This window comes from Cavia porcellus, unplaced genomic scaffold, assembly GCF_034190915.1.
Source record: "Cavia porcellus strain 051 isolate PalLab524CR breed Dunkin Hartley unplaced genomic scaffold, mCavPor4.1 scaffold_30, whole genome shotgun sequence".
Classification (NCBI taxonomy): Eukaryota; Metazoa; Chordata; class Mammalia; order Rodentia; family Caviidae; genus Cavia; species Cavia porcellus.
The window spans coordinates 31301403-31373491 of NW_026947513.1; the positions used below are offsets into that span (position 1 = coordinate 31301403).

The 72089-nt window shown below is 39.7% G+C and overlaps 1 protein-coding gene across 1 annotated transcript; it reads right to left on the reverse strand.

Annotated features, from left to right (window-relative positions):
* Window positions 1–7974: 7974 nt before the first annotated feature.
* Kdr (kinase insert domain receptor) lies at window positions 7975–53283 on the reverse strand. Its single transcript, XM_003471664.5, has 30 exons — window positions 52945–53283; window positions 48961–49054; window positions 47102–47298; window positions 44217–44347; window positions 43829–43997; window positions 43074–43213; window positions 42263–42440; window positions 40389–40503; window positions 40137–40300; window positions 36880–37036; window positions 35875–35992; window positions 35253–35361; window positions 33207–33548; window positions 30957–31103; window positions 30503–30634; window positions 27825–27931; window positions 27264–27399; window positions 26803–26907; window positions 25411–25524; window positions 24808–24896; window positions 23756–23909; window positions 21835–21932; window positions 19449–19571; window positions 19193–19304; window positions 18846–18945; window positions 18323–18428; window positions 16731–16882; window positions 11898–11997; window positions 11319–11404; window positions 7975–9597 (listed from the first exon to the last, which is right to left on the reverse strand). Exons 1-30 carry the CDS (start codon window positions 53009–53011, stop codon window positions 9402–9404), a joined length of 4038 nt encoding a protein of 1345 aa, XP_003471712.1. The 5' UTR covers window positions 53012–53283; the 3' UTR covers window positions 7975–9401.
* Window positions 53284–72089: the final 18806 nt, after the last annotated feature.

A 72089-nucleotide genomic window follows, 5' to 3' on the forward strand; every position in this document is an offset into this window, starting at 1 on the left:
ACCCACCAGAATCTTTATGTTAGTTGAAAATACTATTATAATCTCATATTAAATTGATAAATTTCAATGAATAATTGATTATGCTCATGGGACAATGAAGCTTATGTACCTCAACTTTCAAAAATTGAAACTTATAAAATTGTGCTATGAAAACAGTAAAAAGCAGATCATTAAAACTTCACAGAAAACTTTAATACAAATTAACATGAACTTAATCAATAATTCTTAAGAACTCTAGTTTATCAATAAATTTAATCCAATGAATTAGTTGGGAAAATTCTCCACTTGACAAACTGACTAATTAGTACTTGACAAATTGCTGCTAATCCATTTAAAACTGTTCCTAAGCTACAGTATCTCACCCAAAATTTATGCAGAAAAATCATATTAAGTTTTCTGAATTAACTGTGGAATCCTGACCAGTGCTCAGCCTCCGTCTTGACTCAAACACTCCACAGCCTTGCTAGGCATGTGTTTTCTCCCAGCTTGTTCTTCATCCTCTATGTCTTTGTGCAAGTTTGGGAACTAGGTGGCCCTAAGGCAGCAGTCACTTCTTTGAAGACTCCCTTCTAGTTTGTGGGTGGTAAATTAGCCAATAGTCCTTGAGAACTGTTCTTCAACAAGGTGCAAACGTACTTAACTTCACTATCAGCAATATTATCAAAATATAATATAATATAAATAACATATATATAAAATATAATCATAGCTATTCTTCATTGAATTCTTTCCACCTATCAAGAATGTGTATTACATTTTTGGCACACATTTCATTTAATCTTTATCCAGATGAAGAATAAAGAATACAGACTCAAGTAGGTAAAGTAACTTGTCTAAGTCCACACAGCAAATAACATACTTTCTGTTCTTTGGAAGTTAGATGCTTATTATGACACTGACCTTTTATGTTTAGTTATTGCCTTGTAGATTCATCTCGTAGCTAAAACTGTCCTAAAGAAGAGAATGTGAAATGAACACATATGGACTAAGACACTTAATAGTACCAGGTCACCTTAACATGTTCCTCTCATGTCGTTTTGCTGATTTATTATAGGATGAATCAGTTCACTCCCTCCCATCGTGAGAGATGTTTCTTATCTCAAATAAGAATTTGTCTCCAAAATCTTCAGTACACTGAAATCCTGGCATGACCTTGCATATTGAGGTTTCAGATCTCAACTGATGTCCATGAGGGAAAAGCAGGAGGCATCACAATCCTGAGCTTCAATTTATACTGCAAGGCTACAAAGATAAAAACAGCATGAGTATTTGAAGAAAAAAAGACAGAGTTGTGGGTCAATGAAATAGAATAAAGGGTGTAGAAACAATGCCAGTCATATTCAGCTATCTTATCTTTGACAAAAGGGCCAAATACTTTCTCCGAAAGAAAGATAGCCTCTTTAACAACTGGCTATACATACTGAAGACTGAACTAGACCATATCTCTCCCCATGCACTAAACTAAAATCAAAATGAACCAAAGATCTAAATATTAAAGTAGAAACACTTAGTTTGCCAGGAAACAAAGTAAGTAAAACTCTTGAAAGCATAGGCATAGGTAAAGACTTTCTGAACAGAACCCCGGTTGCACAAAAAATAACACCAAAAGCCAGTAAATGGGATAGTGTTGGGTTAAAAAACTTCTGCACAGCAAAGGAAACCACCAACATGGAGAGACAACCTACAGAATGGGAAAAAATTTTGCCAGCTACTCTTCAAAGGACTAATAACTAGAATATGCAAAGTCCTCAAAAAAAGTAGCCCCCCCCAATTTAAAGACCCAATCATAAAGTGAGCATCTGAAAGGAATAGATACAGTACTTCTCAGATTTAAGAAGTGTACATGGCCAAAATATATATATGAAAAATACATTCAACATCACTGGTCATTCAAGAAATGAAAATTACAATGACACCGAGATTCCATCTCACTCCAGAAAGTAAAATAATAATAAATGCTAGAGATGCTTTGGGGAAAAAGAAACCTTCTTCACTGTTAATGAGAGTGTAAACTGTTACGGGCACTATGGAAATAGTATGGAGTTTCCTCAAAAAAACTAAAAGTGGAAATTCCATTCAGCCCAGATACTTATTCCCCTTCGAAGTATCTTCCCAAGAGTTACAGATATCATATTACAGCGGTACATGCATATACATGTTTATAGAGGTACAATTCATAATAGCCAAATCTTAAAAACAGCCTATAAAGACAAAAAATACATATATTGCTAAACATTGTGATATATAGCTTTTGTGTCACTTTAAGTGAAAAACACCCAACTGATTGGCTTAGCATACTTTTGTGTGTCTTACTGAAGACACCAAAGGCCCCCCGCCCTGGGTGTGAGCAGCACCAGCCAATCAGCTTGTAGCCTGGGTGGAATAAAAAGGGAAAGAAGAAGGAAGTCTCTCTTCTGTTCCTTGGGGAAGTTCCAGTGTACACCTTCACTTTGGGTGTCCATCTCTTGGTTTGCAGCACCGAGTCCAGCTGTCCATCACAGACCCTTTGGCTTCCTGATGTGGACTTGTAAAGGACTCTACAGTGGTTCTGGGCCTTCACCTTTTGACTGGATCCTTCAGCTCTTAGTGCACAGACAGTCCATGCACTCTTCCATACCTGCCTCAGCAGGTGGCTCTTGTAAGCCTACTCTGTAAATTCACGTGTAGTTATATACATATAGATCTTAGATTAGATCTGTCTCTCTGGTGCACATCGGCTGCCACGTGAATGGGAAGAGGTCCAAGAGGTGCAGGGAGGGGGAGAGAGGGGAGTGGCATGGGTTAAAAAACATTAAGAAATGTCATGTGTATGTACCAATTCCCCATGATTAATGTAATCAGTATGTACTATAAATGTACCAAAAGAAAGAAAGAAAGAACCCAAAACTAAATTGCAACAAAACAAAAACCTCTTAACTGCCAATCTTTGCTTGTAACAAGGTGATAATGACACCTAGCACAAGGGCCCATTGCAAAGATTTAATGAAATAATAATATACGAAATTCAATGCCTGGCCTATGGTAAACGGTCACTATTGGTTCTCCGCCCTTCAATTGCTCCTGATTCTGCTCACAGAGCTATTTAAATATTCATCACAATGAAGTACAGAAATATAATGAAAGTTAAACCCATAATACGTAATTATCTAAAACTTTTATTACATCATGATTAAATGTGCTCAAACACTATATGACCCTCAAAATAAATACTCATTATTTATTTCTCTGAATAAGACCTCTTTAAGGAATTCTGTAAGATCAGACTCAGGAATGGATTCTGGCATGACAGCGTCTTGTCCTGCTCCTCCATCTAAGCAGCCACAAGCTCTTTTCTTGCACAAAATGGTACAGAAACTAGACAGAGCTCTGAAATTCACTAATAAAACAGGAGACAAAAGGAGGATGCGTTTTCTCCCTCTTCATGACAGATCCTCAAGGTGATTTTCCAATCACATTATACAGAAGAGGATAGAGGAGGAGCACAGCGATATTTCGTGATCTATCCACAATGACTGGATTATAGGAAAAGTAATTTCTATTAACTTCAAATATAAGCATCTTAAAAGATTATCAAGGTATTTTATATAGAAGTACACTATTATTTTGTGAAATAGATAAATTTGGGAAATGTTGTATGCTACCTGATAATATTTGTACATGCTCAAGGGGAAATCATTCTATGAAACAAGTTTTATTGAAGAATTTCTAGCAAAACCAATAATAATAACAGAATCTAGTCTTTCTGTGCTCTAGATTTTCATCTATTGCAAAAGTTTAAAATGAAGACCACTAGTGTGAAGGATAATATAGCCCAGAAGGCTGTAACACATAGCATCAAAATATATGGCATCAGTATATAGCTAGTAGTATACTAGCGTCAAAAGTTCTTTTTACTTGCCATTTGGGCCCTTCCATTGCCAAATTCTTCCTGAGCACAATCAGAATCTCATTTTGCTTAACAAATAAAATACAAATTTTGCAGCATGAAGTAAACCAAAGATAAGCTTAATTTTCTCAGCCTTCAATAAGAAGGTTCTTACCTTATTGTTCTCATGGGTTTCCCATTCCTAAAATTAAAGTAAGTGTTCCCATGGCAAAAAATCTATGTATTACAGTATCTAAAGCAGTTCCTGAACTCAGTTAAGAATAACCGAATAAAGAATGGCTGAGTCAATAAGGAAACTATGCTCAATTCATTATAGTGAAACCATAAAGATTTACAAAGAGTTCTGGAATAGGAGTGGAGTCCCACCTCTCTGTGGTTCTGTTGATAACTCTCAATCCATGCAGCTAAGGAAATACATTTAAACACCACCTGTCAGAAACCTGGCACTTGTAGAAACCATTCACAGGTCCCTTTTGTGTGCCCCGGCTTATCCACCAGACTATGCTGTGATGCTTATATCTCATTTTAGACTTCCTGTTACTTAAATGAGTCAATATCAATAAACTTTTAAAATGACTATTTGGCACATTCTATGCATTTTACAAACATAGTCAAAAACAAACAAAGATTACTTATTTAAAGGTTAGTATTAAGGGCTGGATCTCCAGCACTTGATTACTATGGGAGGTCTTGATTTTCCCCCATATGCACTGCAGGATTCTGTCTGCCAGGTTTGTTGTTGTTGTTGTTGTTGCTGTTGTTAATTTGAGGAATGAGCATGGGGTGAACATATTTCTGCTCACATTGGCAGCCTAAATTCTCTGTCTATATGAGTTTTCATTCCCTGTTATAATTTCTCTGTGGAATGCAAGATATTTTCAGTCCCACAGTCAGGATAAGTCATTTTAGCTTAAAGAGATGCCTTCTACATAGCACTCAGATCCTATTAACCAGTCAGTCCATGTCCCATAGCCTATGAGCCACATGTGGAGTCAGACTTTTTAAGAGTACATTAACTGCAAGTTAGTTATACCATTAGTGTCACTTAGTTCACTGAATAGGAAAGGTTGTGCTAATATTGATTGAAGAAATTTTTATGCCCATATTTTGTACTTGAGTGACTAAAGATAATGATGTGTAATTTATCAACAATTGTTGCTTTTTTATTATTTTGTTGTGAAAATTTGTTTTACCTTTTCTCCTTAATATTAACAAATAAAGTAAAAAAAAAATTTAACATCCATTTATTCTCCTGCTATTGTTCTAATATCTTCCCCCAAATTTCATAAGCTGGAAATTTAAGCAACTCCTGAATAAAGAGCTAAGTAATTTCTTCTTTATAAATTATGCAGCCTGTGGCATTCATTTATAGTAATATAAAACGGACTGAGATACCTTCCCTAAATATTATTATCTGAAGGGAAAAGACAGAGAAAAATCTGAAATAAAAAATTTTAAAAAGTCAGTTTTCTATCCCCTGCCCTTTTTCTACTGCCGTGTATCTAAAAATAGAGAGTTTCAGACAATTACAGTCTGAAAGTATGTTGATGTCAGCTTCGGGTTGGTACATTTGTTGTAAATCCTAAAGTACTTGGGATGAACAACAGGTGAGGCTAAATTTAGAATGATCAAATCACATATTTTCTCTTTTTTTAAAAACAAAAACAGTGAAAGCACTAAATTTGATGTGGCTTTATAAACATCAAAAAATTGCACAAAACTAATGTAAGGAAGAATCTAAAGCACAATTTGACATCTCACTAACATTCAGTTGATGTCAATCACACTTTACTGCAATCTTTGTCTTATCAGTAGCTTCCACGGAACACCCTTCCCTAGCTCAGCCCTTATCTCTCAGTCGCTTTTGCTGGGACTGGTATCCTCTACCACGTTAGCTGCAGATATTCAGGCCAACCTGGTGGCTCACGTTGCCTCTCGGCTGCTCATCTCAGATTCCATTACTTTTCTCTATTCCAATTTAAAAGAGCAGAAACAATTTTATCATTGTCATTTCTTTATCACCTAGAAACATTCTGCAACTTTTCCAACAATTAGACTTAAAACTGCTTGCAAAAAAAAAATGATTCAGATTTATTACTTCTGTCTACACTCATGAAATGGAAAAGATGCACTTAAAAAATGCAATTTTATACAGCTGAGTTAAAACTCCTACAGAGCTGTGCCCTCTGTCTACCCAGGAATGCGTGGACATGCCCACTGTCCCTGAGGGCTTTTGCCTTAGACATGAAATGTGGGAAACTGTTACGCTTTCTAGCTATGTTTGCATCTCATCAATGTGGTGATAAATCTGAGTCTCGGGTGGAAAGAAACATGCTAAAGGGAAACAGGAAAACTGGGCTAAGCACTACGCAGTTGTGGGCTCACAGTTTTCACTTTTCTGGTTTCCCTTCGTTGAAGTGGACAAAGGAGCGCGCCATGATAAGGAAACTTAGTCCAGGGGCAATGAGCTTAAACCTTCCACAACTTTCTCTGCTTTGCTGCAAAAGACAAAAGCTGCTGGGAGTAGGGTAGAGAGAAGAGGAAGTTAGAGACCCAGGGCTTTGAGAGGAAGAAAGGAGAAGAAAAGAGGGCAGAAGCCCAGGGAGGAGCGCGGTCTCCCTAAAACACACCAAGTGCCTGCAGTTTAAGCTTTGAAACTAAGACCAGGCAGGAAGTACTTTAACAGCACAGCGTTTTCTTCAATATGGAGCAATAAGGGGAAGAAAGAGAGCGAACAAGATGTTTAGAAGACAGAGTGGAGGTAAAAGGCCAAACCTCTCCTAATTATTCTGCCCAGGGTGCAGAACTGTTTCTTAGTAAAACGTGAAGCTTTGGCTGAATCCAGATTCCTCACAAAGGAAACAATGCCAGGAGCCACTTACAAGAAACAAAATCTTTTCTTTTTCTTAATGTGAAGAAAATCTTATGTTATTCTGTAAGGGTTTTTTCATTTTGAATAAGCTAGACTCCTCTTCCACTCATTTTACTGGAAAAGGCCGAAACAGGAACAACTAAGGAATGTTCTTCAGAGACAACCTAACACCTATTTTAGTGAAGTCTGGCAGGAGACACTAATCCACTAATCCCAGGCACTGGCCCATTCTGTTGAATGCTGTGCTCAGGAACCACACACAGATGCACAGGCATTTTATTCTGATCAAGTTGTGTAAAATGCCTCTTGTGAAATGATAAAGATTGAAAAACAATAGAAAATAAAGATCTCTCTAAACACAGGGGAAAGAGGTGTATTTCATAAATGGTGCTGCCATGATTGATGGGCTGCTTGGGGAAAAAAATCGAGACTCCTATCTGTGAAAATAAATCCCAAATGGGTTTAAAAGCAATAAAAAAGCAAACGTGGGAGTGATTTTAGAAGAGGGGAAAACTTCCTTGTGATAAGAAGCCTAGAAATCATTTTGAAAAATAAGACAGGTATGTTTGGTGAGAAAAACATTTCGAATCTTGGGTTTTAAAAAATTCAAAGAGGGTAGGGTCACTCATTGGTACCAATGACTCATTATATAATTGTGTTTACTGAATTCAGACAAAAACAGTCATTCAAAATGGCAATGATGGATCTGATATTCTGACTCGGTAAGTACGCAGTGCATTATTGTTGAAATATTGTTGTAGACCATACACCTGCCCCTGCTCCCCTGGGCTGTCAGAGACCCTCCAACCTGTCAGTTCTGTGGGGGGCTGTTCTAACAGGCAAGAGGATCCCTGGAGGGCCACAGGGTCACGTATCTCTCAGTCCATGTGTTAACTATCTCAAAAGAGCTCAGAATATGACAAGAATGTGTTTCTGTGTGAATTATGTGTATAATAAAAGAGAGGAAGAAGTAATTACATAGTTGTAGTAAAAAGTTGTGATAATATTATACCATTATATTTTTTACTCTGAGTACATTTATTGGTTTATAAGGTATATAAGCATTTTGTGAAAACATTCTTTATAAGAAGAAATAAGGGAACAAGTAAAAAGAAGATCAACCATAATTTGTGATCAACCACAATTTGTCTGATTTCTCATCCTCTGTTTTAGTAATGAGAATTGATATAGTAATGTAACCTTGTACAAAGATTCCTTCAAGTTTTGCAATTTTTTAATAAAATGACAGAAAGCATTACAACCTTTGTTATGCTACATAATACTGATAGAAAATGTGAATAGTACAAAGTTCATTATATATAATATAAGGTTTTAATATATTACATTTGTTCTAACAGACTATAAATATATGTGCCATAGCATGTTTTGTAGTCATTGTTCCCAGCATTTCACACTATGGTACCAATTGAAAAATACATTTTCTTCTTTGAAAAAAGAAAAGAACCAGGCAAAAACCAGTAGAAATAGCTTTATATGTTAAAAATCTAAATAGTAAATAGACATTGTTATTACTTTGGCTATAAGTTAACTCTGAAACCTGGTTAATACTCACAGAGTGGACAGACCAAATCATATTTTCGGGAGTGTAGAGGTCAAGTGACTGCAACACTGACCAAGGTTTGGGGTGAGAGTGGGCTGGCAGTGAGGGGACGAGCAAAAGTACAATCCTTTCTGAGCCTATGTCACCACAGCACGACACTGCCCTCCTGCCTACAGTCTCGGGCACATTCCACCAGCACAGGTACGCAGGTCTTCATCCAGAGAACCAGGTGCTCATGTGGACAGTCACAACTCTGCAGCATGACAGGTAGCCTCAGGCTGACTGTCCTTTCTTTGTGGCGTTCTGAATAAAGGGTCAGTCTGGGAGTCGAGGAGCCAGAGCTGCATCATTTCCTTCCTGGGGCTCAGCCAAGAGACACGTAAGGGTCCGGAAGGAACTCTCATTAGGAATCGGAAACAGTCCTAGGAACTCGATTTAAGCCCAAAGCAAAGAGCACGCAACCTTCTAAAACCAGAAACGGAGCTTACAGCCTTTACATTTCCTAACCGGCCACATGCCCATCTCCTCGGAGCCAGAAGCACAATGCATCTGCAGGCTCCACTGCCCTCTCCAAGCAGGCTTGCGCCTTCTTTTCTGACAGTCCAGATCCACACTTAAGACTTGGCTGGCGGCCCAGATGCTCACCAGAGCCTCTTAGGGGGACTCAGCCCTTTAATCTTGCCAGTCTGCAACACCTCAAGCACTTACATTGCCTGGTTCACCTTCATGTCTTACAGAGGTGTCCACTCCCCAGGTATGGCTATTTCTTTGGGAAAGGAGCCATTCTTGAACATCTTTTGTTCTAACCCCTGGTGGGACCCACAGGAGGGCATATTATACAGGCTTTCTGAATGAATGAGAAAAGAATAAGATCAACAGTAGGAGAAGACACAAACACATTCTTGGGTCACAAGCATCTTCTCAGGAAATGCCTGGAGGACTGGCTCCTTGCAGTCTGAGGTCCTTTCTCTGAAATGAAAATCAAATGTGGCTACTTCCTGGTGGTAGAAAGAACAACACTTGAAAATCGGAGCAGCACCTCTCATGTGATTTCCAGCAGTGGGGTACGTGAGTGCCTCCTTCTAAACAGGAGGAGAGCTCAACGCAGTCCCTGAGTCAGGCTGCTGCGCAGCCTGCACCAGCTTTAAAAGTTCGGCCTCCTCGCTGGAGTACACAGTGGTGTCTGTGTCGTCCGAGTGGTACCCAGACTGGTAGCCACTGGTCTGGTTGGAGCCCTCCGATGCCACAGATTCCCTGCTTTTGCTGGGCATCATTCCGCTGTGAAAGAAACAGCACCCGGATGAGTTGGAAGAGAAAGACAGTTTGGCTTTTTACCCCAACCCCACTCCCAGCCCCAAGCAAATTGAAATCTCCCTGGAGACATGGCCCCCTTTCTCTCCCAGTTGCTAACCAGCATATGAGGTTTACATAGACAATGTCTATTTTCAGGTACCAGCACAAATTAGTGGTTGCAGATAAATCCCCTTATTCAGGTCCAAGTCTTTCAAGCCCGGATGAGATGAAAGGCCGCTCTGCTGAGTGATACAAGGCTCAACCCATGGAACATTTTTATGGCCTTGTAGATTGACAAGCTTGTATACTGTGATAGGAGCCAACAGGCCCCTTCCAGGATATTCAAGGAAACTGAAATGGTCTGAGAACTCACCATGCTTGCCCCATTGTGTCAGTTAGGGGGCTATCATCAGTGCGGGGTGTTAATAAAGTTCTTAGGCAACTTTAAACTTGAGTAACTTTAAGCGTGTGTGCAATCAAGCCAGATATGTCAAAAACTGCTTTTTATTCATCAAAACCACATTCCTTAGATGGACCAAGGACCCAGTCACTCAGCACCAACAGGAGTCTGTTTTCAATGGCATAGTAATCACATCGAAATAAGAAATGCAAGGACGATTGGTCTAAAACTTAAGGATTTATGTTTTCTTAGGTCATTCTAAGGTTCCTTTTCTCTTTTATAGATATTTTGCTAAATTATTCATGTTAAAAAACTACAAAAAAGGGATTTTATTAAATCTGTGTTCACATATGGTTTAAAATTTTTTTCAGACAACTAGAAATACAGTTTTTCTTTCAATCTAATCCCTGTAAAATTAGTTTGTGTCTTAAGCAATGGCATGGTGCCTGGCATACAGCAATTTCTGAATAAATGTTTTAAATCAATGGATAAAATGTGATTAACTCTCCCATTGGGCCTTAAAGCAAAAAAATAATATAATGGTACTATTACTGTTTTTATTACTGCACAAGCATCACCCCAAAGCCCGTAGGTATTCTCCCTTTATATAAGTTACATGAAGATCAAAATTTTTTCTATCCTTATCTAGAATGAATCCCACAGCCAATAAATAGCTACTTTGTTCCTATTATTTTTATAAAGATAGATTTCTATGAAAAATATTTTATGTTGAAAATGGGTATACTTATTGAAAACTACAACAAATTCCTATTAAGCCATATGAGGGAAAGTATCCTCAAAAACAAATTTAATACTTTTCCTACCTTTCAGAACTTAATAATTCAGACATTTCAGTATTTTCACTAAGTAGATAATTGTCTATTTACATACCACACTTTTTCAGCACGGATAGACCAGTTTAATTACCAATTTGAGAATTCTTCAGAGTCCACAAGGATTTTAATCTTATCAACAGTCTTAGGCATCACATCTATTGACCTCTTTGTCATTTAGTCTGTACCAGATAAACTACTCACCTAGTAAATATGCTCAGCAACCCTGGTAATCATACATTTGGTCATCAAAATTAACCAAATCTTCTAATTTATTTCAGAACTTTTTTAGACTTGTCACTTAATGCCATTGTTTGATTTGTTTTAGTTCTTTGTTAGACTGCTAATTTAGGATGTTAGTTTCACCAACTATCACAGATCCCAAAAGGGAAAATTGCACCTACAATAGAAGTCCCAAGTGGCTTCTAAAAATTCCTATTGAAAATTGTTTTCATAATTTATCTAGGTCTTACCTAAAAGATGCCGCTAACTTGCTTCTGTCTTCCAAAGTTTTCAGCTCCTCTGATGCAAGAACCATACCACTGTCCGTCTGATTGTCCTTTTTAAGACACAAGGGGATGGCACAGTTGACTGAGTATTATACGGCAAGCAGCTGTTTAGTTAAACTGATTTCCTAACTTATCTATAAAATAATACACTCCAATGTCCTGCTGAGGAAAGTGAAGAGACCATAGCTGGAACCGTGCAAGCTCCCAAAGGAAGTGACTACTTCCCAGGTGTAAACCTGGGCCAAGGAGGAAAGGAATGTGCCAACACACCGAGGATCCTTCTCTCCGTCCCTCTGTATAATGAGACCATTTGCCTAATAGTAGTGAAATATGGAGCCAAGCTAGACTATCCTGAGCCTTGGACAAGGGCTTCTTTCTTATGGAAAAACCAAAGCTCCAGTTCCATAATGACCCCATCGTACATACCCTCAAGGACAGCCTTATAATGAGGCCCCAAGACTCTAATGCTTAGGCTAATATTTATCTAGCTAGTATTTCATCCTTGGTATTATTTCTAAGACTATTTTTAAAAGATGTACTTACATCTAGGATTACTTTTACTTCTGGTTCTTCCAATGGGATATCTTCAAATGTTTTTACACTCACTGGCCGGCTCTTTCGCTTACTGTTCTGCAGATACTGACTGCAAAAGAACAAATATTTATATTTGAGTGGTGGTATATTTGGCTGCAGATACCACAAGTGATACCTATGCTCATTATCTTTCAACCACAAGTTTAATAGCAACCTTCAAAACATCCTCTGGAAAAAGAAAAACAAAATAAAAAAGCTTCTCTTTGCTAGCACACAGTGAAGGCTTAATTTCCTGTAAAAGTCCATTTAAAAGTATAATAGAACTGCAGAGTGTGGAGGAGGCCTGTCCCTTGGATCAGGCTTCTGAGGTCCGGGGCTGGACTGAAGACGACAGCAGCAGACTGGGTGATCAGCTGCCATCTCCTTGGCCTCTTGACTGTATGCAAGTTTTCCACTGAGCTCGGGGTCTATCACCAGGTGTCTCCAATCTTTCTGGCCATCTCCTAGAAAGCTATTCTGGATAATGCTCACAGATCAACCTGAGAAGAGGAAACACCTGTAGGTCTCCCTAAAGAAAACCAACCCAGCAGTGATCTGAAGACAGCTTCCTCCTCCTACACAGGTCTACTGTGCAGAAGAGAAAGTAGGCTGTCTTGTAGTTCCCTCCTTTTAGCCCCCAGAGATGCCTGTCTCAGGAAAAGGCAGTAACTTGAGAATCTAAGATATTTTGTACATTTTGCAGTCTACTGCTGACTGTATGTGAGGAAACCATGAATAGTTCTGTACCTCTGCTATCCCATTAAAAAAATGTATCAGCAACAGATATTTTTCTCTATCCCACAGGAGCACACATGGCAAAGTGGGGCTTAGTGTTCCTAGGAAGAGTGACACTCTACCAACCAAAGCTTGTTTTCTCCTTTCAAAGTCCAGAATGTACGTTTATTGTGGGGTCTAAACAATGAAACTTGTCAAACATCAGATCAACTCTTTTCTGGAGGATGCTCATTCCTGAGACATGGCTTTGGGTAAGCCTGGGCCATCATAGCAAAACCACTAACAGCCCAAATAGAGAAGGGGGAGTCCTTTCTACAAGAAGGACCCACAGAGATTGCAACACACTCTTCACTCTGATCCCAGCCTACTCACTATCACGAGAAGCCTTCTGGAACATTCCACATAGACTTAGGACCAAAGGAGAAGGAAAACAAAGGTGTCTTCCCTTTTCCTGGAGACCCATTCTTTACCCCATGGAGAAGAAAATGAATCTTACCAGTAACATCCTCACTGAGCAAACTTCATAAGAAATAGAACATGATGTACAGGGATAAACCAAAGCCCATTCTTTCCTAATACCAACCCCCATAAGTAGTAGTTGTCAAAAACAGTCTTATTATATATAGTCAATTATTCACCCTTTCACCTATTCTGAAACCCTTATTGAGATTCCATCATGTGTCAGACACTGTGCTGAATGCTCTTAAAGATTGCAAGGCACCTTCAAAAGGTTTGTCCTTTTCAGTAGTGAGCTTATCATGCCAACTTTACAAATAAAGACACTGAGGCATAGAAGCTTGTCCAAAGTCACCCAACTAGAATGCTTGGATCATTATTTTAAGGGTGAGGAAGAGCCGCTGAAGGATATTAGCATGGAACTGATGAGGGCAGGGAGGCTCTTTAGAAAGCTGACTCTGGCTTGAGACCTATGAGACCAAGGTCAGCGAAACCCGTGAGGAGGTATTCCTCTTATCTAGAAGAAAGAAGGGCAATGCAATTGGAAAGGGAATGTCCATGGGCTTTCCAGATAGCTGGGCAGAGAACCACCAGTGGCTTGGGCACTAATGTAGCTGCCTTAGGACAGCTCCTTGAATTCTGCACCCAACAATTTAAAAAGTGGCATGGTCCTTCACAGTTAAAGAAGCATCTTCACAGCTACTGATGCATCTGCTCCTCACCATACTATGAAACAAGATTTCTTACTATATTCCACATGGAGATGAGAAAGCCAAAACTCAAGGAGAAAATGGTTAATGTATTATAGAACTGAAACTCAAATTGGCTTTGCAAATCCCAAAAGCACAAGCAGGGTTCCTTTCTCTTTTACCCAAATGGATTCCCTTACAAGAATATAAAGAAGAAAAAAGAGCAGCTTCCATGACCGTTCAAGTCCGTAGTAAGCACTTAATATGTGCACAGCGCTGTTCTTGTTCAGTGTGCACTACCTTTGTGGGTATGAGAGACGGAAGAGACCCAAGGTGGGGAAAAGATAGTCCCGCTCAAGAAGTCTAATGTCATAGCGAAATCCAGGAACACATAGCCAGCACTGTCCCTGGTATCAGTCTAAGAGGGGCATTCAATGACCACTAGCACGAACCAAAATGAAGAAAGTGCTGTGTGCCAAAGTCTTTCTCAGTGTGAGAACTGCAAAAATATCTTTGATGAGTTGTTTGCAGTAGAGATGAAACACCCAGGGGACATAATAAAGCAATCACAGTTGGTCCCCAAACTGCCTTCAAAGAGAGATGAGTCCAGTGAATGTGTTTTCTTGAAGAAAGCACAAAAACCTAGGACCAGAGTTGATCCACAGGGAAAATCAGAGAAAAGCCTTAGTCTAGACCCAAGTGGTTCTTCCCCCACATATTTTGCAGCTTCTTCTTTAAATAAATGCAAAACAAATACTTGTAGAATAATTCAAAGGGACAATAAATCAGAAGGTTGGCTCCCACAGTGATGTCTCTGTCCAGCTTTATTTACAATGCAATGGAGTGAAAATTGTAAGGCTGAACCAAGAGAGAAAACTTGGCTTTTCTACTTGGCTGGGGACCTGACGGAGAATAGAGCACACCCCTGAAAGGCACCCAGGCACGCTGCATTCTCCCCTGAGGTGCAGAACCACGAAGAGCCCCACAAGGAAGCGTGCAGAGTGTAGATGCCTCTTCTGCCTCTCTTTTAACCCAGATGATAACAAGGTGTTCATGAATTTTATTTTTATGAAAAGAAACGTAGGAGCAGTTAGGAAGGGCTGCAGACAGAAGATTCCAATTCCTACTTTAGTTTTCAATTTATGGCTGGCAAAAAGATAAACGGGACTGGAAAAACCAATTCAAAACTCACAGACACAAAATAGGAGCCAGGCCTACACTGAGAGCACGGTGTCAGGTTTGTCCATGCTTCTGGGGATAAATGTTAGCAGTCTCTTTTTAGAACCAGCATCACATTTGACACTTTCATTACACAAATACAACTTCATCGCCTGCTCAGCAGCATATGCAAAGCTCCCAGCAAGCCAAGAGGCTGCCAGCTTAGATCACCACTCTACTTGGTCACAGAAATATGAGGAGCCCAGCTCATGATCAAACGGTTCTCCGATTAGGGACGCAGACATGACAATGCTGCAGGAATGATGATCAGGCCAGGTGAATCTGAAGCAGGAATTTACAAATATGAGAGTGGAACTGTGGCCTTATTTTAGGATTCCCTTTGCCTCTGAGGCCGTAGAAAAAAGAACCTGGAGTTAAGCATCAGAGTAATGGGTTTCATGTCAGGAAAGTAACTGAGCATCTCTTCCAGTGACTTTCAACTATCAGGCATGAGACTTACACTGTGTTATGCAATTCTTTAAACAAGCATTTTCAGACAGCACCAGGCGCTTTACCTCAGTTCACAGATAAAGACAGTGAGTCAGAAGTCAGATGATTTGTAACCTGTCACTTGGGTGCTAAACAACAGACTAGAAAGCCCCCACCCAGTTCTACTTAACTGTAAGGCCTGGTTCTTACAGTTAAATACTGCCCTGCCCTCGGGCAGTCCTGCAAAGTCTTATACTCAACATCTTTACCCAAAATAGATCACACGTTTTCTACCCCACACTGAACTAGATTCTCACAGGGGCAAAATCTGGTAAAATATAGAAAAATTCTTTAATATTCTTGACATAAATGGAATGGGAAGCTCACTTGTAGCTTTCTCCTTTCCTCCTGCAGTGTTCCATGGGAAAACTGCCCCCGTCGCTTCAGCCTGCATGGTTTTGTGGCACCCTGGCCAAGGGCCAAGACACATGTAAGAACACGTCACCCTTTCTAGGAGCCTCAGCACTAGGAAACTGGGCCAGACCTGGGGTCCCCGGGGGGCTCAGTAAGAGGAGAAGACCCCAGCACAGCAAAGAAGCACCAGGCATAGGAAAGCCATCTTTATATCATATTGTAGAAAATCAGATCAGATCACTCTTTCCTTAGGCACAGGTGCTGAGAGAGGAAAAAAAGGCAAGATGCCTTCAGAATCCCTTTACAGACCAGCACAGCACTGCAGGGCATGAGTTTCAAACAAGCCCAGATGTCCCATTATATAAATAAAATGCAGAGGATCCGACTTGGGAGGAATTTTTGAGATTTGGGGTCCAGTCTCTTAATTCAAGACACAGCTCTGTGGCACGCTGTGTCCTCACCAGAGAACCGAAAGTGTGTTTTCACATGTGCACAGAAGTCTTCATGCCTGAATCTCTCCAAAGCTATTTAATTCCCATTAATAAAAGTGTACAGGAGCATAATTTAAATACAGATGTCCTGGTAGAAACTGGCCTGTTTTTCTGGAGATTAACTAACTGGCATTCCAGCTATTTGCAGCTGCAGGGCTGAGAATGCTCAGAGGAAGAGCTGTGGCAGCAGCGTGAGCTACAGATGGGAGGTAGCTCACCTCCCCAGACCTCTCCAGGAGCATCTCCCTTCATATGTGTGTCAGGGCTCACGTTAGGTGGAAGTGGACGTGGCAGCTTTACACAATGTCTTCCCTGCCCCCTCCCTAGACGGCCTTGAAGCCCCCTGAGGGGATGTTGGCCCTGTGCAGTACCTGATTCCTGCTGTGTTGTCATAATGGAATTTGGGGTCACACACTTCCTCTTCCTCCGTACAGGAAACAGGTGAGGTAGGCAGAGAGAGTCCTGAATCCTCTTCCATGCTCAAAGTCTCTGATATTGGAAGAACAATGTAGTCTTTGCCATCCTGAAACAATAAACACAGACTGCTATTGTTACGGCTTCTGTCCTTCAAGGGTCTTTTGGTGAAAACAAAGACCACAGGGGCTTCTGGGCTATGGGGCACTGCCTGCGAACCTGAACATAGGTCTTCAAGACAATGGTAAAAGTGGCTTGTCAAAATCAAAAGGACACTTGAAAGGGACATGTGTGTGGAGGTAAATTAGAGAAACTAAGATAAAACAAGGTAGGAATCGAGACCACAGGAAGTACACTTCTTATGAAGACCAGAGAGGTGGTGGTCTCAGGAGAAACAATTGAATGCACAGAGCTACTCAGAGCCAAGACACCATCTCTCCCAAAGACCCTTCCACAGGAGCCAGGCCCTAGAGGACTACACATCATCAGACATGAGCCTCTGCATTTCAAGGCAATGGAAGAAATGGATAATAGTTTGAAGAAAAGCAATACATAATTTTTTTTTTAAAAAAAGGATTAGCCTTTTGAGAAAAGGTGCACAATGTAAAATTATTTTTCAAGAAAAAAAATTTGATACAGTTAAATGTTTGGGTTTTGTATTATTTAACTGCAATATGTGTGAAGGCATAGACAGCTATTTTGAGGAGAACAAGAGACATTTTGGTAGCCATTGTTGATTTCCTATTATTGGTTTTGAAGGCCTGTAATGCTTTCATTCTTTTGTTTTTAACAATTTTATACTACCTTGTTTTGTTTGAATTCATTATGTGTGAAGATATGGACAACTGTTTCGAGACATTAATAAAACAAGAGACATTATGATAACCATTGTTGATTTCCTGTTGTCTTGTTTTGAAATCCTGTGTTGATTACATTGTTTTGTTCTGATCTGCTTTGTTTTGTTTTGTTCTTTTTAAAATAAAAATTTTTAAAAATAAATGTTTGGAAGATTTGTTGATAAAAAAAAAACCACATTTGACCTATTGTCCCCTAGCTATTGAGAAGAAAAAAAAAAGAAGAAGAATTGGCCTCCAGAATAGTAAGAGATGCTGATGAGATTAACTTGCTAATGGTCTAAGAAGTACAACTTCATGGGATGGGAAAATTATAGAGGTCCAAGATTTTACCAAGGAGAGGAAAAACATTTATTTTGCACAGTTCATATATATTTGTACCTGTAGAATTTATTTAATAATTCCTAAAAATTTCTTCCATTGTTGATATTCTGATATGCAGTGAGGTTTTGTTTTGTTTTGTGTTTAACTTTAGAAGAGTATTTGACCAAAACGATAACTAGACACAAGTAAGAGTGATCTACTCCCAGGTGATGAACTAAGATCTCATCTTTAGTAAAGCATTGCTTTCTTGGATCCAGAAGATTCGGGCTCCTCATTCAGTGTCCAAAAGTGTTCAGGCGAGGATTCAAGCAATAAGAGTTCTTATGCCAGGATGTGTTTTGTAGAATGTTCTCAGATAGAGGTTTACAAACCTGCTGTGCATTAGCCTGTAGAAGATTTCCCAAGTGTTCCACCAGCTCTGAAAACGTGGGTCTCTGATTGGGCTCCTCATGCCAGCAGTCAAGCATGGTCTGGTACCTAGAGAAGCAAAACACTGATTTCATTAACTGCTTCTATCCCTTTGGATCTGATGCTCACAATAAGAACTTGGGTGGTAAACATTTATAAAGAGGAACATAGGTCCTAAAGCTAAATAGATGTACATACAGCTCTACACTGGGAAGTTCAAGTATATGGGCATTAACATCTAATAAAAATGAGGTACATTAACACATTAATGACTCATTAACATCTAATAAAAACAAGACACTTGAGAGTGATAATCACTCACTCTTGCTTCAAAAAACAATGATTCTGTGCTTGAAATTACCAAGGAAGACTTCAAGGGAAAAGGAGGACAAAACCAGACCATAAAGGAAGTATAAGTAACAGAAAGCTCTCAAGGAAGGAGGAATTTGTAAACAAAGACAGAAGGGTGTTTTTTAGAAGTCTTACATTTCTGGTGTGGTATAATCAGGGGACCTCATTCTAGTTCCTTCTTTTAATCGCCTACAAAATTCTTCATCAATCTTTACCCCAGGATATGGAGACGCACCTAGAATAAAACAAGAAAGGGACATTGTGTGATGTGACCTTATCCTATAGCAAGCTCTGAGACTGATTCTGCACACCCTTTTTATCTATGTATCCATTTTTTTCCCTTCTAGATTTTGCAACCCAAAGTTCCTAAGAAATACTGCTTTCTGAGGTGAAATACAGGATAGGAAAAGACATACTGCAGGTTATGAACCTTTACCATCCTATGTGGAGTCTGAACAAAGGAACAGAGAGAAGCAACTTACCCAAGGAAAATATTTCCCACAGCAAAACACCGAAAGACCACACATCACTCTGAATCGTGTACACTCTGTCAAAAATTGTTTCTGGGGCCATCCATTTCAAAGGGAGGCGGGCCTAAAGGAGTGGAAGACAAGGAAAAAGAACCCAAATTAGCAAATATCTATTGGGGAAAAAATTCTTTATTCTCAAACACGTGTCTTGAAGCTTGCTAGGAGGAGTTTTAATTCTGCAACATAACAGATCATCTTTGAAACTTACATCTCCTTTTCTAACATAATCTGGATCTTTGTAAATGTCCCGGGCCAAGCCAAAGTCACAGATTTTGACCACGTTCTTCTCTGACAAGAGGATATTCCGCGCCGCCAGGTCCCTGTGGATACACTGCGAACAACAGTGTGTGTATTAGATTTCAGCACAGATGATCTCTTCTACATCTGTTGTGACCTCATGCTTCTAAAAAAATTCCACATCAGAAAACCAACTGATTAACAAGGACTAGGTTAATGTCTTTCATAACACTCAGAAAAAAGTCTGTGAGTTTCATTGAGACACACATCTGTATATTCCATAAAGAGCCTCCACCTCAGGAGTCAAATAATGAAGTTATAATATGATGATGGATTCATAAATAGACTTCTGTTAGAAACAAGTAAAAACACACTTCTGGTCACATTCACACATCCCTTTTGCTTGATACTATCAATGATTAAAAATGTTTTACGTGGCCCCAGGATGCATTTCTTTTGAATGAAAGCATAGAAATCAGAAACAAGAGGCTCTCACTGGTCTGGGGCTCTTAGTTGGTGTCCCTATTCCATACAAAAATGAAATTAGACTGCAGCTAATTAGGCAGCTGCAGGTGGGGCTCATCCTGTTTCCAAAGTATTAGTTTTACCCATAAGTCCACGATGGCGACATCGGCCTATCACAGGCCAGGTCAATTTTCTAGTACCCTAAAAAGTGAAATGGAACTCACCCTAGCTTCTATTCTAAATCTTCTATTCTTTTGAGTTTCTCAATTTCTCCTTTCTTTCTCTCTTCTAACTTCATCCAGCGTCCCACTACTAAGCAGCTATGTTATTTATCATTTAATTCTCATCTAAACTCCCACGGGATAAATCTGTCAGTGAACAAGACTCTTGGAGAACATTACAAATGAATGAAAAACTCAGATGAGCATCTCAAGTCAGTGTAGGAGTGATCACAAAAGTTGGGCAATACTGACTCCAGCCACCCTGCATCCTGGGACTGTAATATTCTCCCCCAGAGGAAGCACATTCAGAAGCACACCGTCTCTCAATGATGGAGCAACACTGGGATTCCAAAGTCAGACAGTACTTCCAAGTTTCCCCACAAACACAAAGCTACCTTTCTTAGCCCAGCAAACCAGTGTGTGAGAAATCACCTGGAATATGCAAAGGAAGTTAAAGGATGCTTGCTCTGCATACTGCGCTGCAGTGCCACTCCCTTCCTGACTCATCGCTGGGCTCTGACCTTTAAACAGTAGTAACAGTAATGAAGCACAACCTCCCAAAAGGGCCAAAGTCCTTTCTCTTTGGGAAAACCCAGTATTTACAGAACTTCTTTACATGAAAAGTGCTGTAAAACCGGGCAAGAATGTCCCTTCCTCCTGGGTGAGTACATTAGAGTTATCCAGAAGACACATCTAAGGTCCCAAGTGCTGTGAGAAGCTTTAAACTTCAGGGCCAAAAATTGATCAGGAATTTCACTGTAATTAGAAAAAAAAGCACGTCTTTCTTTCCCTAGAATTTGCTGCAACAAATGTATTTTGTCAAAAGATAGCCCTTCCTGAACATAAATTTGAATTTTTCCTATTTAATGTAGAACTCTACATGTTACCCCGCCAGAGCTGATGGTGACTTCCACTGACCTCTCCTCCCTCTCACGGTATTTACAACCTTCAAAATATTTGTAACTTGTCACGTCCCCACCTCAGCCTTTGTTTGGCCTACTTTCTAATTTTAGCTCCTTTAATCGCTTTCATCTGAAGCTGTTCTTCCTGGTTTCTAATTATACTATTAAAAATATTTTTGATGGATGTTATCAATGTAAAATAAATTAAAAATATGCTCTTATACCAAGATATCTGCAAAACTTAGTTCCTCCGTTCTTGTAGGTCATTGCTTACATGTCTCACTCTTAATTAAGCTTTCCTTGTCCATGTTGTTTAAAATTGAAGTAGACACACATAGAAGGAAATACACAAACAAAAATGTTCCTCCTACACATACTAGAAGTCTTTGCTTCTTTATGTTTCAATGCTACATATACCCCTATCTAATCTACTATGTACATTATGTTACTTCTTTATACTGTTCACTGACTGTCTTATCCACTACAGTATGAACTCCATGAAGGTGGAGAGCTTTGTTTGTTTGGTTTACTATAACTCTGCTTAAAGGATTGCCTGGCACTTAGCAGGTGATCAGTACGATTCATTATTTGAATGAATTCCACGAAATTCCTTCATCAGCAGAAACAGCCTCTCAAGTAGACCTCTGGAAAGGGTCTTCCAAGTGATGAATGAATTTCTAACCCATACAAACACTATTGACTGGCTCTGGACATCCTGTGTCAAGTCTGTGATCTGAAGAGGTTACTTTCCCCTGCTGACCTGTCTTACCTTACGTGATGCCAAGAACTCCATGCCCTTAGCCACTTGGAAGCTGTAGCAGATGAGGTGTTCCAAGGTCAGAAAGTCCTTGTACAGCTCTTCAGAAGCTGTAAGAGTCAGGAGGAGACAAGTGAGTAACCCTACCAACGAGTACTCGCTAAGTCTGCTATAGTAATCTTTTCAAGACTTGGAAGATAAATTTCAGAAAAGAGAAGCAGAGAAAATTCTGTCAATTTGTTAAACCCTAGTATTATTAGCCTTCTTTACATCCCTAAGGAAAAATAATAGTTTTTTCCATTTTAGTCAATTGAGCTGGTAAATCTACAAGGTACAATAGACGTAAATTGGCATGGAGAAGACCTTTTCAAATTTGCTGTTTTAGGCTATTTTTTTAAATGCACCCAGAGGGATAAACAATAGCTTCATTTCAAGAAATCTAAAAATAAAACAACAATATTCAGGGTCATCAAATCTTTTCTTTCCAGGCTTTGTCCTGGGACAGAGACCAAAGGTCAAACTATACAACAGATAACTAAAAATATCAGAAATAGGTTTCCTTCTCTTGCTTTCTTGTTAAAAAGTACTGTAAATACATTAAATTTGGCCTGCACCAAGGACACTTTTCCCTGTAAGGATATGAAAGTGACATAACAGAAACATGAGAGAAACATGCATTTATGTAAATTGGTGGTATTTACTGCAGTGTAACTGGTACAAATGAACAGGAAGACATTAATAGGTGTTTCAAAATGATCTTCTAGCTATGATCAGAGAAGATTCATGGCTTCTTTCTTGGGCACAAATACCAGAGGAAACACCAACTCAGTTATAATAACCTTTTTCTCAATGACTTATTACACACTTGTGGGTAAAGGGCTCTTCAGATACAATTAATGGGATCTTTATATTTCTTAAATGAAGAAATGACAGCAAAATTCTAGAACAGTGTTCTTTCTATTCCATCATTACCTCAGTCACTTGGTCTCCAGCCCACTGACCACCATTTTGTGAGAGAAAAGGAGGGGCAAAAGATGGCTCTTCTCAGTAGTTGGCCCCATTACGTGAGGCTGAGACAACCTCCCCATGCTCTTTAACCTCAGACTCATGCTGCCTCATGCTATCTTCTAAGGGAAAGAGGTTAGATTTGAGTTCTATCTGTAGACTTGTGTCAAGAGAAATAAGTGGATTTCTCCACTGTTTCATGATATTTGGGGTCTTCTAAATTTATACTTCAAGAGGATCTAGAAGCCAGGAAGCCCACTACCACCTCCTCCTGAGGAGAGCAGATGCAGTGTTATCCTGGAGCTGACTGAAGGTCTGAGGTTAGGTGAGGCCCGGCTCCCCCACAATGAACACTTCACTGTCCTAAGGAACACAACTGAACAATGATTAAGCCTATTTACCAAGGCTCCACTAAGGAAGTAGCCCAGAAAGAAGATATCATATGCCACTTGGGGTAGAGCAGAAACAGCAGGTGACTACCGAATTGTCTTGGAGAACACTGGGTATGATGAACTGAAATGTTTCCGTGGTACTGGTAAAACGGGCTGGGCCATTTAAGGCCATGCAGAGCCTAGCAGAGGACCAGAGAGCCTCCTCTCCCCTTACAAACATTGCTCTGCGTGTCTCCTGCTAAGGAACGTTGATGTCATACTCTGAAAATACCGGTTAGGTTGTTAGCAATTGCTTAGCCCATTTGGGCTCCCGGAGCCACTGGGATAGTTCTGCTCTGCCTCTCAGCATAATCCACTGTTTATTATTCAGGGCTTGAACGCTGCATTTCTGGAGAGACTGAAAAGAAATTGCCAAGCACTTCACGCTTATTTCAGATATGAAGCTTTTCCCATGACCGAATTCCTTGTGACACCCTGTGGTCTTGTCTATTCTTATGTGAGCATACACTGGACATGAAGGAAGCGGTGGTGGGTACCTTCTTCTTCCTCCACATCACTGAGGGATTTCTCTTCAACAAACCCAGAGCTGGCTGAACTCTGGCTACTGGTGATGCTGTCCAAGCGGCGTTTCAGATCCAAGGAGAGTTCCCCAACATAGTCTTTCCCTTGACGGAATCGGGCCCCTTTGGTCTATAAAGAAGTAAATCAGCAAATTCCTTGAGTACAACATGAGTTTCTACAAGACAATAAATTATACAAGCCTCTAAAACTATTTAGAAGCAAACAAGAAAGACATGAAATTCAGGATTATGTAGCTTCTGGGTTGAATCTGGGGCAAGTATTATACACAATAGGGTTTCTTCTGCAATGCCAAGCTTTTTGGTTAGCTGAGATAAGTGTCTCATTTAAAGTTGCACTCACTCTGAGTAACTAATTTAAAGATAATACCCAATGAATTAACCATTGTTATCCTCCTATTATCTTATTTTGAAATCTTGGAATTTTTTTCCTCTTTAAAAAAAAAGTATGTTAAAGTACACTCAGAAACATCACCAACCTAGATTTTTATTGTTGTTGTTTGTGGTAATAGAATCTAAACCTAGGGAGCACTGAGCTACATACCCAGACCTTATTTATTTTTTATGGTGAGATGGGGGCTTGTTAAATTGCCCAGGTTGGACTTAATCTTGTGATTCTCCTCCCTCAGCCTCCCAAGCATCTGAGGTTACAAGACTTGTACTACCTACTACCGTGCTGGGTCATTGTGACCTTTACAGAGGAATATACCTCACACAGAGCCAGAAGTGGCCAGGGGACAGAAAGCATAATACAGAACTGTGCTCTCTGCCTTTCCCTTTCTTTAATCACATCTACCTTTTCCCCAATGCTGGTACCATTTATAATGGATCACAAAGCACAGTGAGAAGCACGTTTCTCAAAAGGTAAAAAAGGAAGTTACAATTGTCCAGAGGCAATGTGAGAAGATTCCTCATCAGCTCCTCACAGAATTTCAACTAAAAAGCTAACCTGCACCATTTTGAATTTTCCTCCATTTTATAGGATGAAGCTGAGTCAGGAAACTACATACCTTGTAGGGGACAAATTCATTCCTCTTGCCCCGTAGATAAGTTGATAGGTTCCCAAACTTGCAGAATTCCACAATCACCATGAGAGGCCCTGTTGGCAGATTGCATGTCAAGAAAGGAAAATTCATTCTAAGTGCTTAATAAATTGACAAATCAAAATTACCTGATAAGAAGGCTACATATGACCTTTCTTTAGAATAGAATTATACAAATCAGCTGGTTCCAATTCCCCTATCTTATAGTTTTCCTTTTTCCAAAAGGTAAGGCCACCATGACATTAACTTGACTTTGATAAACTCTATCCATTTGCCTTTCAGGGCAAAAACTAGAGATGAATCCATTGGAGGAGAGGGGTGGGGATGGGAACCACTCTTAAGGTCTTTTGTTTTCAAGTTGTTGGGGGAAGTTTATTTTCTAATCTGAATACTTAGTGATGTGATAGCCCTTAATTCAGTGTTAGCTTTAGAATAATTTAGTTATACTGTTCATTAACCATCCATGAAATATATATATGTATATGCATATATATGAAGCTGCAAAATATTCTAAGTTAAGGAAATCAAAGCAATGAAATCAGGCCACCAGAATCATCCACAGCGACTCACCTCCTGGCTTGGTACAGGCACCTAGAAGGTTGACCACATTGAGATGGTGGCCAATGTGAATAAGGATCTTGAGTTCAGACATGAGAGCTCGGTGTTCACTGTGTGTTGCTCCTTCTACAAATTCAGGATAAAGAGGAAGATCATAAATGTGGCCTCTACCTTAGCATTACTGATGCCCTTCTCTTTATTACATAGAACTGTGCAATTTAGCATCCCAGGAATAATACAACTATAGCTTAGTCTACACTCAGGTGCATTTTCTGAAAAAGCAAGTTTAAAATTTACATTTCAATTTAAAATCAAAGTTTCAATTGAACCCCAAATGTTTGATATTTAGAAGAACCCATCATTAAATCTTCTGCAAAGTAGAGAACATAACGGCCATGGGATAAAGCCCAGACTCTCTTGCATAAAACTGTACTTTTATATTTCAGGTATACTGTGTTTTTTAGGACCCCATCCTTTGAATGTTTCCTCTGAAGGAAGCAAAGCCACTTTTCCATATCCTCATGTCTACACTGATGTTTCAACTGATCTGTGCTGGGAAGGCAACTACACAAGCTCCAGGTGGAAGAGTCAGGTAAAGCATGAAGTGAGTGGGGTCAAGACAGTGCATTTGACCCTCTGTGACTGCTGCACACCTGAGGGCCCGCTGGGTTCCCTCAGAATTACGTATCCCCTAGGCGACGAGGGAGAAATGGCACAGGGAGAGCAAATGCTTTTAAATGTATCAGACCCTGGCAAAGGGTCTTCAGCGATGAAAGCACATCATAATTGGATCAAAACGCTATGTATGTATTACCTCTCCAAATCAAAGTGTCTAGACTCTAGTTCATCACAATTAGTATTAGTAATTATTTATGAAGTTTCTAATGTTTAAAGAATAACCCACAGTCCTTTTTCTTACTATTACTGTTCATATTTTGCAAGTTAAATTTTATAGGTGAAATTATTTTATATATTCTAATTCCAGAAAGCAAACTATTTTTTGCATTTGACTTATATCAAATCTCTTTTCATGTTTCTAGAGGTTTATCTAACATTCCTATACATTAATAAACAATTTTAATATAGCTAGATTCTTTTTCCTCCATAACCATGACCACTAAATACAACCATGCAAGCTGAGCTCAGCACAAGGGGTTCCACACAATACAGGTAAAATCCTTCCCCAGCTCTGATTGCCAGGCCATGCATAAGGCCACACATATTGGCATGAGGCTATAAAGGAAAGAGCTTTTCCAGTTTTCACAAAAGCGTCGCTTAGGCTGGCTGCATGCTTGGCAATCGGGCCCACCTAAGCTCAGAGCTACTGATTAAGCATTGCCTCACATTTAATGACGGAAAGAAAAAGAGAGAGAGGAAATGAGAACCAAATAATTTTGCTTTTACCTTTCAACATTTTGACAGCCACTGTCTTGCAAGTTGCCGTCTTGTCAATTCCAAATGCATCTGCCTCAATCACTTGGCCGAAGGCACCACGGCCAAGAGGTTTACCTAGGATCAACCATAATGGCAACAATAAAGTGGACTAGAATTACTATACCGCCAAATGACAGGCAAGATGCCAACTAGAAAGGGTGACTTTACATCCCAATCTAACATGATCAATCCTTTGCCCTGCCTTAATTATTACATGAATCCCACTTTACTCTCCAAATGTCCTATTTTTAATGATTATACAGGGAATCTACTTCAAGAGGTTAAATGGCTGGTGATCCAAATTTAAGAGATGGAATTAATATTTCTGAGCCAAAATACAATATCTGAATAGACTAGTTTTGTCATCTTCCTAAGAGGGGAGATGTGACCTGGTAAACCCAGCATTAAATTAACATCAACTGAAAACATACCTAGTTTCAGCCGGTCTCTGGGGAATTCCCATTTGCTGGCATCGTAGGGCAAACGTTCACAGCGTTCATCCAGGGGCATTTCATCGGGATCCATGACAATGGACAAGTAGCCTGTCTTCAGCTCACCTTCACTGGCCTGGAAAGCATCAATCCTCCCAATCACATAGGCTCTGTTGTGTTTGTCTGTTGTTTTATGTACTTATTATTGTTATTTAATAGGAGCCTCATTCTGACATCTCATTTTCCACTAAAACCCACGGAGCTGGAGAGTAGTTCTATTATATTCATGCCTGCAGTGTTCCCTTGCCCTCAAAATGAGGGCAGAATTTTTAAAATCTTAATTACATTAGACAGTCTAAACCCTTTTCCCCTCTAGTGATTTCTATCAATTAACGCCCATGGTCCTGCTAAAGAAAATGAGCTAGAATGTTATTGTATTGAAATAAAAATGTGCCCACTGAGCCAATAACAATAGAAAGAAACAACTCAAAGAAGCCCAGTCAGCTTCCATCAATCATGAAAACAAACATGCATGGGACTGAAGGGAAATTATCTTGTTACCCGCTTAACGGTCCGTAGAATGATGACAAGAAGTAGCCAGAAGAACATGGCAATCACTGCAGTGCCCACTAGAATAATGACTTCCAAATTGGTCTTTGCATGGGCACCTGGAAGACACAATTGAATGCGCATCAATGTTGGAAACTCATAGCCTTTGCTATAAGATGACAAAACACAGCACCGAAAGGCACGATCTCAAGTTTACCCACTTTAAAGCAGTCTACAGAGCAGTAGCCATAATCCCTAAGTGGGATGGAGTCGTAGTCATTCTTAATGGAAATCTGAAGCTTGCAAAATACTACTCATGAAAATTTCCAACAATAGCATTCTCAAGTGATTAAGAACAGACAAATAAATGTCTTAAAAGACATATGTATACTGTGTGTTTGTAGAAAAAGTGCTTTTGATGGAAAGAAAACCGATGATGCTCTGCAGAGACAAAAGTACTTTGATGCCAATAGTCAATAGTTTTGATTTGTGTGGAGTTTGAAAAGTATCATTTAAGAAAGCGCATGGGGGCTGGGGATTTAGCTCAGCGGCATAAGCGCCTGCTTTGCAAGTACACAGTCATGAGTTTGATCCCTGGTACCAAAAAATAAAAAATAAAAATAAAAGAAAGCTCATGGGAAAAATAAAGTCTTTTGATCAGAGAGACTGGTGATTGCACATGTACTATGCACTATTACTTTAAATATATTATCTCAAGCTCAACGGCCTTCAGTTTTTAGACCAAGAATTAGAAAATCAGAGAGGATGAGCTACGTGACTGCAGCATGCTGGTGGGCCAGTCAAGAGCAAAGTGAGTTCTTTGCTACCTGATGACACTACACTCCCTTGTTCCTGTGCAGCAGGAGCTTGAGCAAGAAAAAGAGAGAGAACTGAGCTGAGCCTGCTGTGCGTGGCCTAGGAACAGAAGGCTGAAGCCACACATGAAAGCTAAGAGGAAAGGAAGGGCTCAGGGTAGGCATGAAAAACTGTGATTGATGCTCAGGGCTCCAGAGACGACTCCAAGTGGGAAAAATTAAACACAGAAAGAGGCCTGCAACTAGGAAGGATCAGCACATAGGTGATAAGAAAACAGTTATCACTGGGGTCTCCCACGGAAGAGAACAGTGGGAATCGAACTTGGCCACAGGCTGTGAGAATGGCTCACTGTGGCCCCAAGGAGGCAGAGGACAAGTAATTAATTAGTTGGCAAAATAAGGGATGACAGTTGGGAGACTTGTCCCGAGTATGCCTGGAAGTAGGTTTTATTTTTCCTGTGGTCCAAGGGAAGTAACTCTCTATTTATACAATAGAGATTGAAAAGTTCATTTGTATATGTTTATGTAGTAGATTCCCCGTACATTAGGGGACCTAGCAGAGTGTTAAATATCTGCCCCTCCCTTTCTTGGTCTTCTCCTAGAGGTAACAAGACCCTGTAATCTCTGTTCCCAGGGGCTCTGTGGGACATCCGTAACCAGCTACAGATGGCTGACGGAGACAGGCAGCGCACCAGAACAATCTGGAAATCCTCCCTAGGATCCACTCTAAAGCATGATTTCGTTTGGAGTGACAAAATCACCACATCCTTTGAAATCTTTATTTGCAAGTACAGATTATGAAATAGTAATAAGCTCACAGATTTGAAAACATGTCACTGTGTCAACTTAGCAACACAGATTTGACAGATTAAACGGACCAACATCTGGACTTTGGGACAAGTTAGGATGAGTTCATAGAAATCTGTCGTCCTCCTCTGTCACCATCATTACTGTCCACCTTGTGTACTGGTGGATTACAAAAAAGATGCAGGAATACGCTTCTTTGGGCAAAATATTTTGTAGCAAAATTACTTTTGCCATCTGAGAAAAGGCCAGATTTCACACCACTCCTGTATATACAGGTTTCATGTTTAAATAAAGACCTCAAATTTTTATTTCAGAAAAGAAATGGTCTATGAAGTGAATCTTAATTGTTTTTCTTCCAATGAAAACTCTGATCATTTGTGATCAGCTGAAGAGCACTAACCTTCATGATTTGACAGTAATTCTAATGTTTTTCCACACAAATACAGAGATATGGCTTATGTAAATTAATTGGCTCATTCAAGCAAAGAATGTGAGGCAGGTGCATGTTCATCCTGCCTGGCTAGGAATTTTTCTACAAAAAGAACTACAAGGATAGGAAATGTGATAGAAGCAGAATTAAAACTATATTAATATGCTTACTGGTTAAAAGAATTCTTACTGCAAAAATTACATAGGGTAACAGGTGAGGCACCCCTAATCCAAAATGCTCAAAATCTAAGATGTTGAGTATTTACATGACAACACAAGTGGAAAATTCCACACCTGACTCATGATGAACCATAATTAAAACACACACAGTAAAAATACAGTAGGGTACAAAATTATCTTCAGGCTCTGTGTGTCAGGTATACATAAAATAGAAATAAGTTTTGTGTTTGGATTTGGATCCCTTCCCTAAGATATTATATACACGCACATGTCCCCAAATATGAAAAAATGCAAAATCTAAACACTTCTGGTTCCAAACATTTTGAACAAGAAATATTCAGTCTGCACAAAGAGCACTAAAAATCACCCATAAGTCATTCCATGTAAAAGGTATAGCATACATAAGACACAGTGCACCTGCTTAGAAACCAGGTAATGTAGCTATGGCGTCACACTAACCTTCGATGATGAAAAATGTCTCTACTCTCGCACATCCAAGGACATTGCAGGCCTGGCAGGTGTAGAGGCCTTCATCCTCCTTCCGCACTCTGCGGATGGTCAGGTTCCGGTTCCCATCTTTCAGTACAATGCCTAGGAGAGGAGCAAAATGATCATTCTTATTTCTGATCATGTGATCTGTGGAGTTTTTCAGAAAAAAAAAGAAATTTAAAAGATAAGTGCCACCCTTCAACGTGGGCCATTATCCGACTCTGAAGAGTAAGCCAGGACAGACTGCTGACTGATCTCCCAGGAGGCTTCCCTGAGAATTCTACTTCCAAATGTAGGAAATGAGCCAAACCACCTACATGAACCTTGCTTTTCATCTACCATGAAACAGATTGAGAAATAATGTGGGTTTTATGTAACTCCTCTGGGAGGATTCTACAGGCAGAGAGGGACAGGTTATGCTCACCTGAGTCTTCCACGAGGGTCTCGTTATCTTTAAACCAGGTGATCTGTGGAGGGGGATTCGCGAATGCTGTGCAGGCGACTTCAATGGTTTCACCAGTGCTTGTTGTCTGATTCTCTAGGTTTCCTGTGATCACGGGTGCCATGCGCTCTGTGCACATTTGGAAAAAAAAAACACAGAACTTTTAGTTACAGCTTTGGATATGATTTTAGTATCAGTTACTGTGAAACAATTTAAACTTAGTAAACAGCAACCTGCTGCTTTACTAAACTGAAAATGCACAGAAGTTGATAATAGCACTATTGGTCACTAAGTCAACTAAAAAGAGCAAAGACAGACAGATTCCTGCCATTCTTTGATAGTCACATTAGTAATTCTAGCTGGAAATCACAAAATAAAGGCTCTAAACAGATATGGCTTTGCCTTGGGGTAAATTCCCTTCTTATAAAAGTTTAAGCCAATAAGACCCTAGAATTCTGCCATGTTTTCTCATGGAAAGTGCCAAACTTTGTATTTACTTGATCAATTTTTTTTTTGTCTTTTTAAGACAGGGTTTCACTATGCAGTTCAGGCTGGCCTTAAATGCACCTTTTAGCCCAGGCTGTTTATGCCACATTGTATAGCTTTAAACTTACAGTGATTCTCCTGCCTCAGCCTCCCAAGTGCTGGGATTACAGGTGTGTCCCACCACACCAGGCTATTTGCTAATTTTTACAAATTGCATTTATACTATTTGTGTTACAATCAGTCTTAGATGATGAGTAGGACAGGACGAATAGCCTAATTTTTAGATGAAATAATTACAAATTAGAGGGTGAAAACAATTGCCCAGGTCCTTATAATTGAGGAGCTGAAACAATACATAAACAAAACAACAACATCCTAAGGAAATCCAGAGATATAAAAAACATAAAGTCCAATGATATTTGTTTAAATGTACAGCAAAACATTAAATTTACTCATTTCCTGAAAATCATCAAAGTTCTATAGAAATATCTTCTTCAAACCAACTAAATACCAAGAGGAATCATGCTGCAAGAATCTACTTCAGTGCCTAGCAAAACAAGATTATGCCAACAAAGCCCTACATTAGGATTTAAATAAATGTACTAGACTTTAGTCTATTTCTAAAAATAGACTTTGGGAAAAAAACACAGGCATCCTTAGGGAAGGAATCTAGCTAATTGTGAACAAATATTTCCCAAGCCAGCAAAGCCAGGAGCTTCTTCCATGTATCTTTCTGAATCCTTCTCCTTCCTCAAAATCAGAGGTCCTGGGGGACTACTTGATTCTGAAATATTTCTTCTTCTGTCACCTGAGTATCAGGAGAGTCCTCCTAAAATATACCTAAGTCTTGAACAAGATGCTATTTCTGTAAAACTGTGATGTATTATGTTTGCCTAGGTAGTTTCCCTTTTCTACAGTAAAAATCAGAGGACATGTGTATGCTGAGTCCTGGAAAGAAACATTAAAAGGAGAATAAGATGGAAAAAATGTTACAGAAACTCCTCAAATTCACCTGATTTTCCCCAAAACAGAGCAGACATAAGGTTAGACAAGGTGCAGAGAACAGTCTTATAGGGAATTTACAAAGCTTTCTGCTATCAGAATCACCACGCCAGTGACTTGAGCTGCTCTAGACCGTACAGATGCAACATAGCCACAGGCTGCTGTGTAACAAGGCTCCCACGACTCTTCTGGGTCTGATCCCAGTCCATCATCACACGCTTCATGCTTCAGGACCTCACTAGCACCCAGCGTATGCTACTAGGTTATTGAATAGAGCTATAGTTGGAAGCAAAGCAGAGGCCAATGCCTGGCCCTGTGGACATAGACCCCTCACTGTGCTATGACTGCCCAGTGATTGGCTATGTTCTTTCGTTGTCCATCTTGTCACTACTGTGAAATACTGGCATTCTCCTAGCTTACATTAGGGACTCCACAAATGTGAGCCAAATTAATAAAGAAATCCCCAACAATAATGCAAAAAGCTCCCTCGGTCAAGCTAACCCTTTGCTGATACTACTGAGCTACACCATCAAAAGAATTGAAAGAATCGTGTTATTTTTCTCCTTATAATACATTGTTTTACGAATGTTATTTGCTGTGTTCTGCCTCAAGGACTTTCAGCAAGTGTGTCCCAGCCTGCTTCATAAACTCCGGGAGGACAGAAATCATCCTGCAACACCCGAAAGCACTACATTTAAGGTGTTCTAGTTGCCTAGCAACAACGACCTGGCATTGTCTCCTTACCGAGGACTGTGAGCTGCCTGACCATGCAGTGTCTTTTCTTGGTCTTCCTGTCTTGAGCAGAGCAGACATATTCTCCTTGATCCTGCAAGGACACATTCTGGAATTCCATCACCAAAACATCATTTGTGCTATTTGAGAACATGGTGGCATTGAGTTTCCAAAGAGCATCCAAATTCTTGCAAACAGGCGTAAGCTGCTCTCCCATGTGGACCAATGGAGGCTGTGGGCCAACCTTGTACCATGTGAGGTTCTCAAACGTCGCTCTGTCTGCGTGGCACCACAGAGACACATTCTCCTGCTCAGTTGGCTGAGGGGCAGGTTGCAAAGTAATTTCAGGACCCTCTGAAACATAAAGCCCACAGTTAGGGAAAGGTGATCAGCACACTATGTCTTATTGTTGCCTTCAGACTGCAATAAAGTACCAAACAAGTAAAATTCTATTTGTTCTCAATGATTTGCTGCAAGGAGACAGTCCAACTGAATAATTCAGGTCCCAAAATATAGTATTTGGAAACATAAATTAATTCTCCAGATATGTTTTACACCTGTGATTTAAAATAAAAAAGAAAATGCAAAGAAATTCATCTACAACCAAAATGCCCATCAACTGCAGAGTGGATGAAAAAGATGTGGTATTTTTATACAATGGAATATTACTCAGCTATAAAAAAGGACGATGTTGAGGCCTTCATAGGCAAATGGAGACAACTTGAGGCTATCCTCATTAGTGAAATAAATAATCATATTTATAACTATCACATTGTGTCTCTAGTGTAAAAAATAATAAGAAATGTAGGAGTAATAAAACCCAAAATGTGTAATTGCTATTGTAAAAAAAGAGGAAAAGAAAGTGCTCTAACGGATACAACTGTAAGTATGTTTAAGTGTGTAGGATTGCTAGCCATATTACTAGATTTTTTTTTGGATTATTGAACAGAACTGTTTGCAGTCTTGCTGTTTGAATGTCCACTTTGTATGCTTTACTTTTGTAACTCGAACAACTATTTCTAAGAGGACAATATGTAATTTGTCAACTAGTGATTTCTTACTGTTTATTTTTTTGAAATTATATATTATTTCTATGCTTTTTCTGGGTTTTTTTGTCCTTAAATAAAATTTTTTTAAAAAGAGGTTGGATCTTAAAGTGTCAACATTGAGTCCAATAATGTGCATGAACCTGTCTTGTGATCTGTGTCTAGCATAGAGCAGAAATAAAAATTTTAAAACATTTTAAAAGCATAATTATAACAAAGAAATTTTAAAAATCATTTCCTCATTAACAGTTTCTTTTTTATGATACTAGACCCTTGCACTGAGCTACATCCCCAGTTTGCTGACTCAATTACCTGCCTTTCTTTCTTTCTTTCTTTCTTTCTTTCTTTCTTTCCTTCCTTCCTTCCTTCCTTCCTTCCTTCCTTCCTTCCTTCTCTCCTTCTTTCTTAGATAAAGCCTCACTAAGTTGCCAGGCTAGACTTGAATTGATTTTGCAATCTTCCTGCCTCACCCTCTGAGGGCGCTGGGATTAAAGGTGTTTGCCACCATGCCAGGCTAAAAACTCAATGACAATAAAGTTACATTTATTACAGCTATTTAGCTAATGCTTAAATATTTCATCCAGTACAGTGAGCCAAAGCTTATCCATACAACTAGTATGAATAGGCAAACTCAGTGCTAGAGAGTACTATTCCTATGTCATCAAAGCCCAATCTTTCAACTGTCCAGCAGCAAGCCTATCAATATTATTAAACCAAACAAGGCATGCATTGTGCTAGACTCTGATGACCAACACAGATGACATACATAGGACACAGAGCTGGTGATTTAAAGCAGAAGTGAAAGCATTTCTCTCCAGTGAAGGGATATGAACTGATTTCATATAAACCCTGAGGCAATTTTAATTTATCCAAAAAAGCATCAGCGATCAATCCAAGTCCCCTTCCTACACGCCATGCCACTCACATGAATGACAAGGCCAACTGAGGATTACCGGCAGCTTAGTACCCACTTGGTGAGTGATGCCACCCGCCCTCCAGGGACAGTACTCACTGGTCACGTGGAAGGAGATAACCCTCTCTCCTCTCCCAGCTTTGTTGACAGCTTCACATTTGTATAAAGCTGACACATTTGCAGCTTGGATGACAAGAGTACTTACAGTCTGTGAAGAAAACAAATGCCCGGCCATAAATGATGCAGTACACATTTATGTCTGTGCACATGCATTCAAGCTAAAATTCAGCATCTCACAGTTACTACAGCCCGGCTGCTCCACTCACAGGGCCACAGTGACCACCTACAAACATATGCAGCTGTAACGGGACTGGGATAGAGCTCAGACAGTACACACAGAGGGTCTGGAAGCCATTAGATTAGTGATGTCTTTTATTATAACGTTATGAATACTTTCCCATCTCATGCTTATAAATTCAGAATTATCTTACTACAAATGCATAGATTAACTGGCATGCATGTTTCATTGTCTTCTGATGAGCTATTAGTAAGTTAACAGTATTGCTACAAATCAACGATGTTCTCAAAATGACTTAATAGACTAGTATTTTATCATGTAGTCTACTTATTAATCTCCCAAATGCCTCACATATTATTATCTGCACCCTTACGCCAATAAGAGATAAACAGAGATCTTCAAACTAAAGAATTTTATACTCACTTTGTTTCTTCCTTCAATTATGGCATATTGATTTTTGTTGACTTCAATCTTATTCCCCCCTTGAAAATCCTCCACGGTTCTCCATTTTTTACAAATATATGGGTTTGTCATAGCTTGGCTACAAGAGAGAGATAACAGATTGTGGTTTAATTTTTCTTCACTCCAATTAGTGAGGAGATTTGGTTACTATGTGTTTAGAAATACTTTCAACCCAGTCTACCATCTCACAAGACTTGGCGCCAATTAAAAATAGGCCCCAGCAATGAAGGAAAAGGTCCTAGGTAGATTCATTCAGGATACAGGAGGGAAGCAGCTATTCTGGGAACAAATCTCCATTCATAAATTGGATCGACAAGACAATTCAAGTTAATTTAGTTCAAAGGAAGACAAAGAAACTTAGAAGCCACTGAGCTTCTTTAAGTGATTTCTATGTGACCGTGGCCTTTCTGTAGGAAATGGCCAGCAGCTCAGGAAGAAGCCAGTAGTGGCCATTTCAAAAACAACAACAGGAAGTGGAGCGCTTGGGTGGTGGTGGGATGGTGGTGGTTGTTGTTGATCTCCCTGAGGATGTCTGGATTTGTGTTAGAACTTGATAAGCCAGGACTGAGACTGAGCACTGGGCTAGGTTTATCACTGCCTCCCACCCATCGGCACTTCCTCTGAGAGAGGGACCTTCTCACAGATAAGCAGGGAATCTTCAAGTGGTATAAGGAGAAAACCCAAAGATTGGGAATTTGCAAACTGAGCAAAGAGCGTCCACCTGGAGAAGTGTACATTAGGGCAAACTCAAGAAGCGAGACCTGGCCAGTCACACAGGGGACTGTCCCGAGTGAAGACATCTGATGACAGACTTGGGGGACATCAAGTAAGGTGGAAGGAGATGCTGAGCACCCCTTGAAGGAAACCTTCTCAGGGTTCACCTGTTCGATTTAGAAAGGAGGCGTGGCACAGCTTCGCTGTAAGAAATGCACAATGGCCAGTAAGACAGCACACGGCCACCCTCACCTGGACTCGTAGGAGCACTCTTCCTCCAGCTGCCAGTACCACTGGATGTGATGCAGGGGAGGGTTGGCATAGACCGTGCACGTCAGCGTCTGCGTGGTGCCGTACTGGTAGGAATCCACGGGCGAGATCAGGGCCTTCTCGCCAATCTCAGGTGGCACTGAGGCAGGAAAGAGCACTTATGAATTCTCAGTAATGTTTGAGGAATGAAAGCAGAGGATTTCAGCAACCAGAACTGGTTTGTTTGTGTGTTTGTTTTTGTCACTACTGGAAATTAAATTTAAGCCCTTTATATTAAGGCAGGGCCTTGCTAAATCACTGAACAGCACAGGCTAAGCAGGCTTCAACTTGAGATTCTCCTGACTCAGCCTCCCAGAGTGTTGGGATTACACACATGCTGCACCGTACCTGGTCAAGCTGACACTGAGCTTACTTCCACTTTCTTTTCCAAAGAACGTCTAGGCTTGGAATCAAGAGAGCTGAGCTCCCTATGTGGTATTCACAATTACAATAAAAACTATTAAACTGAGTGACTTCAAGTACGTCTCAACCTCACATGTCAGTTCTTCGTATCTACACAACAGAGCTTATTCTATCTGTCCTCCTAATCCCAGAGAGCTGAGGCCAGGCTGTGGAAGGAAGACAATAACACAGGAAATACATCTACGACGTGCCTATCAGGACATTAAGAGTTTTCCATTTTGTAATCCACTTGATCTCACAACACTATTATTGTTCCCAAATTTACACACGAGAAAAGAAAAGAGAAAAGCTAAAAGACGTGTCCAGTGTTGCCCAGAAAAGCCCAGGACAAACCTCAACACTAACCTTTGAGCTCCACGACTACTTAAACACTACATTACAAAAGAAGATAATCTGTTTTGACCTGTGTTGTTCTGCTGTTATGTCCTCTTTTATCTCAATCTCCCCTTTTTTTCCTTTATTTTAAAAAAAATTTATTTTTTTATTTTTTTAATTAAGGGACAAAATAAATTTAAAAATAGTGGGATATATTATAGTAACTTTTTTGTTTTCCTATTAACCTGATTTGAACCCCTGTATTGCTCTCCCCATCTTGTTTTGACTGATTTTACTGTATTCTGTTTTGTTTGATAGTATCAAGTTTGAGGGTATAGGCAACCACTTTGAAGACAATAAGATTCACTATGATGCCCATTATGGTTTGACTATTATTTTCTTTTTAAGTCCTGTAAGGTCGCCAATGTTTAGGTTTTATTGGTTTTGTTCTGTACTGTTTTGTTCAATTTTATTATACCTGATGAAATAGGCAACTCTTTTTAAGATAGCAAGAGGCATTATGGTAACCATTGTTGGTCACCTGGTATTCTGTTTTTACATCATGTACTATTGTCCATCCTTCTGTTGTAACTGACTCTGTTTTGCTTTGTCACATTTGGTTTTATTCTCTTCAAAAGAAAGTAATAAGAACTGTGGGAGTAATAAAACCCAAAATGTGCAATTGCTATTGTAAAAAAGAGAGGAAAAGAAAGTGCTCTAAAGGATATAACTGCATGTATATTTAAGTGTGTAAGATATAAAACCATATTACTGAGTGTTTGTTGGATCATTGAACAGAACTGTTTGCAGTCTCACTGTTTGAATGTCCACTTTGTATGCTTTAATTTTGTAATTTGAACCACTATTTCTAAGATGACAATATGTAATCTACTAACTAGTGATTTCTTACTGTATATTTGTTTCTTGAAATTCTGTATTACTTGTACCCTTTTACTGTTTTGTTTTTTTCTCTTTAAATAAAAAGATGTAAATCCTCACATAATGCTTCTCTCGTCCTTCCTCCCTCTCCTCTCCTCTCTTCTTCCTTCCCTTCTTTCCCTTCCTCCAACTCTCACTCTTTTCTTTCTCTTTAAGTTCACAGTCACTAGTACACAACAATAATTTTGTATTATCATTGTTCTTGTTTATAACTGTGTATTACTATCAACCTAAAACCTCACACAGAGAGAGACAGAGACAGAGACAAGGAGCAGGAGGAGGGTAGAGGGGGGAAGACTGATGGCCACATGATCCATTCTATAAAGACTTAGATCTTCTTTATACTTTTAAAATGACTTCATTTTTGTATTTATTTCATGCAGCAGGATAAATGTTAGGGAGAATCGAATGCTTAGCGACCTCATGAATTAATGAAATGGATTATTTACCTTCCACTTTTCTCTCTGTTGCTTGATTGCTTTCTGCCCCCGGCCCACTTATCAGCTTCCCAGTTGTGTACCCTCCCGTCCCAGCCTCCTACACCACACTGCTTCCAAGCAACCTTTGTAGAACCCATTATCTGTAAAATACTCCCTGACGAAAGAAATGAAGCCAAGTTCAGCAGACATACAGAGGAGTATCAGGATGCACGGGGAAGCAGTTTTATGTCATGAGGAAATATCTTTTAAGTTTTAACGTGCCATGCCAGTAAGCAGCAAAAAGAATTACAACAGAGAAGCATTTCTTTAGCTGTGTGTGGAGGAAGGTATTACTAGATTTACTCAGGGGAAGAAAAATGCTGGGTCCAAACAGGCCCTGTTAAATCTTGGCTACTCTGTCTCTTTCATTCAAGAATGGTGATATTCATTAGCCCAGTAAAGGTCATAGAAAGTCCCACAATAAAGAAACCATTTTACGTTACCTTGGTATTTCCCAGGTTTACTTGACCATAGTACCCTTCTCTCTCCACCCCAATATATCTTACTTATATCGTTCAAATTAGGAAAACAAAGTTCAAATCATCTTTCAATTAAAAGCCTACTATCTCCCCTTTATGGACTCTGAGTCAAATCCTGGACTCTGAGCAAGCCAACAGTGGCCACTGACAAAGACCTGCTGAGCTGGGTCAGCTCGTGGATCCTCAATCGAGTCCTACAACAGCAAACTAACGCTTTGCCCAGACTCATGAAGAAGAGTCTTTCATGCCCATTTGACAGGTGTGCCACTCCCTGACACAGGAGCAAAGGTAGGAACCAAGATGGCCTTGCTTCAGTTACTCGATCACCAACTGTACCATCTACTTCAGTCTTGCATTTGACCCCCAAACCATGAATTTAAGGGAACATGGCCAGACCACACAGTCCCACATCCCATTTCAATCCCACCTGCCTGGACTATTTTCATTTTGATGCGTCGCTCTATCAGGATGTGGGGGAGAAAGGAGGGATGATGGCAAGATGATTTAGGAAGATTAATCACATTCTTCATAATCGTTGGAAGAAGGGAAAACTGAGCAAACTCACCATTTACCACCAGAGACACCACGTGACTCTGCTTCTCCTTTGAAATGGGATTGGTAAGGATGACCGTGTAATTTCCTGCGTCTTTCTCACTCACTTCCATAATCATCAGTACATGCCCCACCTTAATTGTGTAATTGGACTCAATGAGTCTTCCATTTTTATACCTACAAGAGAAAACGACCCAAAGAATTCATGCAATGGAAGGGTTTGCTTTCCTGCAAAGCAGTGCTTACATTTGCCTCTCACACTTGCCATTTGATTTCCGGGGCGGGATAACCCAGGTACTTCACCGGGATTTTGACACAGTCTCCCACCGTGGCTTCCACCAAAGATTCCATGCCGCTACCAAAAGCAACAAAAGGTTTTGCTAGAAGAAATAAAAAATGCTCTCGTAAATATCAGCTTATTGTAAATGGTCCTTCATTTTTCTCATTTCAAGTGCAAAGTTAAAGACTTCAAGGGTCTGAAGACTCAGTTCAGATGCCATATAGTCTTTCTTGAGTTTGTGCATGGCATTTCTCTCCCTTTCATGCACATCCAAAAACCTAAAACATCTGCTGCCCTGGGCCTGGGTGTCCTTAGATGCTCCCTGTCTTCTGCTCCGATGCCAGCCTCTACACCCCTGCCATATATTCCTGTGTCCCAGAACTCAGTCCTCGGACCCCTTGTCTTTATGCTTTGCTCTGGTCTCAGATGTAAGTATTACTTACATATCTCTTACATTTGTATGTTCTGCCCTAATGTCTTTGGCCTCCAGGTTTACATATTAAATATCTCTATACAATGAACATCTCCAATGATTCCCATGGTGATACCACAGTACCCTTCTCTCTCCACCCCAACGCTGCCCCAAACCCCATTCTTTCCTCACACTTCCCTCTTAGTAGATAACCCCAAATTAACTCAGTTGCTCATGCTGAAGCCTGAGTCATCTTTCACTCTTTTTTTTTTAAATTATACTCCACAGCCAGTGACAGTGTACTCAGGTTCTGTTGATTCACCTTCAAAATGCATCCAGAATCAAGTCACTCTCATGACCTTCACTTCTACTCCCCTCGTGGTTAGGCTGCAATGTGTTAACTTGATCCTCGCCAAGGGGATTAGGAAAGCACACTGCTGGGTGTCTCTGGGTGGGTCATGGTCGTGTGATCCTGCGGTCTGTGTCTGATCCCTTTCACTGTCGGTTGCTGTTCCCCTGCTCTGGCTTCCCAGCCACCATAAACTGAGCAATTTTGTTCTACCATGATGCTCCTGCCTTGGAGCCAGCAGGTCATGGACTGGATCCTCTGAAATCTCCTAAACACTTTGAGTCAAATTATGCTTCTCCCCTTCTAAATTGTGGGTAGCAAGTATTGAGTCCCAGACATGGGAATGCTAACTCCCCTTTTCCAAGTCACCCACTGTCTCTCACCTGGGAGACTGAAATCAGCCTCTTAACTGTGCTCCCTTCTCCTGTCCTTACTTCCTAAAATTTTCCATATAAAAGTTACACAGTAATCCTATGCAAAACATAAACTAGAGCTCATCTCTTTCTGATACATTCATATATATGAAACCCAAAACCCCTACAAAAGCTTGTTTATAAAAAGCCATATAAATGATTTAAACTACGACATTTACACAAATGAGAGAGAATTAGTAAAAACTTAAGGGCTGAGAATTTAGCTCAGCGGAGTAAGCATCTGCCTTGCAAGTATGAGGTCATGACTTCAGTTCCCGGCACCAAAATAAAGCCCTGAAGGTGATTTTTCAAAGCTACACACACAAAAAGCTGAATTTGATATCCCTCAATTTGCAAAGCTTATGCTTATTCAAGTAGGCCCTTCAGTCTTACAATGCAATGACATTTTAAAAATCATCTTAGATACTAACACTCTACTTACTATAGTAATAGTTATAATCACCACAATAATTATGAAAAGTAATATGAGAAGTAATATGAGATGTTTACTCAAGTATCTGACTCCAAAACCACGTTCTTGATCATGGGTAATATGTCTTACATAGCAAGAGCTCAAAACTGCCCTCTGAATGAGCAAAATAGGAATCAAAAGATGACCTGAATCTGTTTAAGTCACCTCACTTTTCTAGGCATAGCAAAATTCCTCCAGCAAATTGTAGCTCACCATGAACTCTAACATATGTGCTATTCCTCTTGGTCATGCGCCCACTGGATGCTGAGCAGGTATACCATCCTTGGTCATTCCGAGTTACACCATCTATAGTCAAGGTGCTCAAAAACTTCTTAATCTCTGTTCCAGGTAAAGGTTTTATATCTCGGTTTACAATTTTCCTATGCTGATGCTGAAGAAAAGAGTTTAGTTAATTTCCAAATTACTGAATAACTTTGAGATCATAATCCAAAAGCTTCAAGAGAACCACAAAATCAAGTCTCTACCCTTGGTAATTTAATGTTAATCACAGGGATTTTCAGCATGTTGAGAAGAAGTATATTTGGATTCAGGAGAAATAAATGAAAGCAGCTAAATTAGGATTTTAGAAACCTCACATGGTAAGAACAAGATGGATAGTGACCACAGAGACACAAGCAAATAGGACTAGAGTTCAAGAATGTGTCTTGAGATACCTCTTTAATAAATTCCCTTAAATAGATCGAGTATGCTTAAGAACAAAAAATAGACATCATATGGAAAGATATAACCACTTACCAAACTAATGTTCACAACCTGACTGCAATAGATTGGGACAGAGTTTATAGCATTGCATCTTTATATGGTCTGATATGGGTTCTACAATTCTCCAAAAGAGCACATGTGTGTGTGCATGTGCATGTGTGTGTGCATGTGTATATATGTGTTTCTTAAGGGCCTATATTTTATCTGGTCAGAGGCCAGAGAGGAACCTATCTCTCAAGTAAACTTCGTCAGGGCTTCTTATCAAAATAGTGAGAAGTCTGGTTTTGATTGTTAGTGTTACCTTCAAAGAAGGGCATTGCCAGTTGAAGTCAAGCCCCACGTTTAGCTCAGTTCTTGCTGTACAATTTAAGACAAGCTTCTCTCCAACGGATAGCTCAATTCCATGAAGGGGGCTCAGACTTACATCATAAATCTTGTACCCTGAAGCAAGTAAAAGAAAGTGGGAGAGAAAAGAGACCTGTAAGTTTGCAAACATTTTTGAAAGTGATGTATTTCGCCCTGTGACTCATCAATACTTGGTAGCTCTGGAAACAAAGGCTCACAGAGATCTATAAATCACTACCTGTGAGGACCTAAAGATGGTGCAACCCAGTGGGTACAAAAGCTAGAGTTCACAGCTTTAGCAAATAGCTAAGCTTTCCATTAAACAGGTACAATTAAAATGATGCTAAAAAAATGAAAAAACATTTGGAAGTTGAATGGACCTGAAAAATAAAATATCAAGTGAAATAAATCAAAATAAAAATAAAATACCTGATACTATGTAGTAATTGAATCCTGAATTTTTCCTAAGATGGGCACCTAATGACATCGTTTTTCACCCTTGGTCTTTGCAAGAAAGGAGAAAACTCAACTGCACGTGGGCTTATTTAAAAGGGAAGAGTGGCCACGATGAGCTGCCGAACACCATATCCGGAGTTACATTTTTCAGCATTCCTTGTCCTTCACCCTATTCCTTCCTCCCCAGGCTCTTCATGCAGAAAACCACTCTTTACTGTCTGGAATTCATGATATGCAAAGGATACGGCCTCTTACCCACAATCACAACTATGTACATAATCGACTGGTAAACTTCATCGTTAATTTTTGCTTCACAGATGACCACACCAGCATAGCTGATCATGTAGCTGGGAATAGTGAAGCCGATCTCACTGTCCCAGAAGATTCTGTTTCCATCAGGAACAAATCTCTTTTCAGGATACCTCTGAGTAATGAAAAGAAATATCAGATATCTCATCCAGTGCTATCCCAAAGTAAAAGCCACATGTGAGAATCAGTGAAGAATTTACCTTACTTTTAAGAATACAAGTTGGTTTTATTCATTGTTATTTTTATTCTTTCTAAAGAATATCTGACATTCTTCATGGATACAATATTGAAAACAGGCTGTTCTAACGAGATGATTAAAAATGGTATGACTTACTGCGTACAGTGACACGTTGAGGTTTGAAATAGACCCACGACATGGAATCACCACAGTTTTATTTTTGTTCTCAGTAAGGTACACAACACCATGTTCATCACTAACAGAAGCAATGAAGGGTGATCTGTAATCTAGAAAAAAATTTAATTTCATCAGTGATTTCTGGCAGAACAGTTAACCATCTTCCAGATTCATAAATCTTAACTAAAGTAAGTGACTAGAATGATACCCCAACAAGGCAAAGGTACACCCAGGTAAGGCTGTAGGGAGATGTCTGAGCCCAGAGACACGCTACATGGGTAGGAGAGTGTCTGTGTGTGTGTGTGTGTGTGTGTGTGTGTGTGTGTGTGTGTGTGTGTGTGAAATTTTGAAGAAAACTCCCAGAATGAGATTGACCCCCTCTATAAGGAACATCAACAAGTGGAATGTATTTTATAGGTTTTACAGTTTTAACAGACTATTATGGAACATATTTATTTGAAAATCTAAAATTAAATTCATACATTTTGTCTGCAAATTTTACTGATGATAAAAATTCATCTTCTCTCTAAGAAAATAATAGAAGTGCTATGGAAACAAATGGAAATCTCTAATAGAAAATAACTTGTAATCATTCAATGCAATTATTCAAGAGAATGTGCCACATGACATTTTAGGCTCATGAGAACAATAGATAAGAATCTTCCTAAATTCATGATTAACGTTTACTGCATTTAGTTAAGGTTCAGTAGTTATTAATATCTCCAATAACAAATATTTGAAAAGCCAAACTATTGATGACTGAAGAAAACTAAAGAGATTTTTAATGACTTTCAGACACTATTCATAAAACGTTAACATTTCTGGGAACCCGTTCCATTCCTCAGAAATGAAGATGATGAGGTTCAGGGTCACTCTTGAAATTTCAGAAATAATATTTCATCTTGCTATGCTCAACACATCTGATCAAGCGTTTTCAGAGTGAAGAAAAAGCTAATTAATCCAAAGGGGAGAAAAGCAGCTAATTCCCTCCAACAACAAAAGTTTGATTTCCTTCCCAGCTGGAAAACATAGAAAAGAAGCGAATCTAGCCCTGCACATGCCACATGCGTCATCTTCTGAGGCCAGCGCCCACTTCCTGCCTCTCTCCATTGCTGAAGGTAATGAGGTTGGATGACTAAGGAAGCGAGGTGAGGAACACAGGGGACATTAAAGAACCTGTCCATAGGGAATACTGTATTCACTGTTAAATTTCATGTTCAAAATCTTGGATAGCTCAACTCAGAACACTAAACTAAAATAGGAAGCAAAATTTAACAGTATATCCAAAATCTGCTAGTATACAAATAAACAATGATAGGGATCATCACTTCTTAGAACTCCCTACCTTTCTCCCACATGTCCTGAAAAATTATGTAACCTGCTACAGAGCAAGCCTTGGGAGCTAAATTAACCCTTTGACCTAAGAGTAAAGCTATTCAGTAAATCAACTCTATTTCGGTAGCCCACAAAAAGGAAATAAACAAAAGAAACCCAAACAACCACCCATCCTCTCAAAATAAAATATTTACTGTAACTCATGAAATGAATTTTCACATGTCTCCAGGTTTCCTGACTTGGGGAGAAGGAAATCATGAGATATTATGGGAGAAGTTCATCTTTAGTATTTCCAGACAGTCTGCAAGCAGGAAATCCTTGCAGTCTTCTGAGAGAGCCTCATCTCTCAAGACTGCCAGATCAAAAGGAGCCAGAAATTCTCCAAGACCTCTGTCTCATCACTCAAATCCTGCAGAGGGGAGGGCACAGAGTTCTCTACTGAGCAAACATAATTTTCAAATACCATACAATTCAGGAGTGACACAAGTGATTTTGATGTGGTCTGTTCTCTGTGGTAAGACCACAGTGTACTACTGAGATGTAAGGACAGACAGGCAGAGTGTTTCCCAAAGTGGATGAGATTCCTGTCCTGTAAAAGTCGCTTCTATAAAAACAGTCTAACTCATTTTCACCTGTCTCAAACCCTCTGAAGTAAAAAGTTGAACATAAAGAAATAAAATGCCTAAAAATCTATCCATTACTGAAGAGAAAAATGTTTAGTATCTTAACAAAATGTGATGCCACTCTTAAATTTTTCAGAAATATACAGTATTATAAGTCTCTCAGTTGACAAGTTTTCTTAGACAAGTAGTGTAAGATTTTTTGAAGCATAAAAATAACATAATTCATATTACAACACTGAATAATATAACATTGTATTTTATATTATATAGATGTTAAGCTGGCCTTCCAAAGGAAAACCTTATCAAATCACACAATAGATAAACAACAACAAAAAACACTGCCTTCACAGGGCCCATTGAGGTAGAAGCTTTTCATATGAGTATGCAAATTAACTTTATAAAGTATAAGTGGCAATCAATCCATAAGCAGATTCTATTGACTGAACCTTCCAGATATATGCACAAGAAAACCTCCAGAACTCTTGGCTGTTCCTATGCATTCTTGTGAAAATCTCTTACCCTGCTGAAGATAACCTATCTCACCACAGAAACCTCTCTATAATTCCCTTCTCAATCTTCCTTGATTTCAAAGATTTCAGCTTTTTTTTTTCCTTAAACACCAGAAGGATTTTTATGAGTTTCCATAGCCTGCAAGGAACACAGATTTACTACTGAAACAAAAATCAGAGTCCAGCTACTTGGGCAAAAGCAATGCAACAGGGCCCAAACTCCAGAAAAAATCAGCTGGTCATTTCCCAGAAAATGCCTCGAGAAAAAAATCTGAATATTCCTTGGGGTGGCCAGCCTTCACAGCCAGCCTTTTTTGGACTCCATTATTTTTTTGCACTTTTTGTGCTTTGTAACTGGTAAATGGATATGGGAAATGAATTCTGTGCTACCACTTACCTTGAACGTAGACATAAATGACGGAGGTCATGTTGGTGCCTCGATAGAAGCACTTGTAAGCGCCAGTATCATTTCCAATCACTTTTGGAATTGTGAGTGTCTTGCAAAAGAAATCGTCACTGCACTCAGTCACCTCCACCCTTTCCTCAGAACCACTCTGACTGTTGGGCCACAGCCAGTCCAAGTCCTGCTGCCCCCTGAAAAATTAATTCAGCGATGTATTAATGTGAAATGCCACACTGGCCATAGACAGTAACAATAGAAGGCTGAGTCCTCAGACTTACATAAACAGCTTCAAAGCTTTCTTGCAGTGATGACAAGTTATATTGACATACGACAAAAGGCTATGGATGCAGTTTCAGGCAACACTTATGAGAGTCCTAAATGTTCTATTAAGTCACACATTCATTCTTTCAATAGATATTTACTGCCCTACTAGTGCCGAACACTGTTAAAACTGAGGATACTTGACTGAAAAAAAAAAAAAAAAAAAAAACCACCATACAAAAATCAATGCCTAAAGGGCTGGGAGTGGCTAGGTAAGAGTGGGCAAAGGGAAAGCTAAGAGGTGGGGTTAGGACAGACAGAAATAGAAGTAAGAGCCGCACAGGCCCACACTGCACCATACAGAACTTGCGCTGTAGCATTTCTTTTCAAGATCCCCCCAAATATAGTGAACACTAAGAAGACTTCTACATTATGTTCATTATGTTCATTCAAACCTGAACTTGTCACAAAGTTGTAGCCGTATCAGTGAAATTAAAGCTAGTAATCCAAAATTGGTGCACTAGGGGTCAAATCCAGGCTTCTACATGTAGCTACACCCCCAGGCCTTTTTTTTTATTTTGAGATAAGCTCATGATGAGTTATTAAACTGCTCAGTCTGGCCTCAACTTGCGATCCACGTGTCTCAGACTCCTGAAATTACACTCAATGGCTTTTTCGAAACCTAAGAAATGTTTATGCAGAGTTTTAAAAGGGGACATGCAGTGTTTGTGATTTTAAATAACCTTTGTTTTCAAGAGTGAGTAAGAGGAAAATCTACTTGAAAAGGTCTTGAACTAGGAAAGCCTGAGAAACAGGACCCGCTACTGTGTTTTTCCCAAGGGCAGGACAATAATGACCTGTTTTTGAGAAGGGTCTGGGGTACCCTTCTCACCCTGCAATCTGTGTCACTGAAGTAGCAGTTCCCATGAACCCCACACTCTTCCTGGACAGCAGCAATCCCTTGCACCATTACGGTTTGTGCCAAAAACATACTGGTCCTGAGAAGTCTTTGGTGATCACTCCATGAAACCCCAACCAGCTCTGTTTTCCTTTTTGTCTTTCTTGTCAAAGGCGTCTGTTTCCCCAGTTATCAAAAGCCAATAACATGCCTTCACACTGGCAAGTAGGATAAGAGGCATCCAGATGACCAAGTCAGAGCATGAAGGCCATGACCTGCACAGGACACGCACGGAGTGTATTGTTCAATTGTCTCTACAGTCAGAATCTTACCCTGAAAGTTCCTGAAAGAGCTAAAAATGGGTCCAAAAATATGGCTCATAACTTCCTCAGCTCTAGTCCATAAGGTTGGTCTGAAGTACATATTTGACTACATGGTTAGTAGTGTACTAGTTTTAAGTGTGTGTGTGTGTGTGTGTGTGTGTGTGTGTGTGTGTGTTGGAAAATTAGTAGCAAAATAGTACACATTTTTAAGGGAATATCTTTCTCATTTCATTATTACATTAATTCTTAGACAACTCATTGCTTGTAGACAATACTACAATACTAGAAATCTGCCATAACGGCAACTATTTTTCCTTCAATGAACAATAATTCTTTAACCCAGAAAATCTGAGTCTGCAATTAATCCTTACCTGCAAGTGATTTGGAGAGTCGTATTAGCCATAATTGTGAGTATATCTTTTTCTATGCTGAGGGTGGGTGGATCAAGGGCAACGCTAGGTAAACCTGGAAACAGATTGAATAAATGAATGCAGTTGCCACTGAGTTGGACCCAGTAGGAAACACCTTCCACAAACAATGCACACTCTATACTTTAAAAGACCTCTTCAGCAATTCATTGTATCAAGCTGGGATTTACTTTTCACCATTCCCAGTAAAAGTTCACAAGCTGTGTCATAACAGGAAGAATGGGCAGATGGTCATAAACCAACACAACAGTTCTGCAATTCATGGAGCTAGGGTGGAGTTCCTGTTTTCCTGCATTGCCAACTTCAAGGTCTTACAAAAGGATATGGGACATTGAAACCAAATGAACCTTCATCTGATGATCTCACTCCCTTGGGAAAGGACCACTGACATTTCTTATAAAACATAGGATGTACACATTGGACTAAATTGCTGATTAATGAATTCTACTTAGAGAAATCTATATAGCTCATCCACCTACCCCGAAGCAGGGGGGAGGGTGTCTGTGACCTTGCCCCATTGTCCTTTATCAGTTTTCGAGTGCACTTCCTCTGGTAACTGTGCCATAAAGGTGGAAATCACAGCTCATAAAGACTGTGCATTAGAGGGGAGCTAAATTAAAATAGGGGGAGAGGAAATAAAGAAGGAAAACATTTCCAATTTCATAGGCACATGGACATTAATATATGTTTTCAGAGAGTAGGGATAAAGTAATATAAGGCTAATTAAATGTAATTGGGGAATTATTATCAAAACACTTTGATCAACTATTATCAAACTTATTAATCCAAGCTCCAAGTTTATCCTGACACAAAGCCTGGAACACAAGAAATCTGTCTTTACTTACAGGCTCTTTAATGGAAGGATGGAAGATGGTATAATAATGTGAGGCATACTAACGATCAAATAAGTAGATTAGATGATAAGATTCTGGTATATTAAAGCAGTCTTAATAAATCCACTGACTTTTAGCACAGGGAGAAAAATACCATGGGATATGTTCTTCATCGTGGATCACTTCATAGTAACATAAATGAGTTCTCTGTCAACTAAACATGAAGAACTACTAGGTACTGAAAAAGCATCAAAGAAAGCCTTTTATCATGCTAGATTCTCAACAGATTTAAAGGCCTTCAAGATACCAGCTTACAAAGAAATTGGGCAAGCACCCAGCCTTTCTAACGCACGTAGGTCAAGAACAAATTACTTCTAGGCCTAAGCTGGCATTGATTTTGATGGGTAAATGAGTGTGAACGAATAAGAGCCAGTATGAAATAGTATGAATAAAGAAGGTATAAGCACTATCCAAAGCGATTATCCAGTGCGTTGAATCTGTGGCTTCCAAGGGTAACAACTAAAGGCAAAATGAACAAGTAATTGTACATATTCCCACACACCCAACCACACTGCAGTGCTAGATGTATTGATCAATAACACAGTTTTTAATGACACTGGAAATTAAATTACAATAATAAATTCCAGAAACTGACACCTGCAGTGATTTGTGTTTGTAGCAGTGGTTCCTAACCCTCGTGCTCTGTTAGAGTACCACTCGACCTAAACATCTGCATTCTAAAAGCACTTCAGGTGGCCCTGCTATAGACAGTCTATGGGCCACTCTTGGACAGCTATCGTTCTCAATAGTAATGTTCAGTTCATAGGCATCACGTTTTCCAATTTGAAGGAAACAATAGCCCAATAGCAAAACAAAAAAGCCAATAACAATAACAATAGCCCAATAACAATAGCCAACACAGGCAAACAATAAAGCAAAATATTTAAAAGCAAAAGAAATGTCTTCCAATCATTGAGTCTCGAGCTAAGGAAAATGGAAACAATTCATTTGGATGAATAAATTTCAAACTTGACGGAGAAACATTAGGCTGAAAATAATAATACAACTCACATAATGATCCAAACAAGAAAGAATTCCTTAGTTGGGCGCATTTGTGCAAGAGATAAAAAGGTAATAAAATGACTAGATGTTCAATAAGTCATGGCCCTCAGCACCAAGTAAGAAACTGTTTTGGGATGGATGTGGTGGGACGGGGGATGGAACCCACAGCCTCCTACATGCTAGGCAAGCATTCTGCCACTGAGCTACATCTCCAGCCTCTAAAAGACTCTTTAAATTCCCTCATAAAGTATTGCCATAGAGAACCTCACCCCCTGGACACATTAATAACACAAATTATTTTAAAAATACGTTCTGTATTCACAGGAATCCAGGACAACTCCACACGACTCTGGAAGCATAAGTACAACAAAAATCTATTCAATAAGATTACCAGTAATAACCAGCTTTGTATCTGTAGGCCAAAATAATTTTTTTCCTCCATTAAGCCTCATTCACTTTTATCAGTAAGTTTGAGTTCAAGTCCTCAAAAAATTCGAAATAAAATGACTCTAAGAGATACATATGCTGCTACTCAATAAAAAGCTCTTTATGTTCAAATCCCATAACCAATATTAATTTGGGCACTGTTACCCTTCCAACTCAAAGACAGGAAGGAAAAACAACAGTGGCTCTGTGTCTAGAATTTGATGGCACCAATTATAGCTCAATCCAATTAAGCAAGTCACACACTCCAAAAGGGCAACCTCACCATTATATCCAGGGCAGCCAGATTCCCCTACCACTGCTGCACTATGAAACACCCCAGGCTTAAAAGCAACTCGCTGCTTTGTGGGATACAGCATCACCACATATTCCAGACCTTCATTCGCTTCCCAAAAAGGGGGAGAGCAAGGCCTTGTCAGGGACAAATGAGTGTCCCTGGTGGAAAAGGCCCTGATGAACTAAGTCATTATTAAGAAAATTCAATAACTGGAGACAGATGATCTTGACACCATATATACGAGCGCCAGTGTCTTTTTAAAAACATGCGATTCTTTTCTTTTGATATAAGGAATTTTGCTGCAGAATCATTTGACTTATTTTCCTTTCTTTGACCCGTATCCTTTTTTTAAACCTCCAAAGGGTAGAAATCTGGAGAGCTGCAAACTGACAAGGGGGGGGGGGTCGAAGGAGGAGGAGGAGAAAGAGGATGATGAAGAGGGCCAGAAGAGAAACAGAAAAGAGCTATCGCATAAAGAGTGTGTTCTTAATCTTAAAGGAGACAGAAATCTTAAGGAGACAGATTCCAGGTGACGATCAGTGTGGCTCAACAACTAGGTACCAAATCCCACAAAGCTCTTGAGAGCTTGAACTTCTGACTGTGCGTCCGTTCCAAGCACCACTGTTCTATAAAAGATGTTTGGTTCGGAAAGTTGACTCCTACTTGGAGAAACTTGGGGACACTGTCCCAGATCTGAGAACAAGCCTCAGTGTCTACCCTTTCTCTGTCTGGAGAAAAGCGGCGTCCTGCACTAAAAAAAGAAAACGGGCTCCCTTCCTCCAGATCCCACAGCAAACAGTTGGCGTGCGCGCCTGTTTAAGCTAAGGCGGAACAGCTGGCCTGGGTCCCCGCTCCGCTCCGGAGGGTGCAGAGCCCACCGCAACCTGCGACCCAGGTTGGAAGGCTCTAGTCCCTTCATGCTTCCTTCCCAGAACCGAGGAAGGGATGCTGCGCTCAGCCAGACCCTGCGCCCGGAGCTCCCCTTTGGAGCAGCTCCTGCCCGCCAGCCCTCTCTCCCTCCCACTCCAGCCTCCCCAGAGCCTGAGGTTGGGCGTCGCAGCTCCGCAGGACACATACCCTCGACTGCCCAGTCGATAACCAGAGTCCCGGAAAAGTATCTGGACTACAGAGACCATCGATTCCCTAACGCTATGCGCAATTCTCAGTCTCAGTTTCCCCACCAGTAAGTGAAAGAACACAGGGTCGGATTCCTCCCAAGTCTTTGGCTGATGCGAGTTGGATCCTCTCGCGTCCCCAGCTCCCCGCCCGCACCTGACCTCCCGTCTTCCTTCTAACGAGTGGGCTCCTTACCCACAGAGGCAGCCCGGGTCTCCACGCACAGCCACAGAGCGATGGCCAGCAGCGCCCTGCTCTCCATCCTGCACCTCGCGCGGGGCGCGCGTTCTCCTCCCGCTCCCTCTCCGCGCCTGTCCCGCAGAGAAGCTGCCGAGGGCCCACGCGGGCAGCGGCGCTGGACCCCGGAAGGCGCAGGGCGAGGGTGCCCCTCGGCTGCAGGTAAACGAGGTTATCCCGATTGGGGGACGGGGAGCTGCGATTTCGGTAATGGCAAGAACGCGCTAAGGCCCAGGAAGAGCAGCGCGCAGCGCACCGGCTCGCCTGGAGTCCCGAGACTCAGTGCCGGGTGGGAGCCCCGGCCGCAGCTCTAGAGCTTGGGGGCGGGCCCGGGGCGGGGCTCCCCTACTCCCAGCCCAGCCCGCCTTTGCCCGCCCCCAGACCCAGCGTCGCTCCCCTGCTCCCCACGCCCACCCAGGGCCGAATCTCTCCACCTGCCCGGGACTGCGCATCGCTGCAAGCTGACTCTGGAAGAGAGTCAGGGTGCAGCAACTCCATTTCTGGAGGAAATCAAATGTACCCAATTCCGGACTCTAGTTACTGGAGGTTCACTTGCTGCCCCCAGAGATCTGGGGAGCACCCTCACCCCAGCCCAGCGAGCGACGCTGCGCCCTCGCCAGGCGAGTCTGAGTGCAGCACCACGCGCGTCCCGCGTGGCCCCCGATCCGCAACAGGTTGGACCAACTGCGGAGAAGCGGAGAAAAATACGAGCTTAGCCACCTGTGGACTGCGAACTGCCAGTGACTCAGCTGGTAGTTTCGGGGTTTGTATTGTTTGTTTTAGAGTGTTTTGTTTGGCCAGCACAAGTGCAGTTTTAATATCTCGATCTGAATGCCTCTGAGGAGTAAATACACCTGCCCAGTTTGCAAGCGTCCCTTCTATTTCCTTTTCTACCCAACAGCTTCAAATATTTGAATTTATCTGCGGAGCCTCTAAAAGCATTTCGGTTTGGGACTCTTGTCTGGCTCTGGCCAAAAACCTACACCTGGAAGATCGCGAATTCATCTCCAGACGCTGTCCTTGGGAGGGGGATTTTTGGGTCAGGAGTCCCCAGTATGGCTTTGGCCTTTTCGGAGCAGAGGTTTGGCGGAGATACCCTGGACAGGGAGATAGGACAGGCCCGGCCACGGGCTTCCCTGCAGAGCAACTGCGTGAAAGCTCCCAGGTCTCACCCGCCCAGGACACTGCCTGACCGAGTCTCACAACTCGCTCCTCTGATGTGAGGCGTCGGTAGTGCTGTTTGGAGGGGAACTGTGATTCCTTCTTGACCACATCTGTTCTTTGATTTTTTTTTCCCTTTCTCTCCACATCTGGGAGACCATCCTTCTGCAAGATGAAGAGACAGAATTTTTTACTTACTCATCAATTGTACCTGCCGTCATGTGTTGTTTTGCATCCTTTAGTTAAAAATACAAATACAGATTGATAGTTGAAATATTTTACCACTATCTGAAACGTAATGAATGTATGTGGTTAATTTTTTTTGGAAAAAATATGAAAAGATTTGTAGAAAGACCTCCCTTGGGCAGAGGCAAATATTTTACGTTTTTTCTCCAAGCAAATTCACGGACATATAAATATGACTATATCACACTATTCTTTCCACAAATAGAAGTTTTGTACAAACATTGTTTTGAACCTTTGCTTTTTTTTTTAACTTTACTATACACCTATACACCGTGAATGTTAGCTCTAAATCCTCACCTCGTCTATTTTAATGGGACTCCACTGTGTAGATGCACCAGTGCTTCTCTAGAAGATATTTATGTGGGGAAGAGGGAAGGAGCCTTGAGAAACCTCTTCCTGCTAGTCCCTGCAGGGGTTGAAGACAACTGAGAACGATAAATGAAAGATGAATCCTGATTTGGAGAAGGACTGTTTCTTCCCCTCCATCTCCAAACGGTTCTCTGCAGCTTTATTTACCATTCATGACGCTTCCTTTTCCATGTCTCACTGAAGAAGATAGCGTCTTCTCAGATGCAAACCAGAATCTGTCAGCAGGATAACAGCCCCCTTTAGCAGTCTTTGAGGAAGTGATGCATCTTTGATGGCTGCAGGATCAGAATTTAGTAAATTCTCAATGGATCCGCCTACCACCTACCCTCCCGACATGGATCTTGGAAGTGCCTTGTGTTTATGAAAAATAGCAAAATGTGTCTTTAAAAAAATGTTCATTCCATGTCCTGTGGCCTCTAATCATGTTGCACTGCAAGAGAATGATTTTTGTGAGCTAATCTGGCGATATGAGTATGGCTACTACACAGCAAAGTCTCCCAGACATATTCAGTGTTCCATAAGCAGCGTTCACACACCTGGAGAGGTCACTGATTGGAGCAGGTGCACGCTGGGGCAGCACTTCCTGGGTTTCACTGCTACACATTTTTCATTTACTAACTGAGTCTCTAGAAACTTACTGGTTATTCTATGCAACATGCAAATGATTCTAATAGTATTTTCTTCATTGGATTTTTTATAAGAATTAAATGAGTTACGGCATGGAAAGCACTCAGAAAAGGACTCAGCAGCTGACACTCAGAGGATTCTAGTCATAATAAGCACCAGATAGCTCTTAAGAAATATTCTGCAAAGATTAGTGCATGAGGATGCTTCACACAGCCAAGATCTAAACTACAGATAAGATTTCTGCATTCCACAACAGTATCTTAGCACCTTCTGCACTATACACGGCATTATGAACTTGGGTCACAATGATGATAAAATAAACAAAGGCAAAATCATCACCACAATGTCACCATTACTGCAGGCTAATTTAATTGGAGAGTACTCTGATCGTGGCTGTTTCTTTGGGCTTGTGCACACAGATTATACACTTTTCACACTCAAAAGATACTGCATAAATTACACTCTGTGATCACCAAATTTGGGTCCATCATCACCAGTATTTCAAGATTCATATTTTAACAATCAATGTGAAGATTGGCAAAAGGTAAGTAGTTGTGGAAGTTGAATGATGGGTACATAAGGATTCGTTTTACTATTCTCTTATATGTTTGAAATTTTCTGTGATAAAAATGTCTCCATGTAGTCAAAATGATGCCCAGTCCAATAAAAAACCACTGATTTTCTTATTGGAATATCTTGATACAATGAAAACAAAGATTTAGAGTGACCTTTACAATATATCTTTTCATCATTTCAAGTATTTGTTTCTATGTAAATGAAAACTGTAATTCTTATCTACTCTATCATAGGGATTTCTATGGAACTCAAATGAGTTACTCTCTCAGAAGTATTTTATAAACTGTAAAGGACTTTATGTTCAGGGTTATAGCAGTGATAGAGATTTCCCAACAGATGCTAACTCTCTTTCCTAGAAACACTTATTACCAAGACTTAATTAGCTGGCTGATATCAGCTATGCATACCCTCATCATCTGAAAAGTGTTCTAAGACATTAAGAATATCAACTTTAAGAAAAGAATTCTGTATAATTTTACATGTAAATGTTGATACAGAAATAGACATGCAGGCAGATAAGATATGCATGTAAATATTTGCACAAAATATCTAGAACTATGCAGCCCTAACAAGTGCCTACTTCTGGGGAATGGCTGAGGTACAAAGTCCAGAGATAGGAACTTGCTCTTCTTGCTCTGCATATTTCTGTAATATTTTTCAGAAAAAATTATTACTTTTACAGATAAAAATATAAATCAGACAACCCTCTTTTCTGGTAGCCACTATATTTTCAAATATTGCCATTTATTAATTATATATTTGCACATCACTTTCTCATGTTGACCTCATGAATTTCCCATATTTAATCATGTTCATCATTAGTTAACAACATGATGAAAGTTGACACTATGTATTTTTTTAAGTTTTATTTAAAGAAAGACTAAACAAAACAGAAAACAGGTAGAAATAATATACTTTCAAAGAAAGTATATTACATATTTTCAAAGAAAAAATAAACAGTAAGAAATCACTAGTCGATGATTACATATTGTCCTCTTACAAATAGTTGTTCAAGATACAAAAGTGAAACATACAAAGTGGGGATTCAGACAGTGAGACTGCAAATGGTTCTGTTCAACTATCCAACAAAAACTTAGTAATATGGTTATCAATCCTATACACTTAAACATACATGCAGTTATTCATCTCTTCATTTATGTTGAGATTAAACAAGCCAAAGCAGGCTAAAATCACTCTGAACACAGAATAATAGTGTTGCTGGATTTCATATCATGATACTACAGGATCAGCACTGGGTACTATAGTGCCTTTTTTCCCTTCAAAGTATTTGTTCATTTCATCATGTGTCATAAGAACAGTTCTCGTAAAAAATTTATAGGTTCTACACATGCATGAGTCTTAATGTGTATTTCTATCCTTTCCATGTTAGAGGGAGAAACAAAACAAAGCAAGACAAAACAAAACATATTCCTATAAACACATGAAATGAAAAAGACATATAAAACCACTGTACAAGGAATTCTACGATGGTTACTGTGTTGTCTCATTATCTTCCATAGAATTGTCTATATTATCAGACATAGTATAATTGAATATAGCAGTACAAAACAATATTAATAAAAACAAAACTTATAGATAGTGTAAAACCTCAAAAATGGGTAATAATCAACCCAAAATGGGTATCGAAGTGAGTCTTATCATCTTCAGTGTAGTTGCCTATATTCTCAGACTTAATATTATCAATCATAACAGTTTTGAATAAAATCTGTTGATATCAAACAGCAGTTAAACAAACCAGATTTAACTAAGATCAGTCATGATAAAACAGTAGAAGTTATACAGGGCTCTTAGGTTAATAGGAAAGTAAGGGTGATTACTGTACTATGCCGTTTTTAGAATAGCTATCTGTGCCCTCAGAGCTAGTGCAAGTAGAAAAACTGGGACAAAATAAAATCTGTCTAAGCAGAGCAGTGCGAGTAATGTGGGTTTTAAATCCTGAATCACTATTAACAATATCCTCTGCTGTCTTTTTTAAGATTATTCCTCCTCCTTTCACTCCCCCAGGGGGCACTGTGCATTTTGGGGTCTCACCAACACCCTCAGTTTTTAGATTGTGGGGGGCAACCTGCTATTTACCTAAGTGGTTCCGAATCTTCTCCCTCCTGGACTTGATCTCTAGTTGTATTCTTTTACCTATTAAAGCCTGTCTTTCCAGCCTATCTACAGGTGCTGGCCAGGTTACCCCTATTACTCTCTGGTTCCCTGTCACATAGAGCATTGTTTTCTCACATTTGATTTTCGGTCCATAAACCCTTTTTCAGGTTAATTATATTTCTTATAAAGAGCATCTAGGTGGACCCTACCTCCTGATCTACTCTGCCTGTGTTTCTCTTTTTGTTTTAGTGTATCAAGACCATCTATATTAGAGATTATAGCCAACCTTCTCTGCCTCATTTCTGTTGTGCTCTTTTTCTGCCATTAGTTGTCTGCTTTTCTTCTTCATTCCACTTTCTGCTCCATTCATTGAGGCCTCTCTGCCACTGTTTCTGGAATCCTGGTACTTTTCTCTCTCTAGAATGTTCTTCAGTATTCTCTGTAGAGTTGGATTGGTGGTCACAAATTTCCTCAGTTCCTCTTTGTCTTGGAAGCATCTTGTTTCTCCATTAATTTCTAGATACAGTTTTTCAGGATACAGCAATGTGAGCTGGAGGTTATTTTCTTTCAGGGCTTAGAATACTTTGCTCCGCGCTCTTCTTGATTTGATAGTCTGTGTAGAGAAGTCTGTCGTGATTTTGATGGGTTTTCCTTTATAGGTGAACTGTTTCTTTCCTCTGATGGCTTTTAATATTCTGTTCTTAAATTGAATTTCTGGGATCTTGATTATTATACGCCTGGGTGTAGCTCTGCTTTGGTTGTAGGTGGCTGGAGTTCTGTATGCCTCATACATCTGAGTTTCATTTCCTTTTCCTATGCTTGCAAAGTTTTCCTTAATTATTTCTGTGAATAGCCTTTGTAGTTCCTTTGTTTATACCCCTGCTTCTTCATTCCATGATATCCTGCCTTATATCAGGTTATTATGTATGCATATCTTTATCTTTTATTATATTGTGAGGTAGGAGATGACTTAGGATAGTTTTCATGATTGTTTCCTCTAAACATCCAAATAATTGAATGGATTATATTCTTTCTCTAAACAGGTTTTCCATCAACAAGTATCATAATCATAAAGTAACTAACATGTATTGAGTTTCCATGTGTCAGGCCTTGTTAGAAGCATTTTGCATTCATTGACTCTTAATCCTCATTACTTTAATAGAGTAACTTTTCCATGTAGCTTGCATATAGTGGAGCCAGGATTGGTCCAAAAACAGTGTAAATCCAAAGACTACCCTCAAGAAAACTTGTATTTCTTTTTCATGTTTATTGGCTTTTCTCAATAAAATACACTTCCTGCAAAAACATTCACAAAAATGCTATTTTTTTTGTCTTGCAGCCTTTACATTCAGACTACTGTTCAATCTTATCAGTTCTTCTTTCCTAATAAAGTAGTTCTCTATAGTTTGTTCTTACATTAAGTTGACTATTCAAGTTATGCTCAGTCTTGGCTAGAATTCTAGAATAATATATTTGATTATTGGTCAATCCCCCATCTTCACCCAAAAATATCTTCTTAGCCTCAGCAGTCCTCTTTCTGGCCCGATCTGCAAAATCTAACACTGATGACTTTCTACTCAAAATCTAGTTTAAGGCTGGAGCTTCTCCTGACAAATTCTTCCACTCAACACTGTACCCAGCAACCTGCTTCACGGAGCAGAGGCCCACTGCCTGACTATAGGTGACAGGCTGATGAACAGTCTGTATTCATTCTCCAAAGCATGAATCTGTCTTTTAACATCAAGATAATTATGACATAGCTATGCAAACACCAGCAGCTAAGACTTTCTAAAGTTAATATGCACATCCTAGTTATAAGCCCAGTTTTTAATTAGAAATCTTTTTATATATGATTTGTTTTTATTTTATTACTTATTTGAGATTTGTTCAATGGTTTACTTATTACTATTAAATCAGTGATTCTCAATCCTGACATACAACTAGAATTTCCTGGGTACAGAGAGCTTAAAAGAAAATACTGATACCTTGTACCTTTCCACATTAAATCTCTGGGAAGAAAAGTCTAAGCAATAGGTTGCCTGCTTTTTAATGTGATTCAGTTGTACAGCCATAGAGTCATCATATCCAACTTTTATTCACAAAGCCAAAAAAGATACTTTAAAACTTAGAAGTGACAACATTATAGCTCCAGAACCGTTTTATCCATTGGATGCTGGAATTACAGTGAGCCTTCTGATGTATATCAAAAATACTTGAGAATTCTAAAAATGGAAAGATGGAAAGAGCATTGCCCTCCAGCTCATTGCTTTTGTTGTCTTTCACAGTCATGTCTTGCCTCTCTGCTTTGTGCTACGCTGCCTTGGAGCCAGCCAATTATGCACTGAAACCTCTACAAACTGAGCTAAAAAATCTTTTCCCCTTTAACTTTAGGTGCTGGGTATTTTGCCTCAGCAATGAGAAAAGCAACTAACGTGGAATTTAGTAACAGAGAAGGGAGATCCCTGTTGTGACTATACCTGACCATGTGGTTCAGGCGCCTTCAGGAATGGCTTGTGGGAAGACTCTGAAAAGGTTCAGAGATGCCAATTGAAAAAGTAAACCTGGAGCCCTTTAGGCTGTAGTGTGTGAGAGATTCTGGTCAGAGGTCAGACGACAGAGGGATGATAGAAATACGGCAGGAAAAGACCAAGCTCTGCTAGGAAGGACTGCATTGGCTGCTGGACTCCAGATGATGTGTGTATGGTTTGGCAGAAAGTTTGTGTGCTTTTTGCTCATGTCCAGAGATTTTGGCTGAGACTGAGATGAAGAGTGGCAGTCTAATTAACTAGGCAGAAGAAATTTCAAGGCAGTCTAATGTTGAGGTGGTGGCGTGGCTATGATTGGAGGCTTTTTGCTAGATCTATGTTGAGAAACAAGGGCAAAGAGCCCATGAGAATGATTTAAATATTGTAAGGTTGGCCAGAGAAGAAACTCCAGTAACACTACAAACTACAATAATAGAGCAGAGGAGATCTTGACTGCTGAGAAGGAACAGGAGAATAGAAAAGATGGCCTAAGGGCATCACCAGAAGCAGCAGCAGGACTCCACCCTTTGCAGTCTCAAAAATGCAAAAGTGAAAGACTTTACTTTGGGGAGAAAGCTCCAGAACACTTATGTTCCAGAATGATAGCATAGAGGATTTGTTCCTTAGAATTGGACTCAGAGTGCTCAGTGATCCAGGTTCTCAACCATTTATAGTCAAGAGAGAGAGAAGGCTGCTACTGCTCCTGCTGGCAGCAGACCCTGGCATCTTGCACATGAGACTGGTTTTATATGCATGATGAATGGAAGAGTTGTGGTGTTAAGAAGGTGTTATGGTTTGAAAACTGGTGGTCAACTTAACGCCAGCTGGATTACATCAGCATGCATTGAGAGAAGATGATCCACCTGAGGAGGGTTGCCAGGATAAATAGGTGGAGAAGAAGGGAGGTGTGGAGGGTTGAGGCGTTAAGGAGGCATTGTGGGTTCTCCTACGAGTTGCTGTCTGAGCTGTTGGTTCTCCTGGAGAAGCTTTGGTCTTCACATTGAGCATTGCTTCTTGGCTCCGGAGGGGAAGACATGTGCTGCCTGGTCTCCAGGATGAACTCGTCACGCTGCTTCCTGGCACGTACCTGACTGTGCTTGTCATCGGAGGAGCTCGGGGCCTCCGTGTCGCTGAGGACAGCTGTGGTGCCTTTCAGGACAGCCCCGCTCTTTGTTGTGAGTGTGACCTCTCGGCTCCAGCGTAGAGCCCTCATCCCACTAGCACAGCTCCTTCATCCTGCTGGCATAGACTTTCTGGCTTCCACCGCTGACCCTTGGGTCTTCCCGGCATGGATCCATGAAGGAGACTGGCGTGAGTCCTTCTTGTGGGCTCTGGACTTCCAGTTGGACTTGTGGAGGCATTGTCCTGAGCTCTGGGTTTTTTTATCTGGACTCAGGTAGGACATTGCCATGGGGTTTAGACTCTTGACTAAATAATCTGTGTCACTAGTGTTGCGGATAGATTTCCTGCATTCTCCTGTGTTAACTTTTGGTGACCATTATAAAAATATTATAAACTCCATGTCCTGATCTGAATTGTTCTCTGTGTACAGCCCCTGACTACAACAGAAGGCTTCCACCTAGGTATCAGAAGCTCTAGAAAGCCAGGCAGTGTGCCCCTGATATTGAAGTGTGCGAAGTTGTGAGTGTGAAGCCAAAGGTGCAGCAGAGACCCCGGAAGTCTGGAGAAGCCAGGATGTGGAACATCTGAGGAAAACTGCAAATAGAGAGCACAGGGTGCCCAGGAGAGAAGCCATGGAGTTACCACCACCGGAAATGCCACAGGGGTGGAGCCAGTCAAGCCTTTGGACTTCACATCTTGCCACAGTTTGCCTCATGGAACTACAGGACTTAATGTTTGCCCTGCTGGATTTTAGTCTTACTCTGGTCCCATTCCTTTGTATCCACCTGTTTGAGACTTTTGGAATAGAAATGTCTATCTTGTGCCATTATTGAATGCTGGCAGTATTTGACTTGCTTTTCATTTGTACAGAGGTTCACAGCTAAGAGTTTATGTTGCAACTCAGAAGACTTGGGAGTTGGACTTCTCAGCAATGCCAAAATTGGCAATTTTTAGAAATGGACTAAATGCCTTTTGCATGAAGGAAGGTTTAAGACTCTTTGGGACCAGGGGTAGAATGTTATGGCTTGTGTCTGGATGTTCCTACCAAAGCCTTTTGTATTTATGAGGGGCACAATTTATGGATATAGCTGAGTCTAGAGTTTGTGATTGATTCTTGTCCCATTGCTTAATTGAAGGTGTGGATACTACTTTATATATTTGCTTTATTTTCCTCTTTTTTCAAACATTTTTCTTGATTTTTTTGTATTTTCATATAAGTGAACATTTTCCCTAGTCTTTCTTGTTTGCTTTGATTCTTTTTTGCCTTCTTCATTCTGTCTCTCCTGTCCTCTTCTCCAGTTCTCCAAAACTTTAGTGATCATTCTTTGTCCTTCAGTCTTGCTTATCTCTCTATTTTCTCCCACTCCCTTCTTAAATTTCTCTTAAATAGTAAAATCACTCTTCTGTACAGATTAAAAATAAAATAATTTAGGAAAATGATGGAGACCATGAATACCCAATATAATAAAGAAATGAAACCCATGAAAAAGATTCAAACTGATATCCAGGAAATTAAAAAACACGTTAAAGAACCACTAAAGTCTTTGAACTCTGTAGAGGGTTTTGATCCTCCCGGAGCCCTAAAATCATACCATTTATCTCATTTTTTTAAGCTTTCGCTGTACACTCATTTGTGACCGGCGCAGCTCCAATGAAACAGGAGACAGGAGACGCTTTTGTGGACGACAGTTAACTGCTAGTTTATTTACGCGGGCTCTGGTTTATATATTTGGCCGTGACCAATCACAGGCTGCCACGAGGAAGCAGGGCGGGAATGGGATGCAGGCTCTGGCTACTATATCCAGCTGTGGCCAATCAGGAGTTGCCACAGAGTATGGAGTGAGCACAAAGTGCGCACGGGTTGGCTAATTTAAAGAGGGACGTAGCTCATTGCGGAAGCTGGCGTGGTCCTTAGTCCCGGGTGGGGTATGGTATGTTGAGCGCCTGCGCCCAACAATTTGGGATATTGGGGATCTAGGCCAGCTCTGGATAACTGGCACCTGGAACAGGGACTTCAAATCCTCGGATTAGGAATTTTAGTCTGAACAAGTAAGCCCACCCTGAGTGGAAAGTCTGAATATGGAGGAGGTCGTCACAGGATGAAAAACCTCACAGAAATGTCAGGAGAAGAGAGAGAAGAACAGGGAACCCACCCCCACAGGCAAGGCAGCCTGAGTTACAGTCAGCAGCATTATTTCTGGTCTGGTTTTCTCTATAACCTCATTAGCAATTCAGATGTTTGACTAAATATTACAAAAAGCATCCAACAGTGTCAGATCTTTTACAGCATACATTTATTGCTTTAATCAAAGGAAAAGAAGTGATGTTACAAAAACACCTAATGGAATTCATTGAAATTCACCACTACATGGAAGGCAGAGAAAAAAAAATACAACTTCTGGAAGACGGCAGATCAGTAAGCAGCAAAATAGGAAGCCTCTCTGAGAGAAACAGCTCAAATACCAGAATAAAACATCCTAGAGAAGACCAGATGGAGGGAGATGGATCCTCTTGACCCAGGAAGAAACTAAAGGGAAAGGGAAAAAAAGAAAGAAAGAAAAAGGAAGCAACGTGGACGAAAGGCTGTAGCCAGACTCACTCTCACTGGAGCCAGTCCCATTGTGTATGAAAGGCCACTGGAATCCAAAGATGCTCTGTCATGGTGAAGCCCAGGGGCTGGCAAGCCTGAGGGTCCCAGCAGGAGGAAGTAGTCATGGAGGGGAACAGTGGGGCAACAGAGAGCAGCACTGGGCTCAGAGATCTGTAGGGGCTCACAGACAGTGCGTGGAAATCAGTTCTCCTGCAGGAGTGGGCGAGGGGGCTGAGTGGCATTTTGGAATTGGCAGGGTAAACCCAGACCCAGAACTACAGCAGCTTCAGTCAGCCACTCCTAGTGCACAGCAGATTGATGAGAACTGCTCGGATTGAGTTCCACCTCTGTGTACGATCCAATAGCAAAAGATGACATCTCCCTGAAACTATACCTAACCAGCCCCCTTCGCATGGCACACAGTAACATGGTGAAGAATCCAAGAGCTTGACCAGCAGAAGGGAGGAGCCAGCCTGCCCCACCCATGCTTGTATTTCAGTGGCCATCAACATACTGGGGAGGGCAGCAATCCCCAACCTGCACACTTCAAAGTAATTGTAGCCAATACAGGAAGTGCTGGGGACCCCCATTATCCACTTGTCTGGAGGAAACCAGAAACATGACAAGAGGAAGGAACAAAAGAAAATCTCCAGCTCCCAACACAAATACTACTGGCCAGGAGAGGTAAACACAGAAGAGATTGGGGGTTGCACATCTGTGGTGTCTGAAAAAAACAGCATCTGACACAAAGAATTATCTTCATGACATTATAAAAGAACTAAAAACAGAAATTCTAATACAAGTAAAGGAAGATATAAGAAAAATAATAAAAGAAATGCTAAGTACCTCTCAAGAAGACACAGATGGAAGAATGGAGAGACATGGAAAAAGGAGAGAAACCTTCAATGAAGAATATAAAAAAATCTAGAATACATGAAACAGATTCAAAGAGATTACCAGGAAATTAAAAACTCCATTGAAAGCTGGTAAAACTGCTTGAAAGAAACTAAAGATACAGTTTCAAACCTTGAAGACAGGTTTGCAATGTGTGATCACAAAAAATACTGAAGGACATTCTAGAGAAAGAAAAAAGACCATGGTTTGAAGAAACCATGTGATGGAGGGGGCTCACTGAACAAAGCAGACAGTTGATCTCTTAAAAATAACAAGGAAAAAGGAAGTAACAATACAAAGGCTAGAAGATGACAAGAGGATCTATAACTTAAGAATAAAAAATGTGAGTGAAGAATCAGGGGTAAACAAAAATGAAATACAAAGGCTATTTACAGAAATAACTAAAGAGAACTTCCCAAGCATAGGAAAAAGAAATGATATTCAGATATATGAGGAATACAGAACTCCGGCCAGCTACAACCAAAATAGATCTACACCCAGACATACAATGATCAAGATCCCAGAAATTCAACACAAAAACAGAATGCTCAAAAGCTTTCAGAGAAAAGAAATAGATCACTTGTAAAGGAAAACCCATCAGAATCATGACAGTCTTCTTGACACAAACCATCATATCAAGTAGATCAAAGTATTCCAAGCCCTGAAAGAAAATAACCTCCAACACAGACTGATGTATCATGCAAAAATGTCTCTCAAAATTAATGAAGAAACAAGATTCTCCCATGACAAAGAGGAACTAGGGGAGTTCATGACCACCAATCCGACCCCCTAAAAAAATACTAGAATGAAGGACATTCTAGAGAGAAAGAAAAAAGAGGATGGTTTCAAGAACAGCAACAGAGGAGGCTCACTGAACAGATTAGACGGTGGAATAAAGGGGGAAATTAGACAACCAACGGCAGAAAAATAGCATGGCAGAGATGAGGCAGAGAAGATTGGCCATAACTGCTAACATGGATAGCCTCAACACACTAATAAAAAGAAACAGACAGAGTGTATCAACAGATAGGGTCCATCAAGATGTTCTATATAAGAAATATATTTAACCTGAAAGAAGGTTCATGGACTGAAAGTCAAAGATGAGAAAATAATGCTCTATGTGACAGAGAACCAGAAAAAAGTGAGGGGTAGCTCACCCATTAGATTGGTTGAAAAGACATAACACTTTTATACAATGGAGAACTACTCAGCTATAAGGAAGGAAAACCTTGAGGCTTTTGTAGGTAAATGGATACAACATGAGACCAAATTCAGGGATAAAAAGGCTTATAGCCACTTAGATAAATAGTGGGTTGCCTTCCTAATCTAAAATCTAAAGGAGTAGTGGGATACAAAATGTACAATGCACCCTGGGAAAATGAAAGGAGAGGAACTGTCTAAATAGGAAGGCAGAGGACACTGTTAAACTTGTATCATGATTTGAAACCCATATTGCTTTCATCACTCTGTTTAGTTTGATTATATTCTGTTCCAGTTTGTCTAGTTGTACTAGATTTGATGGCATAGACAGCTATTCCAAAGACAGCAGGATATACTATGGTAACCATTTTTAATTTCCTATTAACTTAATCTGAAACCTTGTATTGCTTGCACTGCCTTGTTTTGACTGATTTTATTTGAATCTGTCTTGTTCAATCCCTGTCTTGTCTTGAGTGATTTTATTCAAATCTGTTATGTTTGATAGTATCAAATCTAAGAGTATAAGCAACTACTCTGAAGACAGTAAGATTCACTATGATACCCATTCTGGTTTGACTATTACCCTCTTTTGAAGTCTTATAATGTCTCCAATGTTTTGTTTTTATTGATTTTGTTCTGTATGGCTATGTTCAATTTTATTGTACCTGATGATATGGGCAATTCTATTGAAAAGACATCATGGCAACCATTGTAGATCACCTAGTATTGTAGTTTTAAATTATGTACTATGTCCATCCTTTTGTTTTGAATGACCCCATTTTGTTTTGTTTTGCTTTTTGTTTTGCTTTTTGGTTTTATTCTTTTCAAAATAAAAAAACACATTAAAAATATATGAAGCCAAATGAATCAAGGTGATGATAGAATATTAGCTCTAGAAGACAGGACTTCAGTTAGTGATCATGAAAATAAAGATCTTAAAAACAGCAAGGGACCATGGATACAAAGAAAAACAACATAAGATTGATCAGAGTCCATGAAAAAGCAGGAGACAATGCAAATGTCATTAAAGAAAAACTTTACAGAAACAATAACAGAAAAGCATGGAAAAAGAATTTCACATACAGATAACTGAGGCATTTAGAACCCCAGTTAGCCATGACCAAAGGCATATAATAATGATGATTCCAGAAACTCGGAACAACAAGAAATATTGAAAGCTGTTAGGACAAAAAAACAAATCAACTATAAAGAAACACCCATCATAGTCACAGCAGATTTCTCAGTATGAACCCTTAAATCAAGGAAAGCTTGGAGTGAAAATCCTGAAAGAAAGCAAACTCCAATCTAGATTGATGTACTCTGCAAAACTACCTTTCAAAATCAATGGAAAATTAAGATGCTTCCATGGCAAAGAATAACTGAAGAAATTTATGATCACCAACCATCTCTCTAAAATGTTGTGAAGTATACTTTAGAAAGAGATAATGAAGACTACGATTCCAAGAACTGCAACAGAAAGAATCCACTAGGCAAGGTAAGCAGTGAAACAGAGAGGAAAGACAGGGAACCAACAACAGGAAACTAATATGATGATGATAAGCCAATACATATCAGTAATAATAATCAATGCAAATGGCCTCAGTTCACCAATCAAAAGAAACAGACAAGCGGAACGAATCAAGAAGAAAGTACAACAATATACTTCACAAACAAAAATATTTAATTCAAAAAGAAATTCATAGACTGAAAGTCAAAGGCTGTCAAGCAAGAAGTACCAATGCCTCTACCCCACCCTATATACGATCAGATTATCATGGCTTTCATGATAGCTATCAGGGTGAAATGCAATTGGATGCCTCTGGGGTTTGGGGTTTCACTAACACTACTCATCTGTTTGGAGGACAGCAGTATGCATTGTGATAGCTGGGGAGAATCTCCTTCTGAGGGTTGTGGCCATTGTTGAGTCTCTCTGGTCTTGTTTTGAAGTCCTATATCATTTTCATTGTTTTGGTGGGTTGGGTTTTTTTTGTTTTGTTTTGTTTTGTTTTGTTTGATTATATTAAATCCAATGGCAGGAGCAGCTATTTCAAAAATAGCAAGATATATTATGGTATTCATAATATATTTACTTTTGGCTTATTTTGAATTTCTGTACTGTATTCATTGTCTTATTTTTATTGTTTCTGTTCTGTTTGATTCTATTCTGTTCTGTTTGATTTTTACTATGTCTGAAGTTATCTGCAGCTATTTTGAAAACATCAAAAGGCATTATGGTAACTATTGTTGATTTTGTAATATTTTGAAGTCCTGTAACACATTGATTTGTTTTGATTGGTTTTATTCAGTTTTATCCTCTTTAAAATAAAGTAAAATAATAAAAGGAAGAAATTAAATTATCATTATTTGCTGATGATGTGATACTCTACACAGAAGATCCCAAAAACCCCACCAAAAGAGTTGTACATTTAATAATGAACATCAATATGTAGCAGGATACAAAAATCAACACTTAAAAATCAGTTAGATTACTGTATATAAATAACAAATTCACTGACAGAGAAATTAGCCACAGCTACACAATGCATTAAAAAAGCGAAATAAGAATCAATCTAACAAAGGAAAAGAAAGAGTATTACATTAAAAACCACAGTATTCTGAAAAAGGAGATCAAAGAGGATATCAGAAAATAGAAAAATATCCCTTATTCTTGGATAGGAAGGGTCAACAGTGAAAATGGCCATACTTCCAAAATTTTATACAGATTTAATGCAATCCCAATCAAAATACTGACAGCATACCTGATATAATTACAGAAAACAATCCTAAAATTTATTTCAATCAAAAAGAAACTGAGAATATCAAACATAATTCTCAGCAAGAAACGGAAGGCAGAAGGCAGTCTCTGATTTGAAGCTATACTACAAAGCTACCATAATAAAGACAGCATGACATTGGTGAAAAAAAGGTCCAAAGATAACTGGAACACGTTAAAAGATATAGAAACAAATCTAAACGCACTCAGTCACCTTATCTTTTGACAAAGGAGTTCAAACACCTTCACTGGAAGAAAGATAGTCTCTTTAATAAATGGTGCTGGAAAAACTGGCTTTCTACAGGCCAAAGACTAAAACTAGACTCATGTTTACCACTGTGCACTAAACTGAAATCAAAAATACATCAAAGATCTAAATATTAAAACAGAAACACTGAATATGCTAGAAGATAGAATAGTAGAACATTTGAATACATAAGTGTAGGCAAAGACTTGGTGAACAAAGCACCAGTTATATAGGAACTATCACGAAGAATCAACAACTGGGGTCTCATACCATTAAAAAGCTTTTTCACAACAAAAGAAATCACCAACAGAGTGAAGAGACAATCTACAGATTGTGGAAAACTTTTTGCCAGGTGCTCTTCAAAGGACTAACATCTGAATATATAAAGAATATATAAAGAAGTAAAAAAACAATCAGATCCCCCAAATTTAAAGACCCAGTCCAAAAATGGGCATCTGAAATGAATACATACTTCTCAAATGAATAAATGCAAACAACAAATAAATATAATAAAACAATGTTCAACATCACTGATCATTGGAGAAAAGTGAGTTAGAACAATGCTGAGACTGTATCTCATTCCAGAAAGATGACTTTATCATGAACGCAAATAATAACAAATGCTGCTATGCAGAAAAAGGAACACTTTTCCACTATTAGTGGGAGTGGTACCACCATTGCAGAACTCCTTGTAGAGAGTCCTCAAAAAACTTAAACTAGAGGTTCCATTTCACCAAGTTATTTCCCTTCTTGGAACATTTCCAAAAGAATTAAAAGCCTTATACCACACCATACATATGTACCTATTTATAGCTGCAGTTTGTAATAGCTGAATTTTGGAAACAGCCCAAAAAGATAAAGAAAATGTGAGTTTTATGTACAATTGAGTACCACTCATCCATAAAGAAAGATAAACTTGAGGCATTTCTATCTAAAAATGATACACTTTGAGAGGGTGCTCTTCAGTGAAATGAATCAGACACACCTGTGTAAGTATCACATCGTTGCTTTCTCTGTTACAAGAAACTGAAAGTGTAAATAAAGAGCAAAATATATAATAGATATTGCAAAATAGGAACAAAATGTTCAAATAAGAAGGAGACTTAGGGAAGGGGAAGGCAAAGGAAAGAAGGGAAAAAAAGTGAGAAAATAGGGAAGAATGAAAACAAAGCTTTTGTAAATTTAGAGAAGGAAGAGTAATTGAAGAGGGAAATGAATTGGGGGGGGGAATCAAGACACACCATGTATGGGCACAAATTCCATACCATGAATGTGATCTTTATGTATATCTAAAATAAACCAATAAAATTACTTAAGTACAAAAAAGAAAGATGAATCATGTGAAACAGTGTTTTGGGTCTAGAAATACTGTGAGACTCAGAGTTGTCTCTGATGTGTTCATCCTGCCTGGCTCCTAAAGTCAAAAGCCAAAGTCAAATATAGAGTAATATTTGGAGATTTCTGTTCTAACCAGTTGTGAAGATTCCTCTTTAGGATTTAAAATAAGGATATCAAACTATAACCATCCTGCAAATTCTCTGGAAACTTCTGTTTAGAAAGATTAAAAATGTCTGCGTGTGTAGGTTTTAGGCCATAGAACAGATCCAACAGACAGATCCCAAACTCTTTTGTACGGAAAGCAAAGAACTGCAAGCACATATCTAGTGATAAAAGTGGTTACAGTTAGTGAACTTCATGCGAAACCATGCTCAGGGAAGATTCATGTCAGCAGAAACAAAAATATGGCACAAAGAGAAAATTGGTGCCATGATAGGGAAACTACACCAATAAAGTCAGGCTTTCCAATCTCTAAGGAGGTGAGGACCAGTGTGGTGCCTCTTCTTGGTCTCTAGGTAAGATTGGCCAGATGAGTAACAGGGTGATGAGTTACCTGAATTGGGGGCTTTTACAGGTATGTTTGCTCCAGAGCTCACCCTGATGAAATTGCATGGAACAGTAGGAGGAGGACTGGCTCTGTGGTGTGGTCCAAGCTCAAGCAGATAGAAAGTAATGGTCTCCCGGCACCTGTCATGCTCCTTGTACTCGGTTTGTACACAGAATGCACACGAACCTACCCATAGGAATTTAACAGTGACTTATCCCCCAATATATAAAGAGGAATGACTGAAACTTTCTTCAAGAATCACATAGCACCTTTCTTGCACACATGTTAAGAAGAACAACCTTCAGGGGCACACATAGATCATCATGGAGGACAGGAAATAGGATTCCATCACACCTTGCTCTTTTATGCCTTTTAATATTTTCATTGATAATTTATAACTTGAAAGCATAAAGTAATAAAAATTTGGTAATAAATTTTGAATTTTTAAAGACCTCTAAGATATCATCAGGCTCCTGTTGACAGCCTCTTCAACGTTCTTTGTTATTAGTATATGTTTGAAGTAGATAACGGCTTATGTTCGTCTTGGGGTTAGGTACATGTACTCAAAGTATCTTAATTCTTTCTATGCCCCTTCACCTCCTCCACTTTCATGCTCTCCATCTCTGGGTTCCCTTTCCATTTGCAAAAAGATCTGACTTTTACTCTTTAAAAGTTATTTTTATTTTGGGTTTCTCATATAAAGTAAGTTATGCCATATTTAAGCTTGTGTGTCTGATCTATTTCACTTAACATTATGGTTTCAGGACTTCCGC

Excerpts from the sequence above, each read along its gene's own strand:
- Kdr (XM_003471664.5), bottom strand. The coding sequence starts at position 53,011 with ATGGAGAGCAGGGCGCTGCTGGCCATCGCTCTGTGGCTGTGCGTGGAG. Across the intron at positions 42,441-43,073 it reads GGCAATGCCCTTCTTTGAAG|CATCAGCATAGGAAAATTGT; the intron begins GTAACACTAACA and ends TCTTTTCTTCAG. Across the intron at positions 24,897-25,410 it reads TGCCTGTACCAAGCCAGGAG|GGCCTCTCATGGTGATTGTG; the intron begins GTGAGTCGCTGT and ends ATCTGCCAACAG.